This window comes from Ranitomeya variabilis, chromosome 1 (genome assembly GCF_051348905.1).
Source record: "Ranitomeya variabilis isolate aRanVar5 chromosome 1, aRanVar5.hap1, whole genome shotgun sequence".
In the NCBI taxonomy this organism is placed as follows: domain Eukaryota; kingdom Metazoa; phylum Chordata; class Amphibia; order Anura; family Dendrobatidae; genus Ranitomeya; species Ranitomeya variabilis.
In genome coordinates, this window is record NC_135232.1 from 1,161,097,864 (window position 1) to 1,161,169,021 (window position 71,158).

The 71,158-nt window shown below is 49.6% G+C and overlaps 3 protein-coding genes across 7 annotated transcripts; all 3 read right to left on the reverse strand.

The window, feature by feature from the left end:
• Positions 1–2,129: 2,129 nt before the first annotated feature.
• On the reverse strand, positions 2,130–43,833 carry LOC143793253 (putative N-acetyltransferase camello). Its single transcript, XM_077280066.1, has 2 exons — positions 43,633–43,833; positions 2,130–2,960 (listed from the first exon to the last, which is right to left on the reverse strand). The coding sequence occupies exons 1-2, from the start codon at positions 43,705–43,707 to the stop codon at positions 2,262–2,264; spliced, it is 774 nt and encodes a 257-aa protein (XP_077136181.1). The 5' UTR covers positions 43,708–43,833; the 3' UTR covers positions 2,130–2,261.
• Positions 43,834–48,599: 4,766 nt separating this feature from the next.
• Positions 48,600–59,724, reverse strand: LOC143793448 (putative N-acetyltransferase camello). Of its 5 annotated transcripts, none has more exons than XM_077280420.1 (2): positions 59,588–59,724; positions 48,600–50,331 (listed from the first exon to the last, which is right to left on the reverse strand). In XM_077280420.1, exon 2 carries the CDS (start codon positions 50,301–50,303, stop codon positions 49,644–49,646), a length of 660 nt encoding a protein of 219 aa, XP_077136535.1. In that variant the 5' UTR covers positions 50,304–50,331; positions 59,588–59,724; the 3' UTR covers positions 48,600–49,643. The 5 variants fall into 5 exon arrangements, with proteins under 5 accessions (XP_077136535.1, XP_077136538.1, XP_077136534.1 ...); XM_077280423.1 differs by lacking the exon at positions 59,588–59,724 and adding an exon at positions 57,261–58,771; XM_077280419.1 differs by lacking the exon at positions 59,588–59,724 and adding an exon at positions 55,129–55,547.
• LOC143793447 (putative N-acetyltransferase camello) lies at positions 58,911–59,893 on the reverse strand. The gene has a single exon (XM_077280418.1). The coding sequence runs from the start codon at positions 59,891–59,893 to the stop codon at positions 59,234–59,236; it is 660 nt and encodes a 219-aa protein (XP_077136533.1). The 3' UTR covers positions 58,911–59,233.
• Positions 59,894–71,158: the final 11,265 nt, after the last annotated feature.

The window sequence follows — 71,158 nt, forward strand, 5'->3', positions numbered from 1 at the left end:
CTCTAACCCCAAACCTAATCCCAGCCCTCACCAAGACACTAAGCCCAGCCCTCACCACAAGACTAACCCCAGCCCTCACCACAAGACTAAGGCCAGCCCTCACTCCAACCCTAACCCCAGCCCTCACCACAAGACTAACCCCAGCCCTCACCACAAGACTAAGGCCAGCCCTCACTCCAACCCTAACCCCAGCCCTCACCACAAGACTAAGCCCAGCCCTCACCACAACACTAACCCCAGCCCTCACCACAAGACTAAGGCCAGCCCGCACCACAACACTAACCCCAGCCCTCACCACAAGACTAAGGCCAGCCCGCACCACAACACTAACCCCAGCCCTCACTCCAACCCTAACCCCAGCCCTCACCACAAGACTAACCCCAGCCCTCACCACAAGACTAAGGCCAGCCCTCACTCCAACCCTAACCCCAGCCCTCACCACAAGACTAACCCCAGCCCTCACTCCAACCCTAACCCCAGCCCTCACCACAAGACTAAGCCCAGCCCTCACCACAACACTAACCCCAGCCCTCACCACAAGACTAAGGCCAGCCTGCACCACAACACTAACCCCAGCCCTCACCACAAGACTAAGGCCAGCCCGCACCACAACACTAACCCCAGCCCTCACCACAAGACTAAGGCCAGCCCTCACCACAACACTAACCCCAGCCCTCATCACAACACTAACCCCAGCCCTCATCACAACACTAACCCCAGCCTCACCACAACACTAAGCCCAGCCCTCATCACAACACTAACCCCAGCCCTCACCACAACACTAACCCCAGCCCTCACCACAACACTAACCCCAGCCCTCACCACAACACTAAGCCCAGCCCTCATCACAACACTAAACCCAGCTCTCACCACCACACTAACCCCAGCCCTCACTCCAACCCTAACCCCAGCCCTCACCACAAGACTAAGCCCAGCCCTCACCACAACACTAACCCCAGCCCTCACCACAAGACTAAGGCCAGCCCTCACCACAACACTAAGCCCAGCCCTCATCACAACACTAACCCCAGCCCTCACCACAACACTAACCCCAGCCCTCACCACAACACTAACCCCAGCCCTCCCACAACACTAAGCCCAGCCCTCATCACAACACTAAACCCAGCTCTCACCACCACACTAACCCCAGCCTCACCACAAGACTAAGGCCAGCCCTCACTCCAACCCTAACCCCAGCCCTCACCACAAGACTAACCCCAGCCCTCACTCCAACCCTAACCCCAGCCCTCACCACAAGACTAAGCCCAGCCCTCACCACAACACTAACCCCAGCCCTCACCACAAGACTAAGGCCAGCCCTCACCACAACACTAACCCCAGCCCTCATCACAACACTAACCCCAGCCCTCATCACAACACTAACCCCAGCCCTCACCACAACACTAAGCCCAGCCCTCATCACAACACTAACCCCAGCCCTCACCACAACACTAACCCCAGCCCTCACCACAACACTAACCCCAGCCCTCACCACAACACTAACCCCAGCCCTCACCACAACACTAAGCCCAGCCCTCATCACAACACTAACCCCAGCCCTCATCACAACACTAACCCCAGCCTCACCACAAGACTAAGGCCAGCCCTCAATCCAACCCTAACCCCAGCCCTCACCACAAGACTAAGGCCAGCCCTCACTGCAACCCTAACCCCAGCCTTCATCACAACACTAACCGAGCCATCACCGTAACCCTAATCCCAGCTCTAGCTCTAACACTGACAAAAACTCTGGCGCTAACCCTAGCCCTAACACTAATCTTAGCACTACCCCTGGTTAGGTTTGGAAAGAATGTGTAAATTGTAAAGTCTGTTATAATATTAGCGTTTTTTTTTAAAGTGGAAACTTTTTATAAGTAGGGCCAGCTCCCCCACCAATTCTCTCCTCTTTTAAAATTACAAGTTATAGGCAAAGATCTGCAGAGAGCAGTCACCTGGGTCATTACTATCTTGCTCAGGCTCAGTCATCTTGTTTGCTGCCTATGCAGAGTACAGCAACCAAAGAGAAACTCATATAATCCGCTGCATAACAACTGTTGGCCGCAACCACAAAAGAAAACAGCTGCTGACTGTTTTATTCATTTAGGTCCAGGACCATAAGTCAGGCACAGTCACTCAAAGAAGATGCCATATTTACCGCTAGATCATTTATCAATTGGGGTTGTGACATTTAGTGTCTTGGGGGGAACTATAGTCTAAAGTCGGAAACAAAAGATGCTTTATTAATGTAATAATGAATGTTTCTAGAACTTCCCAGACACAGGTTCTGACTTCACATCATACGCGTAGTAGGTGACCGTCACATTTACCATCCTTCCCATTCGACTTGACACCGGCTTGGCCCTCACTTTCCTGAAGCCCATGTTCAGGTAGAGCTGATGAGCGCCGTGTTGTATGGTTGACGTGTTTAAAGTCACATGTTTGTATCCTCGCTGCCGAGCAAAGTCAATGACGTGTCTGCAGAGACTCGTGGCGATGCCCTTGTGCCGCTGCTCCTTAGCCACTGACAAACGTCTTAACACCACGTCATGGGGGGAATCTTCCACGGGCTGGACGCCCACCATGCCAACAACCCGACCATTGACTTCTGCCACCCAAAAGCAGGCGTTCTTCCTTAGCATGTAGGACTCCTCTATGTTCTGTAAGTCTGTCTGGTAAGTTTTGTTTATACCCCTATGGAAGGCAAATAGTATGGCGAGACGACCTCCTGCCAAAAGAGCCACCACCACCAACAGAGACACGAAGAAGGATCTGAACAACAAGTAGAAGGTAAAGAACGACACAAGGATGACCATGTGAACCTGACGAAGGCTCAACAAGTAAAAGCTGGTGCTGGAAACATAGTCCATCATTCCTTCTGCAAATAACACACGGACAATGTCATAGTCTGTGCTCTCATAAGTTCTTATCAAGACGTCCGCCATCATCTGCTGCTGGGAGGGCTGCAATAAAACAAGACATAGAGAACAGTCAGTACAGTGAGAACTATGTCCTCAATACAAGACAGGTATAAAGCGGGTGGTGGCATCCATCATAGGTCAGCATTATGGAGGCTGAATATCCACAATATGGAGAAAATTGATGGGCTGCTCTTCAAAATCATGGGATCCTGATCTCTCATTCAGATGAATTTCCTCTGGTGTATAACCTCTGGCCTTCACCTCTGGTATATAATCTCCGGCCCTCACCCCTGGTGTATATTTTCCAGCCCTCACCCCTGGTGCAAAACCTCCGGCCCTCACCCCTGGTGTATAACCTCCGGCGCTTGCCCCCTGGTGTATAACCTTCATCTTTCACCCCAGGTGTATAACCTACACCCCTCGCCCCCAGTGTATAAACTACAGCCCTCACCTCCAGTGTATAACTTTCACCTCTCAACCCTGGTGTACAACCTCCGGCCCTCACCCTTGGTGTATAACCTCTGGCCCTTACCCCTGGTGTATATCCTCCGGCCCTCGCCCCCGCTGTATAACCTCCAGTCCTCACTCCCAGTATATGACCTCCAGCCATTGCCCCCGGAGTTTAACCTCCTCACCCCTTTTGCATACCCTCCACCCCTCACCCCTGGAGTATAACTTTCAACTCTCACTCCCGATGTATAATCTCCACCCCTCACCTCTGGTGTATAACCTCTAGCCCTAACTTCTGGAATATAACTCCGGTCCTTATCTCTGGTGTATAACTTCCACTTCTTGCGGGTATGTAGCCTCCACCTGTCGCCGTCGGTGTATAACCTCTGGCCCTCACCTCCAGTGTATAATCTTGGGCGATCACCCCCAGAGTATAACTTTCACCTCTCGCCCCCAGTGAGCGTATAACCTCCACCACTCTCCCCTGGTGTATAACCTCCGACCCTCTCCCCTGGAATATAACCTCCGACCCTCACCCCTGATGCATAATCTCCGGCCCTCACACTGTGTGTATAACCTCCAACCCCTCACCCCTGGTGTATGACCTCCAACCCCTCACCCCTGGTGTATGACCTGCACCCCTCGCCCCTGGAATATAACCTCCACCCCCTCACCCCTGTTGCATAACATGCACCCTGTTATGATCCGGTGACTCTGGAGCCGCATGAGACGTTCTCTGGAGTAAGTGGAACCTATACTGACCGCAACCCTAAACTAACACCGCAACTAGAAGTAGCCGTGGGGTGTACCTAACACATCCTAGACACCTCGACACAGCCGGAGGACTAAATACCCCTAAAGATGGAAATGGGAATTCTATCTTGCCTCAGAGCAGAGACCCCAAAGGATAGGCAGCCCCCCACAAATATTGACTGTGAATATAAGAGTAAGGACACACACAGGCAGAAGACAGGATTTAGCAAAAGAGGCACCTCTAACTAAATAGTAAAGGATAGGACAGAATACTAAGCGGTCAGTATTAAAAACCTACAAAAATCCACAGCAGAGAATACAAACACCACATCTAACTAAAGACATGGGATGTACATCTGCATCTCCTGAGAATCCAACATGACTGAAAATATCCATCACAGTCTAAGCTGGACAAAAACACAATGAATTGAACTGAACTGTAAAGCACACCGCATGTGTGCAGCAGAGACAAAAATCAGAACTTATCTTTAGCTGGATTGGTAGCAGAGCAGGAGAAACCAGACAGAGATGTAACACCTCCAAGTACAATGGACAACTGGCAGGGAATCATGGATCCTGCACACCTAAATACCTAACAGAGCTGCAATCAGCAGAAACACCTGCCCAAGATTACAACTCAGAGACAACTGCACTACCACCAACAACCACCGGAGGGAGCTCAAGAGCAGAATTCACAACAGCACCCCTCGACACGGTGTATAACCTTCGGCCCCAGTCCCTGATGTATAACCTCCGACACTTGCCCCTGGTGTATAACCTCCACCCCTCGCCCGGGGTGTATAACCTCTGGCCCTCAAACCACCCCCCCATATATTGTACAGAGAAAACGCGTGCACAGCTGACTAATGGTGCTCAGGTAGGTTCCCAAAACGTAATAAATAAAAATAGAACCCAGCACTCAACTTAGTGTAAAGATTGTTAGTGATTTTATTTTATCTCAAACAGTAGCATTACAAAACGTTTCGGTCAATACAAAAGACCTTCGTCAGTTGGTACTGAGGGTTGTGATACACATACTATGGCCAACCACAGGATAGCACTGCGGTGAATGCCAAGAGGCTATGTTGTAGTCAGATACACTAGGTAACAGGAGGATGGATGCAGTCTTAGTTGCAGCTGCAGACACGGTGTCCACCCATGTATAATAACCTTCGGACTTCGCCCCCCATAACTTCAGACCATCACCCCCACTGCATAACCTCCGGTCCTCATCCCTGGTGTATAAAAAATAAGCTGAAGGAATCACAGAGAGACAGAGAGAGAAGCTGGAGGAATCACAGAGAGAGAAGCTTGAGGAATCACAGAGAGAGAAGCTTGAGGAATCACAGAGAGAAAGAGAGAAGCTGGAGGAATCACAGCGAGAAAGAGAGAAGCTGGAGGAATCACAGCGAGAAAGAGAGAGAAGGTGGAGGAATCACAGCGAGAAAGAGAGAAGCTGGAGGAATCACAGAGAGAAAGAGAGAAGCTGGAGGAATCACAGAGAGAAAGAGAGAAGCTGGAGGAATCACAGCAAGAAAGAGAGAGAAGGTGGAGGAATCACAGCGAGAAAGAGAGAAGCTGGAGGAATCACAGAGAGAAAGAGAGAAGCTGGAGGAATCACAGAGAGAAAGAGAGAAGCTGGAGGAATCACAGCGAGAAAGAGAGAGAAGGTGGAGGAATCACAGCGAGAAAGAGAGAAGCTGGAGGAATCACAGAGAGAAAGAGAGAAGCTGGAGGAATCACAGAGAGAAAGAGAGAAGCTGGAGGAATCACAGAGAGAGAGAAGCTGGAGGAATCACAGAGAGGAAGAGAGAAGCTGGAGGAATCACACAGCGACAGAGAGAAGCTGGAGGAATCACAGAGAGAAAGAGAGAAGCTGGAGGAATCACAGCGAGAAAGAGAGAGAAGGTGAAGGAATCAGAGAGAAAGAGAAGCTGGAGGAATCACAAAGAGAGAGAGAAGCTGGAGGAATCACAGAGAGAGAGAGAAGCTGGAGGAATCACAAAAAGAGAGAGAAGGTGGAGGAATCACATAGAGAAAGAGAAGCTGGAGGAATCACAGAGAAACAGAGAGAAGCGGGAGGAATTACAGAGAGAAAGAAAGAAGCTGGAGGAATCACAGAGAGATAGAGAGAAGCGGGAGGAATCACAGAGAGAGAGAGAGAAGCTGGAGGAATCACAGAGAGACTGAGAGAAGCTGGAGGAATCACAGAGAGACAGAGAGAGAAGCTGGAGGTATCACAGAGAGAAAGAGAGAAGCTGGAGGAATCACAGAGAGAAAGAAAGAATCTGGAGGAATCACAGAGAGAGAGGGAAGCTGGAGGAATCACAGAGAGACAGAGAGAAGGTGGAGGAATCACAGAGAGAGAGAGAGAAGCTGGAGGAATCACAGAGAGACTGAGAGAAGCTGGAGGAATCACAGAGAGACAGAGAGAGAAGCTGGAGGAATCACAGAGAGAAAGAGAGAAGCTGGAGGAATCACAGAGAGAAAGAGAGAAGCTGGAGGTATCACAGAGAGAAAGAGAGAAGCTGGAGGAATCACAGAGAGAAAGAGAGAATCTGGAGGAATCACAGAGAGAGAGGGAAGCTGGAGGAATCACAGAGAGACAGAGAGAAGGTGGAGGAATCACAGAGAGAAAGAGAGAAGGTGGAGGAATCACAGAGAGAAAGAGAGAAGCTAGAGGAATCACATAAACAAAGAGAAGCTGGAGGAATCACAGAGAGAGAGAAGCTGGAGGAATCACAGAGAGAGAGAGAGAAGCTGGAGGAATCACAGAGAGACAGAGAGAAGCGGGAGGAATCACAGAGAGAAAGAGAGAAGGTGGAGGAATCACAGAGAGAAAGAGAGAAGCTAGAGGAATCACATAAACAAAGAGAAGCTGGAGGAATCACAGAGAGAGAGAAGCTGGAGGAATCACAGAGAGAGAGAGAGAAGCTGGAGGAATCACAGAGAGAAGCTGGAGGAATCACAGAGAGACAGAGAGAAGCGGGAGGAATCACAGAGAGATAGAGAGAAGCTGGAGGAATCACAGAGAGAGAGAAGCTGGAGGAATCACAGAGAGAGAGAAGCTGGAGGAATCACAGAGAGAAGCTGGAGGAATCACAGAGAGACAGAGAGAAGCGGGAGGAATCACAGAGAGATAGAGAGAAGCTGGAGGAATCACAGAGAGAGAGAAGCTGGATGAATCACAGAGAGACAGAGAAGCTGGAGGAATCACAGAGAGATAGAGAGAAGCTGGAGGAATCACAGAGAGAGAGAGAAGCTGGAGGAATCACAGAGAGACAGAGAAGCTGGAGGAATCACAGAGAGAAAGAAAGAAGCTGGAGGAATCACAGAGAGATAGAGAGAAGCTGGAGGAATCACAGAGAGACAGAGAGAGAAGCTGGAGCAATCACAGAGAGAAAGAGAGAAGCTGGAGGTATCACAGAGAGAAAGAGAGAAGCTAGAGGAATCACATAAACAAAGAGAAGCTGGAGGAATCACAGAGAGAGAGAAGCTGGAGGAATCACAGAGAGAGAGAGAGAAGCTGGAGGAATCACAGAGAGAAGCTGGAGGAATCACAGAGAGACAGAGAGAAGCGGGAGGAATCACAGAGAGAAAGAAAGAAGCTGGAGGAATCACAGAGAGATAGAGAGAAGCTGGAGGAATCACAGAGAGATAGAGAGAAGCTGGAGGAATCACAGAGAGAGAAGCTGGAGGAATCACAGAGAGAGAGAGAAGCTGGAGGAATCACAGAGAGAAGCTGGAGGAATCACAGAGAGACAGAGAGAAGCGGGAGGAATCACAGAGAGAAAGAAAGAAGCTGGAGGAATCACAGAGAGATAGAGAGAAGCTGGAGGAATCACAGAGAGAGAGAAGCTGGAGGAATCACAGAGAGACAGAGAAGCTGGAGGAATCACAGAGAGATAGAGAGAAGCTGGAGGAATCACAGAGAGAAAGAAAGAAGCTGGAGGAATCACAGAGAGATAGAGAGAAGCTGGAGGAATCACAGAGAGACAGAGAGAGAAGCTGGAGCAATCACAGAGAGAAAGAGAGAAGCTGGAGGAATCACAGAGAGGAAGAGAGAAGCTGGAGGTATCACAGAGAGAAAGAGAGAAGCTGGAGGAATCACAGCGAGAAAGAGAGAAGCTAGAGGAATCACGTAAACAAAGAGAAGCTGGAGGAATCACACAGAGAGAGAGAGAAGCTGGAGGAATCACAGAGAGAGAGAGAGAGAGAAGCTGGAGGAATCATAGAGAGAAGCTGGATGAATCACAGAGAGAGAAAGAAGGTGGAGGAATCAAAGAGAGAAAGAGAGAAGCTGGAGGAATCAAAGAGAAAGAGAGAAGCTGGAGGAATCACAGAGAGACAGAGAGAGAAGGTGGAGGAATCACAGAGAGAGAGAAGCTGGAGGAATCACAGAGAAAGAGAGAAGCTGGAGGAATCACAGAGAGAAAGAGAGAAGCTGGAGGAATCAGAGAGAGAAGCTGGAGAAATCACAAAGAGAAAGAGAGAAGTTGGAGGAAACACAGAGAGAGAGAGAGAAGCTGGAGGAATCACAGAGAGAGAGAAGCTGGATGAATCATTGAGAGAGAGAGAGAGAAGCTGGAGGAATCACAGAGAGACTGAGAGAAGCTGGAGGAATCACAGAGAGACAGAGAGAGAAGCTGGAGGAATCACAGAGAGAAAGAGAGAAGCTGGAGGAATCACAGAGAGAAAGAGAGAAGCTGGAGGTATCACAGAGAGAAAGAGAGAAGCTGGAGGAATCACAGAGAGAAAGAGAGAATCTGGAGGAATCACAGAGAGAGAGGGAAGCTGGAGGAATCACAGAGAGACAGAGAGAAGGTGGAGGAATCACAGAGAGAAAGAGAGAAGGTGGAGGAATCACAGAGAGAAAGAGAGAAGCTAGAGGAATCACATAAACAAAGAGAAGCTGGAGGAATCACAGAGAGAGAGAAGCTGGAGGAATCACAGAGAGAGAGAGAGAAGCTGGAGGAATCACAGAGAGACAGAGAGAAGCGGGAGGAATCACAGAGAGAAAGAGAGAAGGTGGAGGAATCACAGAGAGAAAGAGAGAAGCTAGAGGAATCACATAAACAAAGAGAAGCTGGAGGAATCACAGAGAGAGAGAAGCTGGAGGAATCACAGAGAGAGAGAGAGAAGCTGGAGGAATCACAGAGAGAAGCTGGAGGAATCACAGAGAGACAGAGAGAAGCGGGAGGAATCACAGAGAGATAGAGAGAAGCTGGAGGAATCACAGAGAGAGAGAAGCTGGAGGAATCACAGAGAGAGAGAAGCTGGAGGAATCACAGAGAGAAGCTGGAGGAATCACAGAGAGACAGAGAGAAGCGGGAGGAATCACAGAGAGATAGAGAGAAGCTGGAGGAATCACAGAGAGAGAGAAGCTGGATGAATCACAGAGAGACAGAGAAGCTGGAGGAATCACAGAGAGATAGAGAGAAGCTGGAGGAATCACAGAGAGAGAGAGAAGCTGGAGGAATCACAGAGAGACAGAGAAGCTGGAGGAATCACAGAGAGAAAGAAAGAAGCTGGAGGAATCACAGAGAGATAGAGAGAAGCTGGAGGAATCACAGAGAGACAGAGAGAGAAGCTGGAGCAATCACAGAGAGAAAGAGAGAAGCTGGAGGTATCACAGAGAGAAAGAGAGAAGCTAGAGGAATCACATAAACAAAGAGAAGCTGGAGGAATCACAGAGAGAGAGAAGCTGGAGGAATCACAGAGAGAGAGAGAGAAGCTGGAGGAATCACAGAGAGAAGCTGGAGGAATCACAGAGAGACAGAGAGAAGCGGGAGGAATCACAGAGAGAAAGAAAGAAGCTGGAGGAATCACAGAGAGATAGAGAGAAGCTGGAGGAATCACAGAGAGATAGAGAGAAGCTGGAGGAATCACAGAGAGATAGAGAGAAGCTGGAGGAATCACAGAGAGATAGAGAGAAGCTGGAGGAATCACAGAGAGATAGAGAGAAGCTGGAGGAATCACAGAGAGATAGAGAGAAGCTGGAGGAATCACAGAGAGAGAAGCTGGAGGAATCACAGAGAGAGAGAGAAGCTGGAGGAATCACAGAGAGAAGCTGGAGGAATCACAGAGAGACAGAGAGAAGCGGGAGGAATCACAGAGAGAAAGAAAGAAGCTGGAGGAATCACAGAGAGATAGAGAGAAGCTGGAGGAATCACAGAGAGAGAGAAGCTGGAGGAATCACAGAGAGACAGAGAAGCTGGAGGAATCACAGAGAGATAGAGAGAAGCTGGAGGAATCACAGAGAGAAAGAAAGAAGCTGGAGGAATCACAGAGAGATAGAGAGAAGCTGGAGGAATCACAGAGAGACAGAGAGAGAAGCTGGAGCAATCACAGAGAGAAAGAGAGAAGCTGGAGGAATCACAGAGAGGAAGAGAGAAGCTGGAGGTATCACAGAGAGAAAGAGAGAAGCTGGAGGAATCACAGCGAGAAAGAGAGAAGCTAGAGGAATCACGTAAACAAAGAGAAGCTGGAGGAATCACACAGAGAGAGAGAGAAGCTGGAGGAATCACAGAGAGAGAGAGAGAGAGAAGCTGGAGGAATCATAGAGAGAAGCTGGATGAATCACAGAGAGAGAAAGAAGGTGGAGGAATCAAAGAGAGAAAGAGAGAAGCTGGAGGAATCAAAGAGAAAGAGAGAAGCTGGAGGAATCACAGAGAGACAGAGAGAGAAGGTGGAGGAATCACAGAGAGAGAGAAGCTGGAGGAATCACAGAGAAAGAGAGAAGCTGGAGGAATCACAGAGAGAAAGAGAGAAGCTGGAGGAATCAGAGAGAGAAGCTGGAGAAATCACAAAGAGAAAGAGAGAAGTTGGAGGAAACACAGAGAGAGAGAGAGAAGCTGGAGGAATCACAGAGAGAGAGAAGCTGGATGAATCATTGAGAGAGAGAGAGAGAAGCTGGAGGAATCACAGAGAGAAAGAGAGAAGCTGGAGGAATCACAGAGAGAGAAGCTGGAGAAATCACAAAGAGAAAGAGAGAGAAGTTGGAGGAAACACAGAGAGAGAGAAGCTGGAGGAATCAAAGAGAGAAAGAGAGAAGCTGGAGGAATCACAGAGAGAAAGAGAGAAGCTGGAGGAATCACAGAGAGACAGAGAGAGAAGGTGGAGGAATCACAGAGAGAATGAGAGAAGCTGGAGGAATCACAGAGAGAAAGAGAGAAGCTGGAGGAATCACAGAGAGAAAGAGAGAAGCTGGAGGAATCACAGCGAGAGAAGCTGGAGAAATCACAAAGAGAAAGAGAGAGAAGATGGAGGAATCACAGAGAGAAAGAGAGAAGCTGGAGGAATCACAGAAAGAAAGAGAGAGAATGATATGATATAAGAGGTTGCTGATATGTGTCAGCAGCAACCTGGGTAATCTCTTCAACTGCATCCTTAACAAGAGAATCCTCACCTTCCTCACCAAGCACAACGTCCTCAGCAAGAGCCAAGCAGGGTTCATGCTGAACCACCGCACCACTGACCACATCTACACACTGCACAGCCTCATTCAGAGCCACATCTACAATACAAAGAATGGGAAGATATACGCTTGTTTTGTGGACTTCAAGAAGGCCTTCGACTCAGTGTGGCACCCAGGACTATTCCTGGGGAGCAGATTAGGAGGCAAAACATATGACGTCATCCGTAGCTCCTATACTGAGAACAGTTGCAGTGTCAAGGTCAACGGAAGGAGGACGGCCTATTTCCAACAGAGCCGAGGAGTAAGACAGGGTGCAGCCTCAGTCCAACGCTCTTTAACATCTACATCAATGAGCTGTCGGTGGCCCTAGAGTCAATCTCAGCACCAGGACTCACCCTACATGACACCCAGGTGAAATTTCTGCTGTATGCAGATGATCTCGTGATGTTATCAACAACTGAGAAAGGCCTCCAAGATCATCTGAAAATCCTACAGACCTTCAGCAGCACATTGGCACTGCCAATCAACCAGAAGAAAACTAATATCATGGTGTTCCAGGAAAGAAAGCAGAAACCCACTGGCCATCCTGCCTTTATGATAGACAATCGTCCACTTACAGTAACCAACAGGTACACCTACCTGGGCCTAGAACTCAGCCAGTCAGGAAGCTTCAAGCAAGCCATAGAGTTACTAAAAGACAAGGCATCCAAAGCCTTCTATGCCGTCAGAAGGCGTCTGTACCATCTCAAGGCACCAGTAACCGTCTGGCTAAAAATCTTTGATTCCATCATTGCCCCAATCCTTATGTATGAATATTCCACCTAGAGTTCTGCAATCATCTTCTCCAAGTCCATCGTAGCACATCAAACAGCGCCTGCCGAGCAGAGCTTAGCAGATTCCCACAACACATCGCAATAAAGAAGGCGCTGTCATTCAAGGCTCATCTACAAAGTAGCAGTCCCAGCTCCTACCATCACAAAGCCTTCCTACATCAGGAAGCCCCCAACAAAAAGTACCCAAAGCCAGTCTGACCAAGCCATCAACCTACATGGCCTGACAAAAGAGCGACAGATCCTGAGCCGGTACAGACTGAGCGCCCACAGCCTACTCATCAAATCTGGGTGGCACCAACAGAACTTCAAGCCCTGAGAGAGCAGACTCTGCCAGCAGTGCCCCTAGGAGGCCGTAGATGATGAGGCCCACTTCCTGCTGAGGTGCCCCAAATACTCCGCAGTGAGGGACACTCACCTCAAGAGACTGTCTGACCTCCTCCCAGACTTCACCTCCATGGAGGAGGAAGAGAAACTACCGATAATACTGGTGGAAGACGAAAGTGCAGCGGCCGTAGCAGAGGAATATGTCAGTGCCTGCCACAGACTAAGAGGAGCCTGATGTCATGGACTCCTGTACCCCACCCTAGACATGTCCCCTGTCCTCTAAAAGGAGCCTGATATACAGTACAGACCAAAAGTTTGGACACGCCTTCTCATTTAAAGATTTTTCTGTATTTTCATGACTATGAAAATTGTACATTCACACTGAAGGCATCAAAACTATGAATTATCACATGTGGAATTATATACTTAACAACAAAGTGTGAAACAACTGAAAATATGTCTTATATTCTAGGTTCTGCTCTTGATGGTTTTTGCCACTGCACTTGAGGACACTTTCAAAGTTTTCCCAATTTTTTCGGACTGACTGACCTTCATTTCTTAACCCTAGAACGCATACCCATAGAAATCTACACATTCACACACCTTTGGCCTTTTAGGCCTGTTTACAATTATCACGGAATAACTCAAATAAAAATACTTTTCTCAGTTTATTTTACAATTGCAAGGTAAGGATGCATGCCAACTAGCGCTGGGGTCCGCCAGGAGGGGATCCGTAATGGATCTGACCCCCTGGTGACCCCAGCTAAGGCTGGCGGAATCCTGGAGTTACCAGGAGGTCAGATCCATTATGGATCCCCTTCTGGCGAACCCCAGCACTACTGGGAACACAACCTATGATGTGTATATTTCAAAACATAATTATGTGCATAAAACAACAAAAAAGTAAGTAAACGGGCCGCCAAATATAGGCATTCTATATGCAATTTTTTTATGAAAACATTTTTTGGTTGTAGCAAACTTGGTGCAGGAATATTTATTTGTAACTTTACATATTCCCCCGACAATTCTCGCATATTATTTTTTCGGCTGAATGTTCCTTGCATACATTTTGTCCGCAAGTAGAACAGAAACGCTCCGATTTTCCTTCCTTCTTTGCTGGACAAATATAGCAGCGCTTTCTTTTTTTTTTCTCTTTGCTCTGGATGTTCCAATATTCCCCATCGGATCATTGCCTCCGTAATTTGCCTTGATAAGCAAATCTGAGTATCACATGTAAACCTAGTACAGGCCTAAAAGGCCCCAGGTGCGTGAATATGGGGTAGTCCCAAAAAAAGGTTGTTATACCGAAATGTCTGTAACACAAAAATATATGAATAACTGGAACTTACTAACAACTATATACCTGAGGATTACCTAGATTTTCAAAATTCTAACTAAAGTACTTTTACAGAAAATAGAAAACAAGTAACCTGGCAGGCCTGCGAGGCCCCAGGTATGCGTTCTAGGGTTAAAGTAATGATGACCACTCGTTTTTCTTTACTTAGCTGCTTTTTTCTTGCCATAATACAAATTCTAAGAGTCTATTCAGTAGGACTATCAGCTGTGTATCCACCAGACTTCTGCACAACACAAATGATGGTCCCAACCCCATTTATAAGGCAAGAAATCCCACTTATTAAACCTGACAGGGCACACCTGTGAAGTGAAAACCGTTCCCGGTGTAACAGGCCAGATTAACCCCCCGCCCAGAATATACCCGGGGTTAAAGTGCATAGCTCCCAACCGTCCCTCATTGTGCGGGACTGTCCCGGATTTGATGCTGTGCACCGCTGTCCAGCGCAGGACGCTCTGATCCCGGGCACAGCACAGGAGAAACTCCGTCACACCCCCTTTTGTTAGGCCACGCCCCTTCCCCCTCCGTATGTTCCTGAGTCTCCCAGCGTCACTGTTCAGAGAGGGAGAGAGAGGGGACACTTCTAGTTTGAGGTACGTAACAGCCGAACACAGCCTGGGTGCCGGCGGCAATGTAAGCAGCAGACCAGTCAGTGGACTGGAGCTAATAATGCCTGGCTAGTATAATCGTGCGTGGAATCAGTCTGGGGCTGAGCAGGGAGGGACGGACACACTCACAGTCTCCCTGTTTGCCTCGGCTGCTCAGTGCTCACTGCTGTGTTATTGCAGAGCGACAGATGCAGATCAGTGAGTAGTCGATGTCACAGATCGATGACTCACTGACACGTCTGTCTCCAGTCAGTGCATTTCAGAGGAGGAGCAGCTGCAGCTCCCACGGAGAGGGTGACGACACGACGCTATTGTGGCTGCTATTTCCCCACGCATAAAAGGGCTACCAAAGCCCCTGTGACAGTCTGACACTGTATCATCATGTGCTATAATGAGACAGCAAATCATGGCACAATTAATTCATTGCTCTACACAAAAATTACAAGCAGCTCCGCTCGGTACACACTCTGCTCCGCTCGGTACACACTCTGCTCCGCTCGGTACACACTCTGCTCCGCTCGGTACACAGACACGCACGTGGCTCCACTCAGTGCACCTCGTACACACACGCGGCTCCACTTGGTACACTTCGTACACATGCGGCTCTGCTCAGTACACCTCGTACACACACACATGGCTCCGCTCGGTACACCTCGTACACACATGCGCGGCTCAGCTCGGTTCACCTCGTACACACACACGGCTCCGCTTGGTACACTTCGTACAAACACACGCGGCTCTGCTCGGTACACCTCGTACACACACGCACGGCTCCGCTCGGTTCACCTCATACACACACACGCAGCTTCGCTCGGTTCACCTCGTACACACATGCGCGGCTCCGCTCGGTTCACCTCGTACACACACACACGCGGCTCCGCTCGGTACACCTCGTACACACACACGCAGCTCCGCTTGGTACACCTCGTACACATACACACACACGCGGCTTCGCTCGGTTCACCTCGTACACACACGCGCGGCTCCGCTCGGTTCACCTCGTACACACATGCGCGGCTCCGCTCGGTTCACCTCGTACACACACACACGCGGCTCCGCTCGGTACACCTCGTACACACACACGCAGCTCCGCTTGGTACACCTCGTACACATACACACACACGCGGCTTCGCTCGGTTCACCTCGTACACACACGCGGCTCCGCTGTATAGATCAGTTGACGTGCTCGGTTCAGTGCGGGCTCAGCGCCGGAGCTCGCGCTGAAACGGGGTTTATTACCTATGTCATACTATTACGGCATAGGTAATAAAGGAGTTAAAGAACAGCACCAGAATGGGGGGGGGCATATACCAAGATAAGGGATATATATTACCAGGATGGGGATATAAATACCAAGATGAGGCCCAGTATAAGGGACATATACCAGTGTGTGTATATAGATAGACTAGCTATTGAACCCGTTCTACGCCCGGGTGGCGAGCATTTATATTGGTATATGGTCTCCATCCTGGTATGTACTGCTTCCATCCTGCGTCCCAATCCTGTCATTTGCTCCCATCCTGCGCCCCCATCCTGTCATGTGCTGCTCCCATCCTGCGCCCCATCCTGTCATTTGTTCCCATCCTGCGCCCCCATCCTGTCATGTGCTCCCATCCTGCTCCCCTATTCTGTCATGTGCTCCCATCCTGCGCCCCTATTCTGTCATGTGCTGCTCCTATCCTGCGCCCCATTCTGTCATGTACTGCTCCCATCCTGCGCCCCCATTCTGTCATGTGCTGCTCCCATCCTGTGCCCCCATCCTGTCATGTGCTGCTCCCATCCAGCGCCCCCATCCTGGTATGTACTGCTTCCATCCTGCGTCCCAATCCTGTCATGTGCTCTCATCCTGCGCCCCTATTCTGTCATGTGCTGCTCCTATCCTGCACCCCCATTCTGTCATGTGCTGCTCCTATCCTGCGCCCCCATTCTGTCATGTGCTGCTCCCATCCTGCGCCCCCATTCTGTCATGTGCTGCTCCCATCCTGTGCCCCCATCCTGTGATGTTCTGCTCCCATCCTGTGCCCCCATTCTGTCATGTGCTGCTCCCATCCTGCGCCCCCATCCTGTCATGTGCTGCTCCCATCCTGCGCCCCCATCCTGTCATGTGCTGCTCCCATCCTGCGCCCCCATCCTGTCATGTTCTGCTCCCATCCTGCGCCCCCATCCTGTCATGTTCTGCTCCCATCCTGTGCCCCCATTCTGTCATGTGCTGCTCCCATCCTGCGCCCCCATCCTGTCATGTGCTGCTCCCATCCTGTGCCCCCATTCTGTCATGTGCTGCTCCCATCCTGCGCCTCCATTCTGTAGTGAGCTGTTCCCATCCTGCGCACCCATCCTGTCATGTTCTGCTCCCATCCGGTGCCCCCATTCTGTCATGTGCTGCTCCCATCCTGCGCCCCCATCCTCTCATGTTCTGCTCCCATCCTGCGCCCCCATGCTGTCATGTGCTGCTCCCATCCTGCGCCCCCATCCTGTCATGTGCTGCTCCCATCCTGCGCCCCCATCCTGTCATGTGCTGCTCCCATCCTGCGCCCCCATCCTGTCATGTGCTGCTCCCATCCTGCGCCCCCATCCTGTCATGTTCTGCTCCCATCCTGTGCCCCCATTCTGTCATGTGCTGCTCCCATCCTGCGCCCCCATCCTGTCATGTGCTGCTCCCATCCTGTGCCCCCATTCTGTCATGTGCTGCTCCCATCCTGCGCCCCCATTCTGTAATGAGCTGTTCCCATCCTGCGCACCCATCCTGTCATGTTCTGCTCCCATCCTGTGCCCCCATTCTGTCATGTGCTGCTCCCATCCTGCGCCCCCATCCTCTCATGTTCTGCTCCCATCCTGCGCCCCCATGCTGTCATGTGCTGCTCCCATCCTGCGCCCCCATCCTGTCATGTGCTACTCCTATCCTGTGCCCCCATTCTGTCATGTGCTGCTCCCATCTTGCTCCCCCATCCTGTCATGTGCTGCTCCCATCCTGCGCCCCATCCTGTCATGTGCTGCTCCCATCCTGCGCCCCCATTCTGTCATGTGCTGCTCCCATCCATATGCCCCGTATGCTGCTCCATAAAGGTTGATGGCCCCCATAAGATGCTCCATAGCATAATATGCCCCATATGCTGCTGCGATAAAAAAAAAAATGGCTCAGGCCCCCGGCACTTGCGAAATTCACCTGTCCCCGTTCCACCGCTGTGCGCCAGTCTGTCTTCCGGGTCTCTGGCTGTGACTGTTCAGTCAGATGGCGCACACTAAGCACGTCATCGCGCCCTCTGACCTGAACGTCACAGCCAGAGGACGCGGAAGACGGAGCCCAGTGGTGGAACGGGAACAGGGGAATATCGCATACTCGCCCTCCTGGCACGTCCGTGCTTCTCCGTCAGAGATCTCAGTATGCGTTCAGTGCTTACGCATACCGCGATCTCCTGGGCCACAATTCTCATCCCCGGATGCATAACTCTGTGGAGTCCAGACTGCGCAGGCGCTTGCTCAGTTTATAAAGGCTTCGGACACAGTGATGCTCCCAGTGTTATATTATAGATAGATATGATGCGGGGGTCCGGTTCAAATCTTGCACCACAACCCATCACACTCTATTCATGCCACTGTTCTCGGTTGCTCTATGTGACTGTAGACATTTGATTTGAATCTTCACAGCGTTCACATCGCACGCTGTGAGGATTCTCCAGACACGGCAGCGGGCGGTTATATGACTTTGAGTATGTGACTTGCATACTCCTTTAAACATTCTGACTAGACATGACCAATCTCAGTCAATACTCTTGCATTGATATAGTCCTCACCCATCTAGTCAGTACCTGACTGCATGTATGTAAATCACATACTTGTGGACACATGACTGTCCGCTGCCGGCACTGGAGAATCCTCCCAACACATAGCGCCCAACCGTCCCTCATTGTGCGGGACTGTCCCGGATTTGATGCTTTGCCCCGCTGTCCAGCGCAAGACACTCTGATCCCGGGAGACAGCAGGAGAAACTGCCGTCACACCCCCTTTTGTTAGGCCACGCCCCTTCCCCGTCCGTATGTTCCTGAGTCTCCCAGTGTGCGTCACTGTTCAGAGAGGGAGAGAGAGGGGACACTTCTAGTTTGAGGTATGTAACAGCCGAACACAGCCTGGGTGCCGGCGGCAATGTAAGCAGCAGACCAGTGGACTGGAGCTAATAATGCCTGGCTAGTAATCGTGCGTGGAATGAGTGGGGCTGAGCAGGGAGGGATGGACACACTCACAGCCTCCCTGTTTGCCTCGGCTGCTCAGTGCTCACTGCTGTGTTATTGCACAGCGACAAATGCAGATCAGTGAGTAGTCGATGATGCCTTGTGTGGGGTCAGGAGGTGTACAGTGTGGATGTAGCAGAGCCATGTGTGTGCGAGGTGTATGGAGCGGAGCCGTGTGTGTACGAGGTGTATGGAGCAGAGCCGTGTGTGTACGAGGTGTATGGAGCGGAGCCGTGTGTGTACGAGGTGTATGGAGCGGAGCCGTGTGTGTGCGAGGTGTATGGAGCAGAGCTGAATGTGTACGAGGTGTATGGAGCGGAGCACGTGTGTACGGAGCGGAGCCATGTGTGCAAAGTGTACGGAGTGCAGCCGCGTGTGTAGGAGTAGCTATGTGTTGCCATTATATGGTACGAAGTATCATGTGCGGCCATTATACAGTATGGAGCATCATGTACAGCCAATATACAGTATGGAGCATCATGTGCAGCCAATATACAGTATGGAGCATCATGTGTGGTCATTATACAGTATGGAGCATCATCTGTGGTCATTATACAGTATGGAGCATCATGTGCGGTCATTATACAGTATGGAGCATCATGTGCGGCCATTATACAGTATGGAGCATCATGTGCGGTCATTATACAGTATGGAGCATCATGTGTGGTCATTATACAGTATGGAGCATCATGTGCGGTCATTATACAATATAGAGCATCATGTGTGGCCATTATACAGTATGCAGCATCATGTGCGGTCATTATACAGTATGGAGCATCATGTGCGGTCATTATATAGTATGGAGCATCATGTGCAGTCATTATACAGTTTGGAGCATCATGTGTGGCCATTATACAGTATGGAGCATCATGTGGGGTCATTATACAGTATGGAGCATCATGTGCGGTCATTATACAGTATGGAGCATCATGTGCAGTCATTATACAGTATGGAGCATCATGTGGGGTCATTATACAGTATGGAGCATCATGTGCGGTCATTATACAGTATGGAGCATCATGTGCGGTCATTATACAGTATGGAGCATCATGTGTGGCCATTATACAGTATGGAGCATCATGTGCAGCCAATATACAGTATGGAGCATCATGTGCAGTCATTATACAGTATGGAGCATCATGTGTGGTCATTATACAGTATGGAGCATCATGTGTGGCCATTATACAGTATGGAGCATAATGTGCGGTCATTATACAGTATGGAGCATCATGTGTGGCCAATATACAGTATGGAGCACTGTGGCCATATTTTTTTGTTTAGAATTATTGTATATGAAACAGTGTGATCAGCAGTGCTAAATGGGTGTGGTTGGGACGTGGATATGGGTGTGACTAATTATGAATGGGTGTGGTCAGAGGCGTGGCCTAAAATTTCCCGCAGCGCACAGGGCCGCAGGCAGCACACAGGGACCCATGCAGCACACAAGGTCCCAGGCAGCACACAGGGGCCCCAGGCAGCGCACAGGGCCCCAGGCAACACACGAGGTCCCAGGCAGCACACAGGGGCCCCAGGCAGCACACGGGGCCCCAGGCAGAGCTTGGGGGCCCAGACAACGCACAGGTGCCCCAGGCAGCACACGGGGCCCCAGGCAACACATGAGGTCCCAGGCAGCGCACAGGGGCCCCAGGCAGCTCACAGGGCCCCAGGCAGCACATGGAGCGGCAGAGACAGTTTACAAGGGAGGGGGAAGAGACAGCGTGCAAGGGGGGAAGAGACAGTGAACTGGGACCCAGGCAGCACACAGGGCCCCAAGCAGCGCACAGGGGGGCAGAGACAGTGCACAAGGGAGGGGGAAGTGACAGTGTGCAAGGAGGAAGAGACAGCGTGCAGAGTCCGCCAGTTAAGCTCCGGCCAGGTACACATGAGGCCTGCGTACACTATCTTTATTAATGGGTACGCAGGCCCTAAGGATGTTTGTTTTTGCGTCCACACGCGTTGTTTTGAGGATTCGGCGAATGCAAGAAAATCCAACTTGTTGCCTTCGCTGCGGGTTGCAGCACCGTCAAAAGAACGTGGGCAGAGCTTAACCGGCGGGGCGCAGCAGTGGTCAAGGCTTCACTGAGAGTGTACACATGCGCACAGCTGTACGCAAATGTGAAACTAGCCTTACAGGATTGAGTGATATACTCAAGAGCAGGGCCCCAGACATCGCACAGGGGGTCCCAGACAGTGTACTGTGGGTCTCAGATAGCACACAGGGGGTCCCAGACAGCGCACAGGGGGGCCCAGACAGCGCACAGGGGACATGTGCTCTGTCTATTTCCCCCCCTTGCGCGCTATCTCTTACCCCCTTGCTCACTGTCTCTGCCCCCCTGTGCGCTATCTGGGACCCCCTGTGGGCTGCCTGGGGTCACTGTGCGCTGCCTGGGGTCCTGTGTGCTGCCTTGGGCCCCTGTGCTCTTCCTGGGGCCCCTGTGCTCTTCCTGGGGCCCCTGTGCTCTTCCTGGGGCCCCTCTGTGCTGCCTGGGGCCCCTCTGTGCTGCCTGCTGCCCTGTGCACTGCCTGTGGCCCCTGTGCTTTTCCTGGGGCCCCTCTGTGCTGCCTGGGGCCCCTCTGTGCTGCCTGTTGCCCTGTGCACTGCCTGTGGCCCCTGTGCTCTTCCTGGGGCCCCTCTGTGCTGCCTCGGGCCCTGTGGGCTGCCTTGGGCCCCTGTGCACTGCCTGGGGCCCCGTACACTTCCTGTGACCCCTGTGCTCTTCCTGGGGCCCCCCTGTGCTGCCTGGGGCCCCCCTGTGCTGCTTGGGGCCCCTCTGTGCTGCCTGGGGCCCAGTGCACTTCCTGTGACCCATGTGCTCTTCCTGGGGCCCCTCTGTGCTGCCTGGGGCCCTGTGCGCTGCCTGAGGCCCCTGTGCGCTGCCTGGAGCCCTGTGGGCTGCCTGGGGTCCTGTGCACTGTCTGGGGCACCGTGCGCTGTTTGGGGCTACGTGTTCTGCCAGGGGCCCCTTGTGCTGCCTGAGGCCCCTGTGTGCTGCCTGGGGCCCCTTTTGCTGCCTGGAGCTCCGTTATTGATTATATCACCCGGGGTATAATCTGGCCTAGGCCACTTTAACCCTGGGTATATTCTGGGCGGGGGGGGTTAATCTGGCCTGTTACACCGGTGACTACCTCTTGAAGCTCATCAAGAGAATGCCAAGAGAGTGCAAAGCAGTCATCAAAGCAAAAGGTGGCTACTTTGAAGAACCTAGAATATAAGACATAATTTCAGTTGTTTCACACTTTTTTGTTAAGTATATAATTCCACATGTGTTAATTCATAGTTTTGATGCCTTCAGTGTGAATGTACAATTTTCATAGTCATGAAAATACAGAAAAATCTTTAAATGAGGTGTGTCCAAACTTTTGCTCTGCTCTGTAGCCTGTACCTCTATATGCCTCCCTACCCCACCTCCCTGTCCCCCTATTTTTACCATATGCTTTGGCAATGCTAACATGTACTTAGTCCTGCCAATAAAGCTCACTTGAATTTGAGAGAAGCTGGAGAATCACAGAGAGTCAGAGAGAAGCTGGAGGAATCACAGAGAGAAGCTGGAGGAATCACAGAGAGAAGCTGGAGGAATCACAGAGAGAAGCTGGAGGAATCACAGAGAGAAGCTGGAGGAATCACAGAGAGAAGCTGGAGGAATCACAGAGAGAAGCTGGAGGAATCACAGAGAGTCAGAGAGAAGCTGGAGGAATCACAGAGAGAAGCTGGAGGAATCACAGAGAGAAGCTGGAGGAATCACAGAGAGAAGCTGGAGGAATCACAGAGAGAAGCTGGAGGAATCACAGAGAGAAGCTGGAGGAATCACAGAGAGTCAGAGAGAAGCTGGAGGAATCACAGAGAGAAGCTGGAGGAATCACAGAGAGAAGCTGGAGGAATCACAGCGAGAAGCTGGAGGAATCACAGAGAGTCAGAGAGAAGCTGGAGGAATCACAGAGAGAAGCTGGAGGAATCACAGAGAGAAGCTGGAGGAATCACAGAGAGAAGCTGGAGGAATCACAGAGAGAAGCTGGAGGAATCACAGAGAGAAGCTGGAGGAATCACAGAGAGTCAGAGAGAAGCTGGAGGAATCACAGAGAGAAGCTGGAGGAATCACAGAGAGTCAGAGAGAAGCTGGAGGAATCACAGAGAGAAGCTGGAGGAATCACAGAGAGAAGCTGGAGGAATCACAGAGAGAAGCTGGAGGAATCACAGAGAGAAGCTGGAGGAATCACAGAGAGAAGCTGGAGGAATCACAGCGAGAAGCTGGAGGAATCACAGAGAGAAGCTGGAGGAATCACAGAGAGAAGCTGGAGGAATCACAGAGAGTCAGAGAGAAGCTGGAGAATCACAGAGAGAAGCTGGAGAATCACAGAGAGTCAGAGAGAAGCTGGAGGAATCACAGAGAGAAGCTGGAGGAATCACAGCGAGAAGCTGGAGGAATCACAGAGAGAAGCTGGAGAATCACAGAGAGAAGCTGGAGGAATCACAGAGAGAAGCTGGAGGAATCACAGAGAGAAGCTGGAGAATCACAGAGAGTCAGAGAGAAGCTGGAGGAATCACAGAGAGAAGCTGGAGGAATCACAGAGAGTCAGAGAGAAGCTGGAGGAATCACAGAGAGAAGCTGGAGGAATCACAGAGAGAAGCTGGAGGAATCACAGAGAGAAGCTGGAGGAATCACAGAGGGAAGCTGGAGGAATCACAGCGAGAAGCTGGAGGAATCACAGAGAGTCAGAGAGAAGCTGGAGGAATCACAGAGAGAAGCTGGAGAATCACAGAGAGAAGCTGGAGGAATCACAGAGAAGCTGGAGGAATCACAGAGAGTCAGAGAGAAGCTGGAGGAATCACAGAGAGAAGCTGGAGGAATCACAGAGAGAAGCTGGAGGAATCACAGAGAGAAGCTGGAGGAATCACAGAGAGTCAGAGAGAAGCTGGAGGAATCACAGAGAGAAGCTGGAGGAATCACAGAGAGAAGCTGGAGGAATCACAGAGAGAAGCTGGAGGAATCACAGCGAGAAGCTGGAGGAATCACAGAGAGTCAGAGAGAAGCTGGAGAATTACAGAGAGAAGCTGGAGAATCACAGAGAGAAGCTGGAGGAATCACAGAGAAGCTGGAGGAATCACAGAGAGTCAGAGAGAAGCTGGAGGAATCACAGAGAGAAGCTGGAGGAATCACAGAGAGTCAGAGAGAAGCTGGAGGAATCACAGAGAGAAGCTGGAGGAATCACAGCGAGAAGCTGGAGGAATCACAGAGAGAAGCTGGAGAATCACAGAGAGAAGCTGGAGGAATCACAGAGAGAAGCTGGAGGAATCACAGAGAGAAGCTGGAGAATCACAGAGAGTCAGAGAGAAGCTGGAGGAATCACAGAGAGAAGCTGGAGGAATCACAGAGAGTCAGAGAGAAGCTGGAGGAATCACAGAGAGAAGCTGGAGGAATCACAGAGAGAAGCTGGAGGAATCACAGAGAGTCAGAGAGAAGCTGGAGGAATCACAGAGAGAAGCTGGAGGAATCACAGAGAGAAGCTGGAGGAATCACAGAGAGAAGCTGGAGGAATCACAGCGAGAAGCTGGAGGAATCATAGAGAGTCAGAGAGAAGCTGGAGAATCACAGAGAGAAGCTGGAGAATCACAGAGAGAAGCTGGAGGAATCACAGAGAAGCTGGAGGAATCACAGAGAGTCAGAGAGAAGCTGGAGGAATCACAGAGAGAAGCTGGAGAATCACAGAGAGTCAGAGAGAAGCTGGAGGAATCACAGAGAGAAGCTGGAGGAATCACAGCGAGAAGCTGGAGGAATCACAGAGAGAAGCTGGAGAATCACAGAGAGAAGCTGGAGGAATCACAGAGAGAAGCTGGAGGAATCACAGAGAGAAGCTGGAGAATCACAGAGAGTCAGAAAGAAGCTGGAGGAATCACAGAGAGAAGCTGGAGGAATCACAGAGAGTCAGAGAGAAGCTGGAGGAATCACAGAGAGAAGCTGGAGGAATCACAGAGAGAAGCTAGAGGAATCACAGAGAGAAGCTGGAGGAATCACAGAGAGAAGCTGGAGGAATCACAGCGAGAAGCTGGAGGAATCACAGAGAGTCAGAGAGAAGCTGGAGGAATCACAGAGAGAAGCTGGAGAATCACAGAGAGAAGCTGGAGGAATCACAGAGAAGCTGGAGGAATCACAGAGAGTCAGAGAGAAGCTGGAGGAATCACAGAGAGAAGCTGGAGGAATCACAGAGAGAAGCTGGAGGAATCACAGAGAGAAGCTGGAGGAATCACAGAGAGTCAGAGAGAAGCTGGAGGAATCACAGAGAGAAGCTGGAGGAATCACAGAGAGAAGCTGGAGGAATCACAGAGAGAAGCTGGAGGAATCACAGCGAGAAGCTGGAGGAATCACAGAGAGTCAGAGAGAAGCTGGAGAATCACAGAGAGAAGCTGGAGAATCACAGAGAGAAGCTGGAGGAATCACAGAGAAGCTGGAGGAATCACAGAGAGTCAGAGAGAAGCTGGAGGAATCACAGAGAGAAGCTGGAGGAATCACAGAGAGTCAGAGAGAAGCTGGAGGAATCACAGAGAGAAGCTGGAGGAATCACAGCAAGAAGCTGGAGGAATCACAGAGAGAAGCTGGAGAATCACAGAGAGAAGCTGGAGGAATCACAGAGAGAAGCTGGAGGAATCACAGAGAGAAGCTGGAGAATCACAGAGAGTCAGAGAGAAGCTGGAGGAATCACAGAGAGAAGCTGGAGGAATCACAGAGAGTCAGAGAGAAGCTGGAGGAATCACAGAGAGAAGCTGGAGGAATCACAGAGAGAAGCTGGAGGAATCACAGAGAGAAGCTGGAGGAATCACAGAGAGTCAGAGAGAAGCTGGAGGAATCACAGAGAGAAGCTGGAGGAATCACAGAGAGAAGCTGGAGGAATCACAGAGAGAAGCTGGAGGAATCACAGCGAGAAGCTGGAGGAATCACAGAGAGTCAGAGAGAAGCTGGAGAATCACAGAGAGAAGCTGGAGAATCACAGAGAGAAGCTGGAGGAATCACAGAGAAGCTGGAGGAATCACAGAGAGTCAGAGAGAAGCTGGAGGAATCACAGAGAGAAGCTGGAGAATCACAGAGAGTCAGAGAGAAGCTGGAGGAATCACAGAGAGAAGCTGGAGGAATCACAGCGAGAAGCTGGAGGAATCACATAGAGAAGCTGGAGAATCACAGAGAGAAGCTGGAGGAATCACAGAGAGAAGCTGGAGGAATCACAGAGAGAAGCTGGAGAATCACAGAGAGTCAGAGAGAAGCTGGAGGAATCACAGAGAGAAGCTGGAGGAATCACAGCGAGTCAGAGAGAAGCTGGAGGAATCACAGAGAGAAGCTGGAGGAATCACAGAGAGAAGCTGGAGGAATCACAGAGAGAAGCTGGAGGAATCACAGAGAGAAGCTGGAGGAATCACAGCGAGAAGCTGGAGGAATCACAGAGAGTCAGAGAGAAGCTGGAGGAATCACAGAGAGAAGCTGGAGAATCACAGAGAGAAGCTGGAGGAATCACAGAGAAGCTGGAGGAATCACAGAGAGTCAGAGAGAAGCTGGAGGAATCACTGAGAGAAGCTGGAGGAATCACAGAGAGAAGCTGGAGGAATCACAGAGAGAAGCTGGAGGAATCACAGCGAGAAAGAGAGAAGCTGGAGGAATCACAGAGAGAAGCTGGAGGAATCACAGAGAGAAGCTGGAGGAATCACAGAGAGAAGCTGGAGGAATCACAGCGAGAAGCTGGAGGAATCACAGAGAGTCAGAGAGAAGCTGGAGAATCACAGAGAGAAGCTGGAGAATCACAGAGAGAAGCTGGAGGAATCACAGAGAAGCTGGAGGAATCACAGAGAGTCAGAGAGAAGCTGGAGGAATCACAGAGAGAAGCTGGAGGAATCACAGAGAGTCAGAGAGAAGCTGGAGGAATCACAGAGAGAAGCTGGAGGAATCACAGAGAGTCAGAGAGAAGCTGGAGGAATCACAGAGAGAGAGAGAGAAGCTGGAGGAATCACAGAGAGAAGCTGGAGGAATCACAGAGAGTCAGAGAGAAGCTGGAGAATCACAGAGAGAAGCTGGAGGAATCACAGAGAGTCAGAGAGAAGCTGGAGGAATCACAGAGAGAAGCTGGAGGAATCACAGAGAGTCAGAGAGAAGCTGGAGGAATCACAGAGAGAGAGAGAGAGAAGCTGGAGGAATCACAGAGAGAAGCTGGAGGAATCACAGAGAGTCAGAGAGAAGCTGGAGGAATCACAGAGAGAGAGAGAGAAGCTGGAGGAATCACAGAGAAGCTGGAGGAATCACAGAGAGTCAGAGAGAAGCTGGAGGAATCACAGAGAGAAGCTGGAGGAATCACAGAGAGAAGCTGGAGGAATCACAGAGAGAAGCTGGAGGAATCACAGCGAGAAGCTGGAGGAATCACAGAGAGTCAGAGAGAAGCTGGAGAATCACAGAGAGAAGCTGGAGAATCACAGAGAGAAGCTGGAGGAATCACAGAGAAGCTGGAGGAATCACAGAGAGTCAGAGAGAAGCTGGAGGAATCACAGAGAGAAGCTGGAGAATCACAGAGAGTCAGAGAGAAGCTGGAGGAATCACAGAGAGAAGCTGGAGGAATCACAGCGAGAAGCTGGAGGAATCACAGAGAGAAGCTGGAGAATCACAGAGAGAAGCTGGAGGAATCACAGAGAGAAGCTGGAGGAATCACAGAGAGAAGCTGGAGAATCACAGAGAGTCAGAGAGAAGCTGGAGGAATCACAGAGAGAAGCTGGAGGAATCACAGAGAGTCAGAGAGAAGCTGGAGGAATCACAGAGAGAAGCTGGAGGAATCACAGAGAGAAGCTAGAGGAATCACAGAGAGAAGCTGGAGGAATCACAGAGAGAAGCTGGAGGAATCACAGCAAGAAGCTGGAGGAATCACAGAGAGTCAGAGAGAAGCTGGAGGAATCACAGAGAGAAGCTGGAGAATCACAGAGAGAAGCTGGAGGAATCACAGAGAAGCTGGAGGAATCACAGAGAGTCAGAGAGAAGCTGGAGGAATCACAGAGAGAAGCTGGAGGAATCACAGAGAGAAGCTGGAGGAATCACAGAGAGAAGCTGGAGGAATCACAGAGAGTCAGAGAGAAGCTGGAGGAATCACAGAGAGAAGCTGGAGGAATCACAGAGAGAAGCTGGAGGAATCACAGAGAGAAGCTGGAGGAATCACAGCGAGAAGCTGGAGGAATCACAGAGAGTCAGAGAGAAGCTGGAGAATTACAGAGAGAAGCTGGAGAATCACAGAGAGAAGCTGGAGGAATCACAGAGAAGCTGGAGGAATCACAGAGAGTCAGAGAGAAGCTGGAGGAATCACAGAGAGAAGCTGGAGGAATCACAGAGAGTCAGAGAGAAGCTGGAGGAATCACAGAGAGAAGCTGGAGGAATCACAGCGAGAAGCTGGAGGAATCACAGAGAGAAGCTGGAGAATCACAGAGAGAAGCTGGAGGAATCACAGAGAGAAGCTGGAGGAATCACAGAGAGAAGCTGGAGAATCACAGAGAGTCAGAGAGAAGCTGGAGGAATCACAGAGAGAAGCTGGAGGAATCACAGAGAGTCAGAGAGAAGCTGGAGGAATCACAGAGAGAAGCTGGAGGAATCACAGAGAGAAGCTGGAGGAATCACAGAGAGTCAGAGAGAAGCTGGAGGAATCACAGAGAGAAGCTGGAGGAATCACAGAGAGAAGCTGGAGGAATCACAGAGAGAAGCTGGAGGAATCACAGCGAGAAGCTGGAGGAATCATAGAGAGTCAGAGAGAAGCTGGAGAATCACAGAGAGAAGCTGGAGAATCACAGAGAGAAGCTGGAGGAATCACAGAGAAGCTGGAGGAATCACAGAGAGTCAGAGAGAAGCTGGAGGAATCACAGAGAGAAGCTGGAGAATCACAGAGAGTCAGAGAGAAGCTGGAGGAATCACAGAGAGAAGCTGGAGGAATCACAGCGAGAAGCTGGAGGAATCACAGAGAGAAGCTGGAGAATCACAGAGAGAAGCTGGAGGAATCACAGAGAGAAGCTGGAGGAATCACAGAGAGAAGCTGGAGAATCACAGAGAGTCAGAAAGAAGCTGGAGGAATCACAGAGAGAAGCTGGAGGAATCACAGAGAGTCAGAGAGAAGCTGGAGGAATCACAGAGAGAAGCTGGAGGAATCACAGAGAGAAGCTAGAGGAATCACAGAGAGAAGCTGGAGGAATCACAGAGAGAAGCTGGAGGAATCACAGCGAGAAGCTGGAGGAATCACAGAGAGTCAGAGAGAAGCTGGAGGAATCACAGAGAGAAGCTGGAGAATCACAGAGAGAAGCTGGAGGAATCACAGAGAAGCTGGAGGAATCACAGAGAGTCAGAGAGAAGCTGGAGGAATCACAGAGAGAAGCTGGAGGAATCACAGAGAGAAGCTGGAGGAATCACAGAGAGAAGCTGGAGGAATCACAGAGAGTCAGAGAGAAGCTGGAGGAATCACAGAGAGAAGCTGGAGGAATCACAGAGAGAAGCTGGAGGAATCACAGAGAGAAGCTGGAGGAATCACAGCGAGAAGCTGGAGGAATCACAGAGAGTCAGAGAGAAGCTGGAGAATCACAGAGAGAAGCTGGAGAATCACAGAGAGAAGCTGGAGGAATCACAGAGAAGCTGGAGGAATCACAGAGAGTCAGAGAGAAGCTGGAGGAATCACAGAGAGAAGCTGGAGGAATCACAGAGAGTCAGAGAGAAGCTGGAGGAATCACAGAGAGAAGCTGGAGGAATCACAGCAAGAAGCTGGAGGAATCACAGAGAGAAGCTGGAGAATCACAGAGAGAAGCTGGAGGAATCACAGAGAGAAGCTGGAGGAATCACAGAGAGAAGCTGGAGAATCACAGAGAGTCAGAGAGAAGCTGGAGGAATCACAGAGAGAAGCTGGAGGAATCACAGAGAGTCAGAGAGAAGCTGGAGGAATCACAGAGAGAAGCTGGAGGAATCACAGAGAGAAGCTGGAGGAATCACAGAGAGAAGCTGGAGGAATCACAGAGAGTCAGAGAGAAGCTGGAGGAATCACAGAGAGAAGCTGGAGGAATCACAGAGAGAAGCTGGAGGAATCACAGAGAGAAGCTGGAGGAATCACAGCGAGAAGCTGGAGGAATCACAGAGAGTCAGAGAGAAGCTGGAGAATCACAGAGAGAAGCTGGAGAATCACAGAGAGAAGCTGGAGGAATCACAGAGAAGCTGGAGGAATCACAGAGAGTCAGAGAGAAGCTGGAGGAATCACAGAGAGAAGCTGGAGAATCACAGAGAGTCAGAGAGAAGCTGGAGGAATCACAGAGAGAAGCTGGAGGAATCACAGCGAGAAGCTGGAGGAATCACATAGAGAAGCTGGAGAATCACAGAGAGAAGCTGGAGGAATCACAGAGAGAAGCTGGAGGAATCACAGAGAGAAGCTGGAGAATCACAGAGAGTCAGAGAGAAGCTGGAGGAATCACAGAGAGAAGCTGGAGGAATCACAGCGAGTCAGAGAGAAGCTGGAGGAATCACAGAGAGAAGCTGGAGGAATCACAGAGAGAAGCTGGAGGAATCACAGAGAGAAGCTGGAGGAATCACAGAGAGAAGCTGGAGGAATCACAGCGAGAAGCTGGAGGAATCACAGAGAGTCAGAGAGAAGCTGGAGGAATCACAGAGAGAAGCTGGAGAATCACAGAGAGAAGCTGGAGGAATCACAGAGAAGCTGGAGGAATCACAGAGAGTCAGAGAGAAGCTGGAGGAATCACTGAGAGAAGCTGGAGGAATCACAGAGAGAAGCTGGAGGAATCACAGAGAGAAGCTGGAGGAATCACAGCGAGAAAGAGAGAAGCTGGAGGAATCACAGAGAGAAGCTGGAGGAATCACAGAGAGAAGCTGGAGGAATCACAGAGAGAAGCTGGAGGAATCACAGCGAGAAGCTGGAGGAATCACAGAGAGTCAGAGAGAAGCTGGAGAATCACAGAGAGAAGCTGGAGAATCACAGAGAGAAGCTGGAGGAATCACAGAGAAGCTGGAGGAATCACAGAGAGTCAGAGAGAAGCTGGAGGAATCACAGAGAGAAGCTGGAGGAATCACAGAGAGTCAGAGAGAAGCTGGAGGAATCACAGAGAGAAGCTGGAGGAATCACAGAGAGTCAGAGAGAAGCTGGAGGAATCACAGAGAGAGAGAGAGAAGCTGGAGGAATCACAGAGAGAAGCTGGAGGAATCACAGAGAGTCAGAGAGAAGCTGGAGAATCACAGAGAGAAGCTGGAGGAATCACAGAGAGTCAGAGAGAAGCTGGAGGAATCACAGAGAGAAGCTGGAGGAATCACAGAGAGTCAGAGAGAAGCTGGAGGAATCACAGAGAGAGAGAGAGAGAAGCTGGAGGAATCACAGAGAGAAGCTGGAGGAATCACAGAGAGTCAGAGAGAAGCTGGAGGAATCACAGAGAGAGAGAGAGAAGCTGGAGGAATCACAGAGAAGCTGGAGGAATCACAGAGAGTCAGAGAGAAGCTGGAGGAATCACAGAGAGAAGCTGGAGGAATCACAGAGAGAAGCTGGAGGAATCACAGAGAGAAGCTGGAGGAATCACAGCGAGAAGCTGGAGGAATCACAGAGAGTCAGAGAGAAGCTGGAGAATCACAGAGAGAAGCTGGAGAATCACAGAGAGAAGCTGGAGGAATCACAGAGAAGCTGGAGGAATCACAGAGAGTCAGAGAGAAGCTGGAGGAATCACAGAGAGAAGCTGGAGAATCACAGAGAGTCAGAGAGAAGCTGGAGGAATCACAGAGAGAAGCTGGAGGAATCACAGCGAGAAGCTGGAGGAATCACAGAGAGAAGCTGGAGAATCACAGAGAGAAGCTGGAGGAATCACAGAGAGAAGCTGGAGGAATCACAGAGAGAAGCTGGAGAATCACAGAGAGTCAGAGAGAAGCTGGAGGAATCACAGAGAGAAGCTGGAGGAATCACAGAGAGTCAGAGAGAAGCTGGAGGAATCACAGAGAGAAGCTGGAGGAATCACAGAGAGAAGCTAGAGGAATCACAGAGAGAAGCTGGAGGAATCACAGAGAGAAGCTGGAGGAATCACAGCAAGAAGCTGGAGGAATCACAGAGAGTCAGAGAGAAGCTGGAGGAATCACAGAGAGAAGCTGGAGAATCACAGAGAGAAGCTGGAGGAATCACAGAGAAGCTGGAGGAATCACAGAGAGTCAGAGAGAAGCTGGAGGAATCACAGAGAGAAGCTGGAGGAATCACAGAGAGAAGCTGGAGGAATCACAGAGAGAAGCTGGAGGAATCACAGAGAGTCAGAGAGAAGCTGGAGGAATCACAGAGAGAAGCTGGAGGAATCACAGAGAGAAGCTGGAGGAATCACAGAGAGAAGCTGGAGGAATCACAGCGAGAAGCTGGAGGAATCACAGAGAGTCAGAGAGAAGCTGGAGAATCACAGAGAGAAGCTGGAGAATCACAGAGAGAAGCTGGAGGAATCACAGAGAAGCTGGAGGAATCACAGAGAGTCAGAGAGAAGCTGGAGGAATCACAGAGAGAAGCTGGAGGAATCACAGAGAGTCAGAGAGAAGCTGGAGGAATCACAGAGAGAAGCTGGAGGAATCACAGCGAGAAGCTGGAGGAATCACAGAGAGAAGCTGGAGAATCACAGAGAGAAGCTGGAGGAATCACAGAGAGAAGCTGGAGGAATCACAGAGAGAAGCTGGAGAATCACAGAGAGTCAGAGAGAAGCTGGAGGAATCACAGAGAGAAGCTGGAGGAATCACAGAGAGTCAGAGAGAAGCTGGAGGAATCACAGAGAGAAGCTGGAGGAATCACAGAGAGAAGCTGGAGGAATCACAGAGAGAAGCTGGAGGAATCACAGAGAGTCAGAGAGAAGCTGGAGGAATCACAGAGAGAAGCTGGAGGAATCACAGAGAGAAGCTGGAGGAATCACAGAGAGAAGCTGGAGGAATCACAGCGAGAAGCTGGAGGAATCACAGAGAGTCAGAGAGAAGCTGGAGAATCACAGAGAGAAGCTGGAGAATCACAGAGAGAAGCTGGAGGAATCACAGAGAAGCTGGAGGAATCACAGAGAGTCAGAGAGAAGCTGGAGGAATCACAGAGAGAAGCTGGAGAATCACAGAGAGTCAGAGAGAAGCTGGAGGAATCACAGAGAGAAGCTGGAGGAATCACAGCGAGAAGCTGGAGGAATCACAGAGAGAAGCTGGAGAATCACAGAGAGAAGCTGGAGGAATCACAGAGAGAAGCTGGAGGAATCACAGAGAGAAGCTGGAGAATCACAGAGAGTCAGAGAGAAGCTGGAGGAATCACAGAGAGAAGCTGGAGGAATCACAGAGAGTCAGAGAGAAGCTGGAGGAATCACAGAGAGAAGCTGGAGGAATCACAGAGAGAAGCTGGAGGAATCACAGAGAGAAGCTGGAGGAATCACAGAGAGAAGCTGGAGGAATCACAGCGAGAAGCTGGAGGAATCACAGAGAGTCAGAGAGAAGCTGGAGGAATCACAGAGAGAAGCTGGAGAATCACAGAGAGAAGCTGGAGGAATCACAGAGAAGCTGGAGGAATCACAGAGAGTCAGAGAGAAGCTGGAGGAATCACTGAGAGAAGCTGGAGGAATCACAGAGAGAAGCTGGAGGAATCACAGAGAGAAGCTGGAGGAATCACAGAGAGTCAGAGAGAAGCTGGAGGAATCACAGAGAGAAGCTGGAGGAATCACAGAGAGAAGCTGGAGGAATCACAGAGAGAAGCTGGAGGAATCACAGCGAGAAGCTGGAGGAATCACAGAGAGTCAGAGAGAAGCTGGAGAATCACAGAGAGAAGCTGGAGAATCACAGAGAGAAGCTGGAGGAATCACAGAGAAGCTGGAGGAATCACAGAGAGTCAGAGAGAAGCTGGAGGAATCACAGAGAGAAGCTGGAGGAATCACAGAGAGTCAGAGAGAAGCTGGAGGAATCACAGAGAGAAGCTGGAGGAATCACAGAGAGTCAGAGAGAAGCTGGAGGAATCACAGAGAGAGAGAGAGAAGCTGGAGGAATCACAGAGAGAAGCTGGAGGAATCACAGAGAGTCAGAGAGAAGCTGGAGAATCACAGAGAGAAGCTGGAGGAATCACAGAGAGTCAGAGAGAAGCTGGAGGAATCACAGAGAGAAGCTGGAGGAATCACAGAGAGTCAGAGAGAAGCTGGAGGAATCACAGAGAGAGAGAGAGAAGCTGGAGGAATCACAGAGAAGCTGGAGGAATCACAGAGAGTCAGAGAGAAGCTGGAGGAATCACAGAGAGAGAGAGAGAAGCTGGAGGAATCACAGAGAAGCTGGAGGAATCACAGAGAGTCAGAGAGAAGCTGGAGGAATCACAGAGAGAAGCTGGAGGAATCACAGAGAGTCAGAGAGAAGCTGGAGGAATCACAGAGAGAAGCTGGAGGAATCACAGAGAGTCAGAGAGAAGCTGGAGGAATCACAGAGAGAGAGAGAAGCTGGAGGAATCACAGAGAGAAGCTGGAGGAATCACAGAGAGTCAGAGAGAAGCTGGAGGAATCACAGCGAGAAGCTGGAGGAATCACAGAGAGAAGCTGGAGGAATCACAGAGAGAAGCTGGAGGAATCACAGAGAGAAGCTGGAGGAATCACAGAGAGTCAGAGAGAAGCTGGAGAATCACAGAGAGAAGCTGGAGAATCACAGAGAGTCAGAGAGAAGCTGGAGGAATCACAGAGAGAAGCTGGAGGAATCACAGAGAGAAGCTGGAGGAATCACAGAGAGAAGCTGGAGAATCACAGAGAGTCAGAGAGAAGCTGGAGGAATCACAGAGAGAAGCTGGAGGAATCACAGAGAGAAGCTGGAGGAATCACAGAGAGAAGCTGGAGGAATCACAGAGAGAAGCTGGAGGAATCACAGAGACTTGTGTGGACAGCAGCCACCTCAGCAATGTCAGAGACTGCTCCTAAGAGAGGACATCCAGGCAGAATAAGACTGCAGAGGATAGTAGGAATCCGGCACCCGAGCCTTCCACGAAAGATGAGAGGACACAGAGGCCATAGATGTGAAGCTGGAGCCCACAGTCTGTGAGCCTGCAGTGATCAGAGACGTGAGGAGTTATTGTGGCCACTGCCCAGATCACAACAACCAGGTGAAGAGGTAAGAAGTTACACAAGTTATGTTCCTAATAATAAATGTCATTACACAGCAGATTATTACTTTGTAGGATGAGTCTGCACGTCCTGTATAAACTGTATATAAATGTCGTAGCGTTCCAGGTCAGTCATTAACCAGAGTGTGGATATTCGCCCTCATTACTTGTGTCGTTAATGATCCTGGTTGATTATTCAGCTGTTATCTGGTATCTCCATATACATAATGGAGAAAATAAGTATTTGATGCGCTGCCAATTTTTCAGTTTTCACCCTACAAAGAATGGAGAGATCTGTATTTTTTTTCGTCGGTGCACTTCACCTGTGAGAGACAGAATGTAAAGATAAAATCCAGAAAATCACATTGTACGATTGTTACATAATTTACATTTTATTGCCTGAAATACAGTGGGGGAAAAAAGTATTAATCAGCCACTAATTGTGCAAGTTCTCTCACTTAATAAGATGAGAGGCCTGTAACTGACATCATAGATAGACCACAACTATGAGAGTCACAATGAGAAAACTAATCCAGAAAATCACCTTGTCTGATTTGGGAAGATTTATTTGGTCACCTAAAAACATGGAAGATTTCTGGTTCTCACAGACCTGTAACTTCTTCTTTAAGAGGCTCCTCTGTCCTCCACTCATTACCTGTAGTAATGGCACCTGTTTGACCTTGTTATCAGTATAAAAGACACCTGTGCACCACCTCAAACAGTCACACTCCAAACTCCACTATGGTGAAGACCAAAGAGCTGTCAAAGGACACCAGAAACAAAATTGTAGCCCTGCACCAGGCTGGGAAGACTGAATCTGCAATAGCCAACCAGCTTGGAGTGAAGAAATCAACAGTGGGAGCAATAATTACAAAATGGAAGACATACAAGATCACTGATAATCTCCCTCGATCTGGGGCTCCACGCAAGATCTCACCCCGTGGGGTCAAAATTATCACAAGAATGGTGAGCAAAAATCCCAGAACCACACGGGGGTACCTAGTGAATAACCTGCAGAGCTGGGACCACCGTAACAAAGGCTGCCATCAGTAACAGTACGCCGCCAGGGACTCAGATCCGGCAGTGCCAGACGTGTCCCCCTGCTTAAGCCAGTACATGTCCGGGCCCGTCTGAAGTTTGCTACAGAGCATTTGGATTATCCAGAAGAGTATTTGGAGAATGTCATATGGTCTGATGAAACCAAACTGGAACTGTTGATAGAAACAAAACTCGTCATGTTTGGAGGAGACAGAATGCTGAGTTGCATCCAAAGAACACCACACCTACTGTGAAGCATGGGGGTGGCAACATCATGTTTTGGAGCTGTTTCTCTGCAAAGGGACCAGGACAACTGATCCGTGTACATGAAAGAATGAATGGGGCCATGTATCATGAGATTTTGAGTGCAAACCTTCCATCAGCAAGGGCATTGAAGATGAAACGTGGCTGGGTCTTTCAGCACGATAATGATCCCAAGCACACCGCCAGGGCAATGAAGGAGTGGCTTCATAAGCAGCATATGAAGGTCCTGGGGTGGCGTAGCCAGTCTACAGATCTCAACCCCATAGAAAACCTTTGGCGGGAGTTGAAAGTCCATGTTGCCCAGCGACAGGCCCAAAACATCACTGCTCTAGAGGAGATCTGCATGGAGGAATGGGCCAACATACCACCAACAGTGTGTGCCAACCGTGTGAAGACTTACAGAAAACATTTGACCTCTGTCATTGCCAACAAAGGATATATAACAAAATATTGAGATAAACTTTTGTTAATGACCAAATACTTATTTTCCACCATAATTTTCAAAATAAATCTTCTCAAATCAGACAAGGTGATTTTCTGGATTTGTTTTCTCATTGTGACTCTCATAGTTGTGGTCTACTTATGACGTCAATTACAGGCCTCGCTCATCTTTATAAGTCAGAGAACTTGCACAATTGGTCACTGACTAAATACTTTTTTCTCCACGGTAAGTATTTGATACAATAGAAAAACAACGTAATATTTGGTCCAGAAACCTTTGTTTGTAATTACAGAGGTCAGATGATTCCTGTAGTTCTTGACCAGGTTTGCACACTCTGCAGCAGGGATTTTGGCCCCATCCACCATGCGGATCTTCTACAGATCTTTCAGGTTTCGGGGCTGTCGCTGGGCGACATTGAGTTTTGGCTCCCTCCAAAGATTTTCTATTGGGTTCAGGTCTGGAGACTGGCTAGGACCAGGCTCCAGGACCTTGCAATTCTTCTCAAGGAGCCGCTCCTTAGTTGCCCTGGTTTTGTGTTTTGGGTCATTGTCATACTGGAAGACTCAGCCACAACCCATCTTCAATGCTCTTACTGAGGGAAGGGATTGTTGGCAAAAGTCTCATGACATGACCGCATCCATCCTCCTTTCAATACAGTGTAGTTGTCCTGTCCCCTTTGTAGAAAAGCACCCCCAAAGTATAATGTTTCCCCCACCATGCTTCATGGTTGGGATGGTGTTCTTGGGGCCATACTCTTCCCTCTTCTTCCTCCAAACATGGCGAGTGGAGTTGATACCAAAATGTTCTATTTTGATCTCATCTGACCACATGACCTTCTCCCATGCTTCCTCTGTATCATCCAGATGGTCATTGGTGAACTTTAGATAGGCCTGGACATGTGCTGGTGTGAGCAGGGGGACCTTGTGTGCTCTGGATTTTAATCATGACAGCGTAGTGTGTTACTAATGTTTGAGATTGTGGTCCCAGCTCTTTTCAGGTCATTGACCAGATCCTCCCATATAGTTCTGGACTGATTCCTGACTCATCTCAGAATCATCCTTACCCCATGAGGCGAGATTTTGCATGGAGCCCCAGACTGAGGAAGATTGAAAGTCATCTTGTGTTTCTTTCATTTTCTAATAATTGGGCCAACAGTTGTTGACTTGTCATCAAGCTGCTTGCCTATTATCCTGTAGCCCATCCCAACCTTGTGCAGGTCTACAATTTTGTCCCTGGTGTCAGCTCTTTGGTCTTGGCCATTGTGGAGAGGGTTGAGTGTGTGGACAGGTGTCTATTATACAGGTAACGAGGTCAAACAGGTGCAATTAATCCAGGTAATGAGTGCGGAGTAGGAGGCTTCTTACAGAAACACTAACAGGTCTGTGAGAGCAGAATTCTCGCTGGTTGGTCGGTGATTAAATACTTATTTCATGCAATAAAATGCAAATTAATTATGTAACAATCTACAATGTGATTCTCTGGATTTTTTTTTTAGATTCCGTTCTCCAGAGGTGAAGTGTACCTATGATAACCATTACAGACCTCTTGATTCTTTGTAGGTGGGGGAGAAACTTGATAATCGGCAGAGGATCAAATACTTATTTTCCCCACTGGAGGAGCCAAGTCATGTCCTCTGTACAAGCTGTATAGGACCTAATTCACACATCTCGCTCTCACGTGTCCTTGTCTCTTCATTGTGTATATTTCTGACATCACCCTTCTCTGTCCCCCATGCTTTATACCCCACTCCTGCTCTATTAAGGCACTGCTGGGGTCATCAGAGACTTTACAGTTCAGGCCCCTGCTGTGTTTTCCATGCTTTAGGGTATGTGCACACGTCAGGATTTCTTGCAGAAATTTCCTGAAGAAAACCGGATATTTTCTGCAAGAAATCCTCATTTATTTTTTTTTGCGTTTTTTCCTGTTTTTTTCGCGTTTTTTTTAGCATTTTGCAAGCGAAATTAGCTTGCAGAATGCTAAAGTTTTCCAAGCGATCTGTAGCATCGCTTGGAAAACTGACTGACAGGTTGGTCACACTTGTCAAACATAGTGTTTGACAAGTGTGACCAACTTTTTACTATAGATGCAGCTTATGCAGCATCAATAGTAAAAGATAGAATGCTAAAAATAATAAAAAAAATAAAAAAAATGCTTATACTCACCTGCAGACAGCTGATCTCCTCAGCGGCGTCCGTTCCTATAGATGGTGTGTGCAGGACCTTCGATGACGTCGTGGTCACGTGACCGCGACGTCATCGCAGGTCCTTCACACACACACCATCTATAGGAACGGAAGCGGCAGCGTGCACCTGAGAGGCGGGAGGACTCCGGGGGCCATCGAAGGTGAGTATGACTATTTTTTATTTTAATTCTTTTTTTTTTACCAATTATATGGTTCCCAGTCCGTGGAGGAGAGTCTCCTCTCCTCCACCCTGGGTACCAACCGTACATGATCTGCTTACTTCCCGCATGGTGTGCACAGCCCCGTGCGGGAAGTAAGCAGATCAATGCACTCCTAGGTGTGCGGAATCCCTGTGATTCCGCAAATTTAATGAACATGTTGCTTTTTTTTCTGCGATGCGATTTTTTCGCGGAAAAAAATGCAACATTTGCACAAAAAATGCGGAATACCCTGAAAATAATGGGAGGCACATGTAAGCGTTTTTTTCGCATTTTTATAGCGAAAAAACGCGAAAAATACTGAACGTGTGCACATGGCCTTATACTGCAGCGCTGATTAGTGATAAGTGAGCAGTAAACTGCTCGGGTGCTCATTACCTGAGTCCAGCAAATCATAATGCTTGGATGCTCAACTTGAGTAACGAGTAATGGAAGTCAATGAGAAACTCGAACATTTTCCAGCATTTTTCCGGAGGTCTGGAGGGGGCATTAAAATCACTGAAATGGATGGAAACAGCACTGAAATGACATGGGAACAGCATGGAGAAGACCCCTGGAGGCATCGCTGACTCCCAGGTCGCTGCTGGGAGCAATGGTGCCAGAGTATAATGCCACTTGTACGGACTGACAATAAAACATACAAAACCGAAGATCAAATGGATTTTTACATGAAAAAATGTTAAGAAATATTCTGTATAATGACTTGTATATAAGGCAAGATAAAAAGCAAGAAATGAAAGACCGTGAGACCGTGGTTAACCCTGCTGTGGAGCCATAAGGTCATACAGAGAGAACACGTGTTCTATGGGACATATATAATCACGGCTCTTAGGAGGGGGAGGAAAACTTGCGGTCTGTCCTTTTGGGCCTCCTCCTGCTGTCACCTTCACTCTCTACAGACTCCAGACCAGCTGGTAGCTGTGCTTATGAAGACTTCTACCATACTCCATGACAGGGACAGACGCATTTTACTATTATAATAATAATCTTTATTTTTATATAGCGCTAACATATTCCGCAGCGCTTTACAATTTTGCACACATTATCATCACTGTCCCCGATGGGGCTCACAATCTAAATTCCCCTATCAGTATGTCTTTGGAATGTGGGAGGAAAACAGAGAACCCGGAGGAAACCCACGCAAACACGGGGAGAACATACAAACTCCTTGCAGATGTCGTCTAAGGTGGGATTAGAACCCAGGAATCCAGCGCTGCAAGGCTGCTGTGCTAACCACTGAGCCACTATTCAGAATCTCAGTAAAAATGGGGAAGAAACGCTGATATTGACAAATGGACAATCTCTTTGTAACTACTTCACCTATTTTATGTTTTGCTGCAATGTGGTTTTTTTTGTGGACAATCCAATAAACCACATTTTTTATGAAAATATCATGACATTTTTCTTTAAGAGTATCGCACCTGGTGAAGAGTCCTGATTAAATAAATGTGGGAATTAAGCATATTTAACAGTTGTCATGACGTTTTTACTAAACTCCACACAGTTGCAGTTATTGTGCTTTTTTTAATTGAATTTGAATACTTTTAATTATTAGTAAAGCATTTTGGCCCTGGAATAGACTCCCTTCAGTCCTTGGTTCGGAGAAGCTTATAGATGGTCTTTGTTTTTTTTTCCACAAGTCGGGCTTGAGTCTCTCCAGTTGGTAATCCCTGACAAACTTGAGCACCTCCTCATAGCACCTGGGGATGTCCCAGTTGTAAGGATAGTAGAGGTCCCACTTGTCCCGTCTGTTCATTGTGGATGGGCTGAAGAGGAGATGTAAAGTCATCCTCCTGGTGGGGACACGGAAGTTTTGGCTGTTGGCAGTCTGGCACACATGGCTGAGTTTATGCTCCTCTGCCTTCCCGTGATCATCGCGTTGTACACATTTTGGCCAACACTAATTACTGGATGGTCACCCTTCTAGACCCATGCTACAAGGAGAACTTTCTATCTCTCTTTCCCATGGCAGAGAGGGCTAATATAATGTTGCAGTACCAGAAGGTCCTAGTTGAAGAGTTGTTAAAAAAAATTCCATCTGGCAATGCAGAGGTCATAGTTTCTTAGACAACCAAGGAGTAGAGATGAGGGAGACCCTGACCAGATGCAGCAGGGGCAGGAGAACACTCGCAAAAGTCTGGGATAGTTTTATTAGACTCTCCCGGAGCCCAGGCCCTGATGTGCAGGGTACTCTGACTAGGAGAGAAATGTTTTGGAAGATGTTGAAGGAGTACCTTGCCAGCGTCCTACATGATTCCTCTGTGCCTTACAACTATTGGGTATCCAAGCTAGACATATAGCATAAACTGTCCCTCTATGTCTTCGAGGTCCTGGCCTGCCCTACCGCTAGTGTTTTGTGAGTGGGTTTTTAGTGCCGCCGGGGATATTATAACCAATAAGCGCATCCGCATGTGAACTGAAAATGCTGACAGGCTGACTCTTATAAAAATGAACAAGGGCTGGATTGGGACAGACTTCTCTACACCACCGGATGACAGCAGCGGAACATAATGCCAATTCAAATGTTCCTTTTTCTCTGGTGTTTTCCCGTGCACCCCTTCCCACACAAAAAAAAGGTATATGGTTCATGGTTTCTTCTTTTTCTTGCCCATCTCCTCCTTAATACTATCCATCCTCCATCTCAACACTAAATGCAACTAACAGTCGTATTAACAAGGGATAGAACAGATATTAGAACTGATAATGACTTTTCTTGTATGTGGCAATACCAAGGACTGTGACACAATCAGCTCTGCCAAAATGCCTGTAATATGCTATCCCTACTCCTCCAGCTAACCCTACACGAATTGCAGATAAGAGTGGTTTTATTATAGAATAGATTCTATTAGAATTAGCCTTGAAAAGAGCTGTTGGTTTAATGTAGCACCAGCAGGTACTGGGGTGCTGTAACACACTGTCCCTTCTGCAGCAGTGACTCTTCCTACACTACGTCTGGGTACAATACTCCGAGCATGGCGTCAATCCCCGCATGTTTAGTGGCTGAAACTTAGGCGTGAAATGTGGGGCAGGAAATCGAGCATGGCGCCCGAGCGTCTCCAGCACCAGGATGCTCAGTCGAGTACGCTCGCCCATCACTAGTTCTGATTTGTTCTTTTTTTAGAATGGCTGCTATGTCCATCTACAAACTCAGAAGGAATTTCATAAATGGAGAGCCGGTTCACCTTACAGACTCCAGGACAGAATGATTATAAACTGCAGGTAACTAAACCTATAGGGAGCAAAAGAAATTGCTCATCACAGAGGGAGGGGCCTAAATGAAAGGAGGAGCCAAAATAAATGGAAGAGTCTAAACGTAAGGAAGGGCCAAAAATGAAAGGAGGGGCCAAAATTAAAGGAGGAGCCTAAATGAAAGGAGGGGCCAAAAATAAAAGGAGGGGCCAAAATTAAAACGGTATCAACATGGAAGGAGGAGCCAACATAAAAGTAAAGGCCAAAATAAAAAGAGACAAAATAAAAGGAGGAAGTAAAATATAAAAAAAAAACAGAATAAAGGAAGAGCCAAAATAAAGGGTGGAGCTTAAATAAAAAGAGGAAAAAAGAAAAGGAGGGGCCAAAATAAAAAGGGACTAAAATGAAAGCCTAAATAAAAGAAGAGACAAAATAAAAGAGGGGAACAAATTAAAGGGAGTAACCTCAGTAAGAGGAAAAGGGACTTCTAGCAGTAACTCGTGGCTACTACTGTTCTCTCAGGACTGTGAATCTGCAAATTTGCTCGATTTCAGCCAGGAAATTCTATTTGAATGAGCCCCAATTACAGACCCCAAAGTACAATAAGAGGATAACCTGGGAAAGGGATAAAATACAATAGTGTCCTCCTGATCTCGCCCCGGGGCTGTCCGTGCCACTGGAGATCCTCATCCATCCTGCGCTTGCTTCTGATGGCACCTGCTCCAGCTCATCTTTTCTTCACCGGTGTTTGTGATGCCACTGACTAGGCCTCAGCACATCGTGACGTCATATTATACCTATGTCGCCCCACAATGTCATAATGTGAATCAAGACCTAATCGGTGGCCTCAGAAGTGTCACCGAGGAGTAAAGAGAAAACCAGAGCAGGTGCCTAAAGGAGTGAGCGGAGGATGGGCAGAAGGCGGCAACACGGGCAGCACAGGGCGGGTGAGGAGGATATTATATTACAGTATTTTTACAACTTTTCAACTACATATGAACCCAGGAAAATTTAATCCCAAAAAATTCCCATTCGATAGAAGCCGCAAATTTTGGGAAATTTTAACCTCATTTGATTAATCAACAATTGATTCGCTCGTCCTCGTTCAGGACCGGCCCCTCTTTCCTAAAAGCCTGAAAGGTTAATCTTCTTGAACTGTTGGGCGACAACCACACAGGGAAGATCTTATGGCTGCACCCAGTTGTCGTCCAATTCCAGCCAAAAATGAAAGTACTTGCAGCAGAAGAGGATGGCGGCTCTCATGAGTGACAGATCGGAGGGGGAAGAGTCCTGTGTGGTGGGGGATTACCAGACCCACCTGTGGATGGTGGAGGTGACCGTCTTCTCCCGACTTGCCTGCAGACACTGGAGAGTCACCTGTCGTCTTTATCATAATAACCTGCCGACTCCACCTCCACCGCTGAGGATACGGAACAATGTCATCTACAGATGTGACAGGGTGAAAGGTCTAACATGGGGGATGGTGGGAAGCCTGGGCAGAAGTGCTGAAGGCTCCCACACCCATTAACTCTTTTTGAACCTCTGGTAGATAAGACAATTTTTGCATCTCACATATTAACTCCTCATCTGTGAATGACCTGAGCACCGACAACCTAAAGAATATAAGGGCATATTAGCTGCAGTAACCCACTCAGAAGCTTCTTCATGCAACTCTGATGCACAGTGATGAGTTAGGAACCCGGAGGGAAAGAGGAGTATGGAGGGAACAGAGAGGTCTGGAGAGGAGAGAGGAGCCTGGAGAGGACAGGGAATCCTGGAGAGGACAGAGGAGCCTGGAGAGGACAGAGGAGCCTGGAGAGGACAGGGAATCCTGGAGAGGACAGAGGAGCCCGGAGAGGACAGAGGAGCCCGGAGAGGACAGAGGAGCCCGGAGAGGACAGAGGAGCCCGGAGAGGACAGAGGAGCCCGGAGAGGACAGAGGAGCCTGGAGAGGACAGAGGAGCCTGGAGAGGACAGGGAATCCTGGAGAGGACAGAGGAGCCTGGAGAGGACAGAGGAGCCTGGAGAGGATAGAGGAGCCTGGAGAGGACAGAGGAGCCTGGAGAGGACAGGGAATCCTGGAGAGGACAGAGGAGCCTGGAGAGGACAGAGGAGCCCGGAGATGACAGAGGAGCCCGGAGAGGACAGAGGAGCCCGGAGAGGACAGAGGAGCCCGGAGAGGACAGAGGAGTCCGGAGAGAACAGAGGAGCCTGGAGAGGACAGAGGAGCCTGGAGAGGACAGAGGAGCCTGGAGAGGACAGAGAAGGCTGGAGAGGACAGAGGAGCCTGGAGAGGACAGAGGAGCCTGGAGAGGACAGGGAATCCTGGAGAGGACAGAGGAGTCTGGAGAGGACAGAGGAGCCTGGAGAGGACAGAGGAGCCTGGAGAGGACAGAGGAGCCTGGAGAGGACAGGGAATCCTGGAGAGGACAGAGGAGCCTGGAGAGGACAGAGGAGCCTGGAGAGGACAGAGGAGCCTGGAGAGGACAGAGGAGCCTGCAGGACAGAGGAGCCTGGAGAGGACAGAGGAGCCTGGAGAGGACAGGGAATCCTGGAGAGGACAGAGGAGCCTGGAGAGGACAGAGGAGCCTGGAGAGGACAGAGGAGCCCGGAGAGGACAGAGGAGCCCGGAGAGGACAGAGGAGTCCGGAGAGAACAGAGGAGCCTGGAGAGGACAGAGGAGCCTGGAGAGGACAGAGGAGCCTGGAGAGGACAGAGGAGCCTGGAGAGGACAGAGAAGGCTGGAGAGGACAGAGGAGCCTGGAGAGGACAGAGGAGCCTGGAGAGGACAGGGAATCCTGGAGAGGACAGAGGAGCCTGGAGAGGACAGAGGAGCCTGGAGAGGACAGAGGAGCCTGGAGAGGACAGGGAATCCTGGAGAGGACAGAGGAGCCTGGAGAGGACAGAGGAGCCTGGAGAGGACAGAGGAGCCTGCAGGACAGAGGAGCCTGGAGAGGACAGAGGAGCCTGGAGAGGACAGGGAATCCTGGAGAGGACAGAGGAGCCTGGAGAGGACAGAGGAGCCTGGAGAGGACAGAGGAGCCCGGAGAGGACAGAGGAGCCCGGAGAGGACAGAGGAGTCCGGAGAGGACAGAGGAGTCCGGAGAGGACAGAGGAGCCTGGAGAGGACAGAGGAGCCTGGAGAGGACAGAGGAGCCTGGAGAGGACAGAGAAGGCTGGAGAGGACAGAGGAGCCTGGAGAGGACAGAGGAGCCTGGAGAGGACAGGGAATCCTGGAGAGGACAGAGGAGTCTGGAGAGGACAGAGGAGCCTGGAGAGGACAGAGGAGCCTGGAGAGGACAGAGAAGGCTGGAGAGGACAGAGGAGCCTGGAGAGGACAGAGGAGCCTGGAGAGGACAGAGGAGCCTGGAGAGGACAGAGGAGCCTGCAGGACAGAGGAGCCTGGAGAGGACAGAGGAGCCTGGAGAGGACAGGGAATCCTGGAGAGGACAGAGGAGTCTGGAGAGGACAGAGGAGCCTGGAGAGGACAGAGGAGCCTGGAGAGGACAGAGGAGCGGAGAGGACAGAGGAGCCTGGAGAGGACAAAGGAGCCTGGAGAGGACAGGGAATCTTGGAGAGGACAGAGGAGTCTGGAGAGGACAGAGGAGCCTGGAGAGGACAGAGGAGCCTGGAGAGGACAGAGGAGCCTGGAGATGACAAAGGAGCCTGGAGAGGACAGAGAAGCCTGGAGAGGACAGAGGAGCCTGCAGTGGACAGAGAAGCCTGGAGAGAACAGAGGAGCCTGGAGAGGACAGAGAAGCCTGGAGAGGGCAGGGGAGTCTGAAGAGGACAGAGAAGCCTGCAGTGGACAGAGGAGCCCGGAGAGAACAGAGGAGTCTGGAGAGGACAGATAAGCCTCGAGAGGGCAGGGGAGTCTGAAGAGGACAGAGGAGCCTGGGGAAGACAGAGGAACCTGGAGAGGACAGAGGAACCTGGTGAGGATAAAGGGAGCCTGGAGAAGACAGAGGACTCTGGAGAGGACAGACGAGCCTGGAGAGGAAAGAGGAGCCTGGGGAGGACAGAGGACCCTGGAGAGGACAGAGGAGCCTGGGGAGGACAGAGGACCTTAGAGAGGACAGAGGAGCCTGGGGAGGACAGAGGAGCTTGGAGTGAGGAGCTTGGGGAGGACAAGGGAGCCTGGACAGAGGAGCCTGGAGAGGACAGAGGAGCGGAGAGCCTGTGGAGGACAGAGGAGCCTGGAAAGAACAGAGGAGTCCAGAGAGTACTGAGGAGCCTGGAGAGGACAGGGAACCCTATAGGACAGAGGAGCTTGGAGAGAGGAGCTTGGGGAGGACAGGGGAGCCTGGGGAGGACAGGGGAGCCTGGGTAGAACAGAGGACCCTGGAGAGAGGAGCCTGGGGAGGACAGAGAAGCCTGACGTACATAGGAGCCTGGAGAGGACAGGGAACCCTTGAGAGGACAGAAGAGCCTGGGGAGGACAGAAGAGCCTGGGGAGGACAGAGGAGACTGTAGAGGACAGGGGAGTCTGGAGAGGACAGGGGAGTCTGGAGAGGACAGGGGTGCCGGGAAGAACAGAGAAGCCTAGAGAGGACAGAGGAGCCTGGAGAGGACAGAGGAGACTGGAGAGGACAGAGAAGACTGGAGAGGACAGGAGACCCTGGAGAAGACAGAGGAACCTGGCGAGGACAGAGTAGTATGGAGTGGACAGAGGAGTCTGGAGACATCAGTCTTGAGAAACCTACAGGAGACTGAAAAGCTTGGAGGGGACAGAGGTGACGGAGGGGCCCTCTTCAGTCTGTATGGCAGCAGTTGTCCATACAGGATACATGCCGCATTAAGTGTATTGAGCACTTAAGAAAGAAAACCTGGGAGTGGAAACATCAGTGGTGGCTTTGGATCACTTTGTTCTCTATCAGAAGCTGATGACACTCAGACAAACTTGTGCTGCTCATACACATATTTATCTCACTGAGGTCTATCAGAAATATAAAGAGTCTTCCGATATGAAACAACTCACCCATGGGAAACAATAAATGTATCCAGCTCAGAGATGAGAGACTTCATGGTCATGGAGGAGCCAGCGATCATGGGTGTTGGTGGAATCTGCAATCTCTGTGTATATCACAGAAATGATCTTACAAACACTAAAAGCAGAACTCAGAGAGATTTTCCAAAGACAGTAAGTTGTTCCCTATTGATAGGAAAAATAACGATCCTGAGAAAGGGGCTTAATCCAAGCGGCTGCTGGAAGAAGCCACTGCTGAGCCGTTTTTGGGATCTTTGGGGATTGCAGTCAAATCTTTAATGATCAATAAGTTACCTCTATTCTATGGTTGGAAAAAACTTACTATATTAAGAAAACCCTTTATATTCATAGCATACAATATGAAGACAAAACCAACAGATATACAATGGATACAGAGCTGAACACTATGAGCAAAGGGCGAGGTACATTTCTGCCTTTCATCATGCTCATCTCACAGAATGTAATGTATTAAGGCCTCATTACTCATTTCACATGATTTCTGCATTTCTGGTCATGGTTGTGTCACGTAATATACTCATATCCTAAGTACACTTCAAGATCTTTACACTGCATTTACTGGGACACACACATGCTTCCCTTCCCCCCATTAGGTTTGTGTAAAGTCCACATGCTGCAACGATCCCCCATACAGTTCCCTCTGCACAAGGTGCAGCACTCCTTCTCTACCTGCCTGCATGTAATTCTATCTCCCTCCTTCCCCCCTCCCTCGGGAATGTGTGTGATTCCCATCACCCCTCCCTCCTGCATACAGCTGGGAAACTGAAAGTAAAAAGTAGGAGTACATGGCTTCAGATCTCTTTGTTTCTCTACACTGGTATATGATCATGCAGATTAGACCTGGAAGTAGGACAAAAACATTTTTGGCATGTGCATCAGTAGAACCATCCACAAGTGAGTTTTTTAAGCTCCGGCGCCAGCAGAATCCAAGAAATGGATTTCTACTTAACTGGGTCATACAGCCACTTCATGTTTAGACTTAAAAGAATGCCAATTTCACACTCCGAAAAATGATGGTTCTGCCGCCACTCTACGAACCTCGCAGTCCGAGTTATAACGGTTATACGTTTTTTAGTAACTGTTGGACAAGGTGAGTACATTCCATAGCTCGGCCAACTCAGTAAGGTCATGAACAGCGGGTATAAGATTATGAAGCCCAATGAGGGTGTCTTTTGCCCGTGGATCCAGCTATGAGAGGCTGTGCATTGTGACCTGATGGAATTGGGATGGTTCCCCTCCCCCACCAACCATCTCCACATGGCATGCCAGTAACTGAAACATGTAAGCTCATCTTTAATACATCTTTATTTTGTAATTGCCTGTACATACTGTAATTGTCTCGTTTGTAACATCTTTTATGTACTTTTTTTAAACACTGCTTATTTCTTTTTGGAGTAAAAGCTATAATATTTACTAGTTTTGTTTTCCTTGCTCTAATAACTTATTGCCACGTCCTCCAAACTAAATCAACGCTACTGATTGGGTTGGCTCCTGCCCCGATATTAATCATAAGAACTAGGAGTTGGTGGCAGCAAAGAGTTCTGGGCTTTTGGGGAGACTCTGGCAGTGATGGACGGAGATTTATAAGTGTATTTCCCTCCTGAGACTGGGAATAGTTATATTGCCCTCACTTTAGCGCGCCCAATAGGTAATACACAGCAAGGCAGCCCTTCTGGCGACTACTTATCCTAGGTGTAGTTCCCGGAATGACATGAGGGTAAGGGGGTGCCAGAGAGCTGCAAGTTCCAAACCAGAACTGGAAAGTGGGATATAAAATATCCCCCGACAAACTGGGGGCAACCAAACACCCCCAGTTAATGACAGGCTGTATAGGTAGTGGTCCTGATCTTGCCTCCATCCTCAGAGCATTGGTCTCCATGTTCCTGTCTCCATCCTCATAGCATTGGTCTTCATGGTCGTGCCTCCATCCTCACAGCATTGGTCTTCATATGACCCTGAAGTCATCACGTGTCACCATCATTAAACATTTCAGACTCCGCTCAACACACAGGATATTTTTTATTGACAAAGTTTTTAACTAACATCATTTACTACTGTGGAAAATAAAACCTGTGCTCAGAAGTGTCATCCGGCCTCGGCTGTGATGGGACAATGGGGACTTCAACTCTTATATGAGGGGGTGTCTGAGTGTTTCCCTTTGGAACAATGGCAAATAATGCAATAATGTGATAGACAAATCCACAGAGGTTCAGATGAACCGCGCCGGCCGACATATTGACGGACTTTCTGTACTTTGCCTTCATGCAATAATATTATTGGTGTGTATCAGTCCAGAGTTCAGTCCATGAGGTGTGTCTGTCACACTAGTCTTTAATCCGATATTCATAGGTCAGGATAGAGAAATTGGAGAATCTTCCAAACAGTGATGGAATGATCTTCACATCCGTTTTTTCGAAGCCTAATTTTTCATACAATTTATGAGCAGCGACTTGTATCATTGACGTTTCCAGAGTCAGCATTTTGTAGCCACGTTGTTGAGTGAAGTCCATGACCTTCTGGCACAAAGCGCTGGCGATTCCTAGATGTCTTTTGTCCTTAGCCACTGACAGCCGTCTCAACACCATGACTTCACTAGAGCGGGGGGCTGACTGAACGCCCACCATGCCTACGACCCTGCCGTTAGTCTCCACCACCCAGAAACAAGAGTTGTTACTTGCCATGTAGGACTCCTCAATGTCGAGCAAGTCTTCTCTCTGGCACTTGTCCACATACTGGTGGTACTCTGAGGTCAGTAAGCGCCGTCCTGCAGTTAACACAATGGCCAGGCTTACTAGAGAGAGTAGGTAGGACCTGGAGATTAGGAACAGGGTGATGATGGATATGAAGAGCACAAACTGGGCCTGGGGAAGCTTCAGCAAGTAGACATAAGCGGCCGGGATGTGCTCCACCATGCCTTCAGCAAACAGCATACGGACGGCATTGTAGTCCCGATTCTTGTACACCCGTATGGTGTAGTCAGCCATGGTCCCACAGTGCTATACGTGGAAGAACCTGTTGAGACAGAAGATAGGTAGAACCTTAAAATCTCAGCCATATATATACCTTCATGACGAAATTATACAATACTTACACAATCCTGAGCATAAATGAGTACACCCCCTTTGAAAAGTCAGATTTTAATAAATATCTGATAGAACACAAGAACATTTTCCAATATTTTGACAATTGAGTTTCATAGAACATTTTTCCCCTATAACATCAGTGAGGTTATAATATACGGTAACTCTCATTACAAAAGCTTCAGTTTTATTCAAATTAATTGATGCAAAAATGAATGCGCCCCCATCATTATCTCCTCCATATTGTATTGTGTGTGACCTCCATGATGTGTGAGGAGGCACCGAGTCTTCTAGGCCTGGAAGGAACAAGGTGGTGACATCCATCTTTCTCCATCTCCAGAACGAGTTCTAGAGCCTGGATGCCGGATGGAAAGTGATGACTTGTCTCCAGAGCTCTCCATAGGGGTCCGGTTGTCAGGGTACACTTGGCCACTGAGTCACTTGTTCTTCCCCAGAAATGCAGCAGATGTGAGTTTTAGGTTATTGTCTGTGTAAAGTGCCATCTGCCGAGGACTGGAGAGATGGTGGCATCTTCTCTGTCACTACAGAGCAGCACATCACCAGCAGCTCATGTGTCCCCCTACATCAGCAGCTCATGTGCCCAACACCAGCAGGGGTCATGCACCCCCAACACCACCAGCTCATGTGCTCCCCCAACACCAACAGCTCATGTGGCCCCCAACACAAGCAAGGCTCATGTGTTCCCCAACACCAGCAGCTCATGTACCCCCCGACACTAGCAGGGCTCATGCACCCCCAACACCACCAGCTCATGTGCTCCCCGGCACCAACAGCTCATGTGCCCCCCGTCACTAGCAGGGCTCATGCAGCTCCATGTAGGACACAGCCAAAACCAGGTCTCACTGTAAGCACCATGCATTTTTGCTTGTACACCTCACCATACAGTTATGAAGCCATTAGTTCTAAAAAACCTTTCTCTTGGTCTCATTCCCCAGAGCAGAGTGCCAGTGTCTCCATATTTCTCACCCTGAGCCCCAGCACATTGTAGGAGGCTTTTTTGTGTCTGGATTTTAGGAGCGGTTCCTCCGTGGACGCCCCCCATGCTGTCGCTCCTCTGCAGTGTGCACTGGTTTGTGTCCCCCGGTTCGGCTTTGCATTTCTTTAGATAATGGCAGGAAACTTACAGGCGGAATTTTGTTCCCCCTTCTCACCAGAAGACGTTCCTGTTTAGGTGGTCACTTACATGGTCGCTTGGACGTCTCTGAGATTCTGCAGTTGCAGCTTTCTTACATTTTCTATCTCTTTTGCTCCAGTATCTGACTGGTCAGTGAAGTTTCACTGATCTCCTTGTAGCCGTCACCTTTCTTGTGTACAGAAATGATTTTCTTTCTCAGGTCTTGTGACATTTCTCTTCCATGTGGTGCCATTGCTGACAGCATGAAATGGTAAAGGGTTTTCTTTTTCAGGATCACCCTCTTATAGTCGCCCGTGTTATGGACACCGGTGTAATGAAGAATACCAATCTGAGGGGGACTTCTTGTTTAATTTGAATTTTGGAGTTTAAACTTTAGCTCTTCTCCTGAGACTTTCATTGGGGTGTACTCATTTTTGCAACATTTCTGGAATCAATTTGTTAGTAAAATTTCTTCTTTGGGGTCCAAAATATATAGTGTTTGCAACGGCCGACAGTTGTGGGAGTATTCTGTAGTATCGTATCCCACAGAAAGTGTTGAACTAACGGTTTTCTAACAAATCTGTTGGGGTGTACTCATTTATGCTGGGCACTGTATGTGGAAAGCAGAGGAGACTGTTCCTGGTATATTGGCCATGATGAAAATCATAGACAAAGGTAAGGATCCATGAGTAAATCAGAATGGAGCTCGGAAGATCTACCCCATCATGGAAGAAGGAGAAGAAGTGGAAGAAAGATCATGAAATGGAAGAAGAAAAGAAGGAAAGAATGAGGAGGAAAGAATGAGGAGGAAATAATGAGGGGAAGGAAAGAATGAGGAGGAAAAAATGAAAAGGAGGAAGGAACGAGAAGAACAGAATGAGAAGGACGACAGAATGAAAAGGACGACAGAATGAAAAGGACGACAGAATGAGAAGGACGACAGAATGAGAAGGACGACAGAATGAGAAGGACGACAGAATGAGAAGGACGACAGAATGAGAAGGACGACAGAATGAGAAGGACGACAGAATGAGAAGGACGACAGAATGAGAAGGACGACAGAATGAGAAGGAGGACTAGGAAAATATGAGAAAAAAATGAGAATGAGGAAAGATTGAGGAGAAAAGAATTAGAAAGAGGAGGAAAGAATGTGAAATAGGAAGAAACTTGATTTCAGCCAGTAAATTCTATTTGAATGAGCCCCAATTACAGACCCCAAAGTACAATAAGAGGAAGACCTGGGAAGGGGATAAAATACAATACAGTGTCCTCCTGACCTCATCCTGGTGCTGTCCGTGCCACTGGAGATCCCCAGCTGTCCTGTGCTTTCTCCTGGAGGCACCTGCTCTGGCTCTTCACTGATGCTTTGGACGCCACTGACTAGGCCTCAGCACATCGTGACGTCATGATATTATAACTATGTCGCCCCATGTGCCACAATGTCATAATGAGCATCGAGACCTAATCGGTGGCCTGAGAAGTGTCACCGAGGAGTAAAGAGGAAACCAGAGCAGGTGCCTAAAGGAGTGAGCGGAGGATGGGCAGAAGGCGGCAACACGGGCAGCACAGGGCGGGTGAGCAGGACATTATATTACGGTATTTTTATAACTTTTCCACTACATACAGTTATATGAAAAAGTTTGGGCACCCCTATTAATCTTAAGCTTAATGTTTTATAAAAATTGTTTTTTTGCAACAGCTATTTCAGTTTCATATATCTAATAACTGTTGGACACAGTAATGTTTCTGCCTTGAAATGAGGTTTATTGTACTAACAGAAAATGTGCAATCTGCATTCAAACACAATTTGACAGGTGCATAAGTATGGGCACCCTTATCATTTTCTTGTGTTAAATACTCCTACCTACTTTTTACTGACTTACTAAAGCACTTTTTTTGGTTTTGTAACCTCATTGAGCTTTGAACTTCATAGCCAGGTGTATGCAATCATGAGAAAAGCTACTTAAAGTGGCAACTTGCAAGTTGTTCTCCTGTTTGAATCTCCTCTGAAGAGTGGCATCATGGGCTCCTCAAAACAACTGTCAAATGATCTGAAAACAAAGATTATTCAACTTAGTTGTTCAGGGAAAGGATACAAAAAGCTGTCTCAGAGATTTAACCTGTCAATTTCCACTGTGAGGAACATAGTAAGGAAATGGAAGAACACAGGTACAGTTCTTGTTAAGGCCAGAAGTGGCAGGCCAAGAAAAACATCAGAAAGGCAGAGAAGAAGAATGGTGAGATCAGTCAAGGACAATCCTCAGACCATCTCCAGAGAGCTGCAGCATCAACTTGCTGCAGATGGTGTCACTGTGTATCGGTCAACTATACAACGCACTTTGCACAAGGAGAAGCTGTATGGGAGAGTGATGCGTAAGAAGCCGTTTCTGCAAGCACGCCACAAACAGAGTCGGCTGAGGTATGCAAACGCACATTTGGAGAAGGCAATTTCTTTTTGGAAGAAGGTCCTGTGGACTGATGAAACCAACATTGAGTTGTTTGGTCATACAAAAAGGCGTTATGCATGGCGGCAAAAAACCACAGCATTCCAAGAAAAACACTTGCTACCCACAGTAAAATTTGGTGGAGGTTCCATCATGCTTTGGGGCTGTGTGGCCAATGCCGGCACCGGGAATCTTGTTAAAGTTGAGGGACGCATGGATTCCTCTCAGTATCAGCAGATTCTTGACAATAATGTTCATGAATCAGTGACAAAGTTGAAGTTACGCAGGGGATGGATCTTTCAGCAAGACAATGATCCAAAACACCGCTCCAAATCTACTCAGGCATTCATGCAGAGGAACAATTACACTGTTCTGGAATGGCCATCCCAGTCCCCAGACCTGAATATCATTGAACATCTGTGGGATCATTTGAAGAGGGCTGTCCATGCTCGGCGACCATCAAACTTAACTGAACTGGAATTGTTTTGTAAAGAGGAATGGTCAAAAATACCTTCATCCAGGATCCAGGAACTCATTAAAAGCTACAGGAAGCGACTAGAGGCTGTTATTTTTGCAAAAGGAGGATCTACTAAATATTAATGTCACTTTTCTGGTGAGGTGCCCATACTTATGCACCTGTCATATTTTGTTTGAATGCAGATTTCACATTTTCTGTTAGTACAATAAACCTCATTTCAAGGCAGAAACATTACTGCGTCCAACAGTTATTAGATATATGAAACTGAAATAGCTGTTGCAAAAAAAACAATTTTTATAAAACATTAAGCTTAAGATTAATAGGGGTGCCCAAACTTTTTCATATAGCTGTATGAATCCAGGAAAATTGAATCCCAAAAAATTCCCATTTTATAGAAGCCACAAATTTTGGGAAATTTTAACCTCATTTGATTAAGAATTGATTCGCTCGTCCTTGTTCTTTCAGGACCGACCCGTTTCCTAGAAGCCTGAAAGGTTAATCTTCTTGGACTGTTGGGCGACAACCACACAGGGAAGATCTTATGGCTGCACCCAGTTCTCACCCAATTCCGGCCACAAACGAAAGTACTTGCAGCAGAAGAGGATGGCGGCTCTCATGAGTGACAGATCGGAGGGGGAAGAGTCCTGTGTGGTGGGGGATTACCAGACCCACCTGTGGATGGTGGAGGTGACCGTCTTCTCCTGACTTGCCTGCAGACACTGGAGAGTCACCTGTCGTCTTTATCATAATAACCTGCCGACTCCACCTCTACCACTGAGGATACGGAACAATGTCATCTACAGATGTGACAGGGTGAAAGGTCTAACATGGGGGATGGTGGGAAACCTGGGCAGAAGTGCTGAAGGCTCCCACACCCATTAACTCTTTTTGAACCTCTGGTAGATAAGACAATTTTTGCATCTCACATATTAACTCTTCATCTGTAGGTAACCTGAGCACCGACAACCTAAAGAATATAAGGGCATATTAGCTGCAGTAACCCACTCAGAAGCTTCTTCATGCAACTCTGATGCACAGTGATGAGTTAGGAACCCGGAGGGAAAGAGGAGTATGGAGGGAACAGAGAGGTCTGGAGAGGAGAGAGGAGCCTGGAGAGGACAGGGAATCCTGGATAGGACAGAGGAGCCTGGAGAGGACAGAGGAGCCTGGAGAGGACAGAGGAGCCTGGAGAGGACAGAGGAGTCCGGAGAGAACAGAGGAGTCCGGAGAGAACAGAGGAGCCTGGAGAGGACAGAGGAGCCTGGAGAGGACAGAGGAGCCTGGAGAGGACAGAGGAGCCTGGAGAGGACAGAGGAGCCTGGAGAGGACAGAGGAGCCTGGAGAGGACAGAGGAGTCCGGAGAGAACAGAGGAGTCCGGAGAGAACAGAGGAGCCTGGAGAGGACAGGGAATCCTGGATAGGACAGAGGAGCCTGGAGAGGACAGAGGAGCCTGGAGAGGACAGAGGAGTCCGGAGAGAACAGAGGAGTCCGGAGAGAACAGAGGAGCCTGTGGAGAGGACAGAGGAGCCTGTGGAGAGGACAGAGGAGCCTGTGGAGAGGACAGAGGAGCCTGGAGAGGACAGAGGAGCCTGGAGAGGACAGAGGAGCCTGGAGAGGACAGAGGAGCCCGGAGAGGACAGAGGAGCCCGGAGAGAACAGAGGAGTCCGGAGAGAACAGAGGAGCCTGTGGAGAGGACAGAGGAGCCTGGAGAGGACAGAGGAGCCTGGAGAGGACAGAGGAGCCTGGAGAGGACAGAGAAGCCTGGAGAGGACAGAGAAGCCTGGAGAGGACAGAGAAGCCTAGAGAGGACAGGAGAGCGGAGCCCGAGGAGGACAGAGGAGCGGAGACCGGGGAGGACAGAGGAGCGGAGACCGGGGAGGACAGAGGAGCGGAGACCGGGGAGGACAGAGGAGCGGAGACCGGGGAGGACAGAGGAGCGGAGACCGGGGAGGACAGAGGAGCGGAGACCGGGGACGACAGAGGAGCGGAGACCGGGGAGGACAGAGGAGCGGAGACCGGGGAGGACAGAGGAGCGGAGACCGGGGAGGACAGAGGAGCGGAGACCGGGGAGGACAGAGGAGCGGAGACCGGGGAGGACAGAGGAGCGGAGACCGGGGAGGACAGAGGAGCGGAGACCGGGGAGGACAGAGGAGCGGAGACCGGGGAGGACAGAGGAGCGGAGACCGGGGAGGACAGAGGAGCGGAGACCGGGGAGGACAGAGGAGCGGAGACCGGGGAGGACAGAGGAGCGGAGACCGGGGAGGACAGAGGAGCGGAGACCGGGGATGAAAGGCGAGCCAGGGAGGACAGAGGAGAGGAGTGTCTGGGAAGGACAGGGGAGCCCGGAGAGGACAGAGGGGTCTGGGGCGGGAGGTGACTGAAGAGTCTGGAAGAGCCTCTTGAGAGGACAGAGGAGTCTGTAGGAGACAGGGAGCCTGGCTAGGTCAGAGTAGTATGGAGTGGACAGAGGAATCTGGAGAGGACTGAGGAGTCTGGAGACATCAGTCTTGAGAAACCTACAGGAGACTGAAAAGCTTGGAGGGGACATAGGTGACTTAGGGGCCCTCTTCAGTCTGTATGGCAGCAGTTGTCCATACAGGATACATGCCACACTATTCTTTTGTGTACTGAGCACTTAAGAAAGAAAACCTGGGTGTGAAGACATCAGTGGAAGCTTTAGATCACTTTGTTCTCCATCAGAAGCTGATGACACTCAGACAAACCTTGTGCTGCTCATACACATATTTATCTCACTGAGGTCCATCAGAAATATAAAGAGTCTTCCGATGTGAAACAACTCACCCATGGGAAACAATAAATGTATCCAGCTCAGAGATGAGAGACTTCATGGTCATGGAGGAGCCAGCGATCATGGGTGTTGGTGGAATTATGCAATCTCTGTGTATATCACAGAAATGATCTTACAAACACTAAAAGCAGAACTCAGAGAGATTTTCCAAAGACAGTAAGTTGTTCCCTATTGATAGGAAAAATAACGATCCTGAGAAAGGGGCTTAATCCAAGCGGCTGCTGGAAGAAGCCACTGCTGAACCGTTTTTGGGATCTTTGGGGTTTGCAGTCAGATCTCCAATGATCAATATTCTATGGTTGGAAAAAAAAAAAAAAGTTCCTCTATTAAGAAAACCCTTTATACTCATAGCATAAAATATGAAGACAAAACCAGCAGATATACAGTGGATCCAGAGCTGAACACTATGAGCAAAAGGCGACCTACTCCCTGAAGGTAAATTTCTGCCTTTCATCGTACTCATCTCACAGAATGTAATGTATTAACGCCTCATGACTCATTTTACATGATTTCTGGTCATGGTTATATCGGTTATGATGCTGTTCTTGCCTCCATCCTCATAGCATTGGTCTTCATGGTCCTGCTTCCATCCTCAAGAGCACTGGTCTTCATAGTTCTGCCTCCATCCTCATAGCGTTGGTCTTCATGGTCCTGCCTCTATCCTCATAGCATTGGTCTTCATGGTCCTGCCTTCATCCTCATAGCATTGGTCTTCATGGTCCTGCCTCTATCCTCATAGCATTGGTCTTCATGTTCCTGTCTCCATCCTCATAGCATTGGTCTTCATGGTCCTGCCTCCATCCTCATAGCGTTGGTCTTCATGGTCCTGTCTCCATCCTCATAGCATTGGTCTTCATAGTTCTGCCTCCATCCTCATAGCGTTGGTCTTCATGGTCCTGCCTCTATCCTCATAGCATTGGTCTTCATGGTCCTGCCTTCATCCTCATAGCATTGGTCTTCATGGTCCTGCCTCTATCCTCATAGCATTGGTCTTCATGTTCCTGTCTCCATCCTCATAGCATTGGTCTTCATGGTCCTGCCTCCATCCTCATAGCGTTGGTCTTCATGGTCCTGCCTCTATCCTCATAGCATTGGTCTTCAAGGTCCTGCCTCCATCCTCATAGCGTTGGTCTTCATGGTCCTGTCTCCATCCTCATAGCATTGGTCTTCATGGTCCTGCCTTCATCCTCATAGCATTGGTCTTCATGGTCCTGCCTTCATCCTCATAGCATTGGTCTTCATGGTCCTGCCTTCATCCTCATAGCATTGGTCTTCATGGTCCTGCCTCTATCCTAATAGCATTGGTCTTCATGGTCCTGCCTTCATCCTCATAGCATTGGTCTTCATGTTCCTGTCTCCATCCTCATAGCATTGGTCTTCATGGTCCTGTCTCCATCCTCATAGCGTTGGTCTTCATGGTCCTGTCTCCATCCTCATAGCATTGGTCTTCATGGTCCTGTCTCCATCCTCATAGCATTGGTCTTCATGGTCCTGTCTCCATCCTCATAGCATTGGTCTTCATGTTCCTGTCTCCATCCTCATAGCATTGGTCTTCATGGTCGTGCCTCCATCCTCATAGCATTGGTCTTCATATGACCCTGAAGTCGTCAGGTGTTACCACCATTAACCATTTCAGACTCCGCTCAACACACAGGATATTTTTTATTGACAAAGTTTTTACTAACATCATTTACTACTGTGGAAAATAAAACCTGTGCTCAGAAGTGTCATCCGGCCTCGGCTGTGATGGGACAATGAGGACCTCAACTCTTATATGAGGGGGTGTCTGAGTGTTTCCCTTTGGAACAATGGCAAATAATGCAATAATGTGATAGACAAATCCACAGAGGTTCAGATGAACCGCGCCGGCCGACATATTCACGGACTTTCTGTACTTTGCCTTCATGCAATAATAAAATTGGTGTGTATCAGTCCAGAGTTCAGTCCATGAGGTGTGTCTGTCACACTAGTCTTTAATCCGATATTCATAGGTCAGGATAGAGAAATTGGCGAATCTTCCAATCAATGATGGAACGATCTTCACATCTGTTTTTTCGAATCCTAATTTTTCATACAATTTATGAGCAGCGACTTGTATCATTGACGTTTCCAGAGTCAACATTTTGTAGCCACGTTGTCGAGTGAAGTCCATGACCTTCTGGCACAAAGCGCTGGCGATTCCTAGATGTCTTTTGTCCTTAGCCACTGACAGCCGTCTCAACACCATGACTTCACTAGAGCGGGGGGCTGACTGAACGCCCACCATGCCTATGACCCTGCCGTTAGTCTCCACCACCCAGAAACAAGAGTTGTTACTTGCCATGTAGGACTCCTCAATGTCGAGCAAGTCTTCTCTCTGGCACTTGTCCACATACTGGTGGTACTCGGAGGTCAGTAAGCGCCGTCCTGCAGTGAACACAATGGCCAGGCTTACTAGAGAGAGTAGGTAGGACCTGGAGATTAGAAGTAGGGTGATGAAGGATATGAAGAGCACAAACTGGGCCCGGGGAAGCTTCAGCAAGTAGGCACAAGTGGCCGGGATGTGCTCCACCATGCCTTCAGCAAACAGCATACGGACGGCATTGTAGTCCCGGTTCTTGTACACCCGTATGGTGTAGTCAGCCATGGTCCCACAGTGCTATACGTGGAAGAACCTGTGGAGACAGAAGACAAGTAGGAGAACCTCAAAATCTCAGACATTTATGTACTTTCATGATGAAATTATGCAATACTTACACAATGCTGAGCATAAATGAGTACACCCCCCATCAATAACTCCTCCATCTAATGTTGTGTGTGACCTCCATGATGTGTGTGGAGGCACTGAGTCTGCTCCACCTGGAGAGTACAAAGTGGCCACTTATTGCAGCGTTTATCTTTCTCCAGAACGAGTTCTAGAGCCTGGATGCTGGATGGAGAGTGATGACAACTTGTCTCCAGAACTTCCCGTAGGGGTCGGTTGTCAGGAGACACTTGGGCGCTGAGTCACCATCACCTGTTCTTCTCCAGAAACAGAAATGGAGCAGATGGTCGTTTTGTATCACTGTCATGTGGGAAATTGCTGTCTACCGAGGGCCGAGAGATGGCGGCATCTTCTCTGTCTTTATAGAGCAGCACATCTGTGACTTCATGATCCCATCAATAACATGTGCCTCTCGACAACGGCAGCTCACGTGCCCCCCCCGACATCGGCAGCTCATGTTTACCCCCCTGACACCGACAGCTCATGTGTCCACCCCCCGACACTGGAAGCTCATGTGCCCCCTCCGTCACCAGCAGCTCATGTGCCCCCCCCCCCCAACACCGGCAGCTCATGTACCCTCCCCCAACACCGGCAGCTCATGTACCCCCCCCAACACCGGCAGCTCATGTTCCCCCGACACCAGCAGCTCATGTGCCCCCCAACACCTCATGTGCCCCCCAACACCTCATGTGCCCCCCTCGACACTGGAAGCTCATGTTTACCCCATGACACCGACAGCTCATGTGTCCTCCCCCCGACACTGGCAGCTTATGTGCCCCCCCAACACCTCATGTGACCCCCTCATCCTCAACACCGGCAGCTCATGTGCCCCTCCCCCCCCCCCCCGACATCAGGAGCTCATGTGCCCCCCCGAACACCGGCAGTTCATGCGCCCCCCCCTGACACCGGCAGCTCATGTGCCCCCCGACACCAGCAGCTCATGTGCACCCCCAACACCGGTGGCTTATGTGCCCCCGACACCGGCAGCTCATGTGCCCCCCCCAACACCTCATGTGACCCCCTCATCCTTGACACCGGCAGCTCATGTGCCCCCCGACACGTCATGTGCCCCTCCCCCCCGACATCAGGCGCTCATGTGCCCCCCCGAACACCGGCAGTTCATGCGCCCCCCCCTGACACCGGCAGCTCATGTGCCCCCCGACACCAACAGCTCATGTGCCCCCCCGACACCAACAGCTTATGTGCCCCCCCCCGACACCAGCAGCTCATGTGCCCCCCAACACCTCATGTGCCCCCGACACCAGCAGCTCATGTGCCCCCGACACCAGTAACTCATGTGCCCCCCGACACTAGCAGATCATGTGCCTCCTGACATCAGCAGCTCATGTGCCCCCCAACACCTCATGTGCCCCCGACACCAGCAGCTCATGTGCCCCCGACACCAGCAGCTCATGTGCCCCCGACACCAGCAGCTCATGTGCCCCCCGACACCAGCAGCTCAGGTGCCCCCCGACACTAGCAGATCATGTGCCTCCTGACATCAGCAGCTCATGTACCCCCCGACACTAGCAGGGCTCATGCACCCCCAACACCACCAGCTCATGTGCTCCCCGACACCAACAGCTCATGTGCTCCCCGACACCAACAGCTCATGTGCCCCCGACACCAGTAACTCATGTGCCCCCCGACACTAGCAGGGCTCATGCACCCCCAACACCACCAGCTCATGTGCTCCCCGACACCAACAGCTCATGTGCTCCCCGACACCAACAGCTCATGTGCCCCCGACACCAGCAGCTCATGTGCCCCCCGACACTAGCAGATCATGTGCCTCCTGACATCAGCAGCTCATGTACCCCCTGACACTAGCAGGGCTCATGCACCCCCAACACCACCAGCTCATGTGCTCCCCGACACCAACAGCTCATGTGCTCCCCGACACCAACAGCTCATGTGCTCCCCGTCACTAGCAGGGCTCATGCAGCCCCATGTAACGACACAGCCAAAACCAGGTCTCACTGTAAGCACCATGAATTTTTGCTTGTACACCTCACCATACAGTTATGAAGCCATTAGTTCTGAAAACCTCTCTCTTGGTCTCATTCCCCAGAGCAGAGTGCCAGTGTCTCCATATTTCTCACCCTGGGCCCCGGCACACTGTAGGAGGCTTTTTTGTGTCTGGATTTTAGGAGCGGTTCCTCCGTGGACGCCCCCCATGCTGTCGCTCCTCTGCAGTGTGCACTGGTTTGTGTCCCCCGGTTCGGCTTTCCACTTCTTTAGATAATGGCAGGGAACTTACAGGCGGAATTTTGTTCCCCCTTCTCACCAGAAGACGTTCCTGTTTAGGTGGTCACTTACATGGTCGCTTGGATGTCTGAGATTCTGCAGTTGCAGCTTTCTTACATTTTCTATCTCTTTTGCTCCAGTATCTGACTGGTCAGTAAAGTTTCACTGATCTTCTTGTAGCCGTCACCTTTCTTGAGTACAGAAATGATTTTCTTTCTCAGGTCTTGTGACATTTCTCTTCCATGTGGTGCCATTGCTGACAGAATGAAATGGTAAAGGGTTTTGTTTTTCAGGATCACCCTCTTATAGTCGCCCGTGTTATGGACACCGGTGTAATGAAGAATACCAATCTGAGGGGGAATTCTTGTTTAATTTGAATTTTGGATTTTAAACTTTAGTTCTTCTCCTAAGACTTTCATTGGGGTGTACTCATTTTTGCAACATTTCTGGAATCAATTTGTTAGTAAATGTTCTTCTTTGGGGTCCAAAATAACAAATAGTCTTTGAAATCAATGGCCGACAGTTGTGGGAGTATTCTGTAGTGTTGAACTAACGGTTTTCTAACAAATCTGTTGGGGTGTACTCATTTATGCTGGGCACTGTATGTGGAAAGCTGAGGAGCATGTTCATGGTATATTGGCCATGAGGAAAATCATTGGCAAAACTAAGGATCCATGAGTAAATCAGAATGGAGCTCGGAAGATCTACACCATCATGGAAGGAGGAGAAGAAGTGGAAGAAAGATCATGAAATGGAAGAAGAAAAGAATGAGGAGGAAACAATGAAGGAGGAAAAAATGAAGGAGGAGGAAAGAATGAAGGAGGAGGAAAGAATGAAGGAGGAGGAAAGAAGGAGGAAGAAAGAATGAGGAGGAAAGAATGAGAAGGAGGAGGACAGTGTCAAAGAAAAAATTGATACAGGAAAGAAATATATCTTGGCACCGTGTTAGCCAGTAGATAGAAAAATATTTAGAATTGAGAGTCCTCAGTGGTTGATACCTTTTAATGGCGAACTGAAAAGATGGTAACAAATTGCAGCTTTCCAGACTACACAGGTCTCTTCATCAGGCAAAGACTAAAACTAATTCTGAAGAATCACATATTTATGCACAACATAGGGCAGAGAAAAAAAAAAAAAAAAAAAAGAGGGGAAAAAAAACCATGGATGAGCTAGGTGACATGAAGCAGAATTACCATGGGTGATAAACAGTTACGTCCATAAATATTGGGCCAATTCTTAGATAAGGATTGTTTTATTGTCCTGCGATTAGGGTCTCTGTTTGATGACCCCACATGGTCTGATGGGGGAAAGAAAAAATTAAAATTCCTTGAGGTCCCTCATGTTCCCCCGCCAATATGGAATATTGGAATTTCTATACATCCAATATTAATGAGACGTACATTGTTGGCACTGGGATAACTAGGCCAAAAATACACACATTTTCTCATAATCATAAAAAGTCCCAAATCCATAGGGGTAAAATACCGACCAGCACCAGGCCATGCTGGAGCTAAGCGCAGCTAAAATCCCGATAGAACAGAGATCAGTCCGGCCTTCGGTGATCGCTCTGTGACGAGTTATTACATAAATTGGGATTTCCTAAAATGATGAAGTGCTGAGTCCGGCCCACAACCGGGCCCTTGTGAGGTCATCGTAGAGGGGTGAGCGGGTGGGACTGATAAAGACCTATCCCAGTTACCATCAGTGTTCGCCCAGAGATACATATCGTGTATGCAGGCCCTGGTTATGGACAGACCAATCCAAGCGCTCTGAATCGTCTCTGCGATCGGTGTGGTAAGTTCTTCTGTTAATCCCTTTTATTTTATGTACCTGTTTATGCTGTATTGTTTTGTCCCCCAAGTTGTAAAATCATTTGGACATTTGTCATAAACACTGGCTCCCTTTGGATTAACTATAAAATGTAATAGTTCTGTTCCTTCTGTTCTGTAACCATGCCTCAAAGCCACGAGCTACCGCACGGTGTCTAATCGACCAAACCAGAGCGGTGGTGGCGGCAAGTAGTCTGGGGCTGTCAGAGTTAGCTGTGATCGTAGCGGGGTGTGTACACATACTCCATGTATACGCCGTACGCTCACCATTAGCTTTCCGATAACCGGCCTAGTGGTGCCAACAGGCTGCGGCCTTCTCTGCTGATCGTCAGCAAATCGAGTAATTGTCCGGACGATAGGGGGCAGTAGAGAGCTTCACTCCAAAGACCACAGCGGGTGGTACTCGGGACCCTCCCGGCCTGTGATATCAGGGTTTGTGGGACTAAGAAAGTCCTGACAAAGAGAATGAGAAGGAGGAGGGCAGAATGAGAAGGCGGAGGACAGAATGAGAAGGCCGAGGACAGAATGAGAAGGCCGAGGACAGAATGAGAAGGCCGAGGACAGAATGAGAAGGCCGAGGACAGAATGAGAAGGCCGAGGACAGAATGAGAAGGCCGAGGACAGAATGAGAAGGCCGAGGACAGAATGAGAAGGCCGAGGACAGAATGAGAAGGCCGAGGACAGAATGAGAAGGCCGAGGACAGAATGAGAAGGCCGAGGACAGAATGAGAAGGCCGAGGACAGAATGAGAAGGCCGAGGACAGAATGAGAAGGCCGAGGACAGAATGAGAAGGCCGAGGACAGAATGAGAAGGCCGAGGACAGAATGAGAAGGCCGAGGACAGAATGAGAAGGCCGAGGACAGAATGAGAAGGCCGAGGACAGAATGAGAAGGCCGAGGACAGAATGAGAAGGCCGAGGACAGAATGAGAAGGCCGAGGACAGAATGAGAAGGCCGAGGACAGAATGAGAAGGCCGAGGACAGAATGAGAAGGCCGAGGACAGAATGAGAAGGCCGAGGACAGAATGAGAAGGCCGAGGACAGAATGAGAAGGCCGAGGACAGAATGAGAAGGCCGAGGACAGAATGAGAAGGCCGAGGACAGAATGAGAAGGCCGAGGACAGAATGAGAAGGCCGAGGACAGAATGAGAAGGCCGAGGACAGAATGAGAAGGCCGAGGACAGAATGAGAAGGCCGAGGACAGAATGAGAAGGCCGAGGACAGAATGAGAAGGCCGAGGACAGAATGAGAAGGCCGAGGACAGAATGAGAAGGCCGAGGACAGAATGAGAAGGCCGAGGACAGAATGAGAAGGCCGAGGACAGAATGAGAAGGCCGAGGACAGAATGAGAAGGCCGAGGACAGAATGAGAAGGCCGAGGACAGAATGAGAAGGCCGAGGACAGAATGAGAAGGCCGAGGACAGAATGAGAAGGCCGAGGACAGAATGAGAAGGCCGAGGACAGAATGAGAAGGCCGAGGACAGAATGAGAAGGCCGAGGACAGAATGAGAAGGCCGAGGACAGAATGAGAAGGCCGAGGACAGAATGAGAAGGCCGAGGACAGAATGAGAAGGCCGAGGACAGAATGAGAAGGCCGAGGACAGAATGAGAAGGCCGAGGACAGAATGAGAAGGCCGAGGACAGAATGAGAAGGCCGAGGACAGAATGAGAAGGCCGAGGACAGAATGAGAAGGCCGAGGACAGAATGAGAAGGCCGAGGACAGAATGAGAAGGCCGAGGACAGAATGAGAAGGCCGAGGACAGAATGAGAAGGCCGAGGACAGAATGAGAAGGCCGAGGACAGAATGAGAAGGCCGAGGACAGAATGAGAAGGCCGAGGACAGAATGAGAAGGCCGAGGACAGAATGAGAAGGCCGAGGACAGAATGAGAAGGCCGAGGACAGAATGAGAAGGCCGAGGACAGAATGAGAAGGCCGAGGACAGAATGAGAAGGCCGAGGACAGAATGAGAAGGCCGAGGACAGAATGAGAAGGCCGAGGACAGAATGAGAAGGCCGAGGACAGAATGAGAAGGCCGAGGACAGAATGAGAAGGCCGAGGACAGAATGAGAAGGCCGAGGACAGAATGAGAAGGCCGAGGACAGAATGAGAAGGCCGAGGACAGAATGAGAAGGCCGAGGACAGAATGAGAAGGCCGAGGACAGAATGAGAAGGCCGAGGACAGAATGAGAAGGCCGAGGACAGAATGAGAAGGCCGAGGACAGAATGAGAAGGCCGAGGACAGAATGAGAAGGCCGAGGACAGAATGAGAAGGCCGAGGACAGAATGAGAAGGCCGAGGACAGAATGAGAAGGCCGAGGACAGAATGAGGAGGCCGAGGACAGAATGAGGAGGCCGAGGACAGAATGAGAAGGCCGAGGACAGAATGAGAAGGCCGAGGACAGAATGAGGAGGCCGAGGACAGAATGAGGAGGCCGAGGACAGAATGAGAAGGCCGAGGACAGAATGAGGAGGCCGAGGACAGAATGAGAAGGCCGAGGACAGAATGAGAAGGCCGAGGACAGAATGAGAAGGCCGAGGACAGAATGAGAAGGCCGAGGACAGAATGAGAAGGCCGAGGACAGAATGAGAAGGCCGAGGACAGAATGAGAAGGCCGAGGACAGAATGAGAAGGCCGAGGACAGAATGAGAAGGCCGAGGACAGAATGAGAAGGCCGAGGACAGAATGAGAAGGCCGAGGACAGAATGAGAAGGCCGAGGACAGAATGAGAAGGCCGAGGACAGAATGAGACGGCCGAGGACAGAATGAGAAGGCCGAGGACAGAATGAGAAGGCCGAGGACAGAATGAGAAGGCCGAGGACAGAATGAGAAGGCCGAGGACAGAATGAGAAGGCCGAGGACAGAATGAGAAGGCCGAGGACAGAATGAGAAGGCCGAGGACAGAATGAGAAGGCCGAGGACAGAATGAGAAGGCCGAGGACAGAATGAGAAGGCCGAGGACAGAATGAGAAGGCCGAGGACAGAATGAGAAGGCCGAGGACAGAATGAGAAGGCCGAGGACAGAATGAGAAGGCCGAGGACAGAATGAGAAGGCCGAGGACAGAATGAGAAGGCCGAGGACAGAATGAGAAGGCCGAGGACAGAATGAGAAGGCCGAGGACAGAATGAGAAGGCCGAGGACAGAATGAGAAGGCCGAGGACAGAATGAGAAGGCCGAGGACAGAATGAGAAGGCCGAGGACAGAATGAGAAGGCCGAGGACAGAATGAGAAGGCCGAGGACAGAATGAGAAGGCCGAGGACAGAATGAGAAGGCCGAGGACAGAATGAGAAGGCCGAGGACAGAATGAGAAGGCCGAGGACAGAATGAGAAGGCCGAGGACAGAATGAGAAGGCCGAGGACAGAATGAGAAGGCCGAGGACAGAATGAGAAGGCCGAGGACAGAATGAGAAGGCCGAGGACAGAATGAGAAGGCCGAGGACAGAATGAGAAGGCCGAGGACAGAATGAGAAGGCCGAGGACAGAATGAGAAGGCCGAGGACAGAATGAGAAGGCCGAGGACAGAATGAGAAGGCCGAGGACAGAATGAGAAGGCCGAGGACAGAATGAGAAGGCCGAGGACAGAATGAGAAGGCCGAGGACAGAATGAGAAGGCCGAGGACAGAATGAGAAGGCCGAGGACAGAATGAGAAGGCCGAGGACAGAATGAGAAGGCCGAGGACAGAATGAGAAGGCCGAGGACAGAATGAGAAGGCCGAGGACAGAATGAGAAGGCCGAGGACAGAATGAGAAGGCCGAGGACAGAATGAGAAGGCCGAGGACAGAATGAGAAGGCCGAGGACAGAATGAGAAGGCCGAGGACAGAATGAGAAGGCCGAGGACAGAATGAGAAGGCCGAGGACAGAATGAGAAGGCCGAGGACAGAATGAGAAGGCCGAGGACAGAATGAGAAGGCCGAGGACAGAATGAGAAGGCCGAGGACAGAATGAGAAGGCCGAGGACAGAATGAGAAGGCCGAGGACAGAATGAGAAGGCCGAGGACAGAATGAGAAGGCCGAGGACAGAATGAGAAGGCCGAGGACAGAATGAGAAGGCCGAGGACAGAATGAGAAGGCCGAGGACAGAATGAGAAGGCCGAGGACAGAATGAGAAGGCCGAGGACAGAATGAGAAGGCCGAGGACAGAATGAGAAGGCCGAGGACAGAATGAGAAGGCCGAGGACAGAATGAGAAGGCCGAGGACAGAATGAGAAGGCCGAGGACAGAATGAGAAGGCCGAGGACAGAATGAGAAGGCGGAGGACAGAATGAGAAGGCGGAGGACAGAATGAGAAGGAGGAGGACAGAATGAGAAGGCGGAGGACAGAATGAGAAGGCGGAGGACAGAATGAGAAGGAGGAGGACAGAATGAGAAGGCGGAGGACAGAATGAGAAAGCGGAGGATAGAATGAGAAGGAGGAGGACAGAATGAGGAGGAGGACAGAATGAGAAGGCGGAGGACAGAATGAGAAGGAGGAGGACAGAATGAGAAGGCGGAGGACAGAATGAGAAGGCGGAGGACAGAATGAGAAGGAGGAGGACAGAATGAGAAGGCGGAGGACAGAATGAGATGGCGGAGGACAGAATGAGAAGGCGGAGGACAGAATGAGAAGGCGGAGGACAGAATGAGAAGGCGGAGGACAGAATGAGAAGGAGGAGGACAGAATGAGAAGGCGGAGGACAGAATGAGAAGGAGGAGGACAGAATGAGAAGGCGGAAGACAGAATGAGAAGGCGGAGGACAGAATGAGAAGGAGGAGGACAGAATGAGAAGGAGGAGGACAGAATGAGATGGCGGAGGACAGAATGGGAAGGCGGAGGACAGAATGAGATGGCGGAGGTCTGAATGAGATGGCGGAGGACAGAATGAGAAGGTGGAGGACAGAATGAGAAGGCGGAGGTATCAGTGTAATCAGTATAACGGCACCGACCTGACACTGTCTGTAGTCACTGAGCACAATGCTGATCACAGGTATCAGTGTAATCAGTATAACGGCACCGACCTGACACTGTCTGTAGTCACTGAGCACAATCCTGATCACAGGTATCAGTGTAATCAGTATAACGGCACCGACCTGACACTGTCTGTAGTCACTGAGCACAATCCTGATCACAGGTATCAGTGTAATCAGTATAAAGGAACCGACCTGACAGTGTCTGTAGTCACTGAACACAATCCTGATCACAGGTATCAGTGTAATCAGTATAACGGCACCGACCTGACACTGCCTGTAGTCACTGAGCACAATGCTGATCACAGGTATCAGTGTAATTAGTATAACGGCACCGACCTGACACTGCCTGTAGTCACTGAGCACAATGCTGATCACAGGTATCAGTGTAATCAGTATAACGGCACCGACCTGACAGTGTCTGTAGTCACTGAACACAATCCTGATCACAGGTATCAGTGTAATCAGTATAACGGCACCGACCTGACACTGTCTGTAGTCACGGAGCACAATCCTGATCACAGGTATCAGTGTAATCAGTATAACGGCACCGATCTGACACTGTCTGTAGTCACTGAGCACAATCCTGATCACAGGTATCAGTGTAATCAGTATAACGGCACCGACCTGATACTGTCTGTAGTCACTGAGCACAATCCTGATCACAGGTATCAGTGTAATCAGTATAACGGCACCGACCTGACACTGTCTGTAGTCACTGAGCACAATCCTGATCACAGGCATCAATGTAATCAGTATAACGGCACCGACCTGACACTGCCTGTAGTTACTGAGCACAATCCTGATCACAGGCATCAATGTAATCAGTATAACGGCACCGACCTGACACTGCCTGTAGTCACTGAGCACAATCCTGATCACAGGTATCAGTGTAATCAGTATAACGGCACTGACCTGACACTGTCTGTAGTCACTGAGCACAATCCTGATCACAGGTATCAGTGTAATCAGTATAACGGCTCCGACCTGACACTGTCTGTAGTCACTGGGCACAATCCTGATCACAGGTATCAGTGTAATGAGTATAACGGCACCGACCTGACACTGCCTGTAGTCACTGAGCACAATCCTGATCACAGGTATCAGTGTAATCAGTATAACTGCACCGACCTGACACTGCCTGTAGTCACTGAGCACAATCCTGATCACAGGTATCAGTGTAATCAGTATAACAGCACCGACCTGACACTGTCTGTAGTCACTGAGCACAATCCTGATCACAGGTATCAGTGTAATCAGTATAACGGCACCGACCTGACACTGTCTGTAGTCACTGAGCACAATCCTGATCACAGGTATCAGTGTAATCAGTATGACAGCACCGACCTGACACTGTCTGTAGTCACTGAGCACAATCCTGATCACAGGTATCAGTGTAATCAGTATAACGGCACCGACCTGACACTGTCTGTAGTCACTGAGCACAATCCTGATCACAGGTATCAGTGTAATCAGTATAACGGCTCCGACCTGACACTGTCTGTAGTCACTGAGCACAATCCTGATCACAGGCATCAGTGTAATCAGTATAACGGCTCCGACCTGACAGTCTGTAGTCACTGAGCACAATCCTGATCACAGGTATCAGTGTAATCAGTATAACAGCACCGACCTGACACTGTCTGTAGTCACTGAGCACAATCCTGATCACAGGTATCAGTGTAATCAGTATAACGGCACCGACCTGACACTGCCTGTAGTTACTGAGCACAATCCTGATCACAGGCATCAATGTAATCAGTATAACGGCACCGACCTGACACTGCCTGTAGTCACTGAGCACAATCCTGATCACAGGTATCAGTGTAATCAGTAAAACGGCACTGACCTGACACTGTCTGTAGTCACTGAGCACAATCCTGATCACAGGTATCAGTGTAATCAGTATAACGGCTCCGACCTGACACTGTCTGTAGTCACTGGGCACAATCCTGATCACAGGTATCAGTGTAATGAGTATAACGGCACCGACCTGACACTGCCTGTAGTCACTGAGCACAATCCTGATCACAGGTATCAGTGTAATCAGTATAACTGCACCGACCTGACACTGCCTGTAGTCACTGAGCACAATCCTGATCACAGGTATCAGTGTAATCAGTA

What these genes read in the sequence shown, in the direction of transcription:
- LOC143793253 (XM_077280066.1), bottom strand. Translation starts at nt 43,707, where the DNA reads ATGATAAAGACGACAGGTGACTCTCCAGTGTCTGCAGGCAAGTCGGGA. An exon ending in GTCACCTCCACCATCCACAG is followed by an intron (nt 2,961 to 43,632) that starts GTGGGTCTGGTA and finishes GTTTTATTGCAG; the next exon opens with CCCTCCCAGCAGCAGATGAT.
- LOC143793448 (XM_077280420.1), bottom strand. Translation starts at nt 50,303, where the DNA reads ATGGCTGACTACACCATACGGGTGTACAAGAATCGGGACTACAATGCC.
- LOC143793447 (XM_077280418.1), bottom strand. Translation starts at nt 59,893, where the DNA reads ATGGCTGACTACACCATACGGGTGTACAAGAACCGGGACTACAATGCC.